Below are 72089 nucleotides of genomic sequence, written 5' to 3' on the forward strand. Positions count from 1 at the left end.
TGTCAACATCAGGAGATTCAATCTTTTTATGGATAGTCAGCGTATAATTCCCACCTAGTGAAAGGCTAGAGAAGACCATAGGGCTAAACTATATTACAGCTATAATCATATGTGATATAAAGATAGAAGAGCTGATGAAATTACTGTGTTTTCATTAATGTATATTTAGTAAAGTGCTGCATTTAATGATTTCTCTGATAATTAAAAATTACATTTTAAAATGTTATAATTTGCCCTTAATACTGTAGTGCTTGTTCCAGTTCATAAGAAGGCCTGCATGAGCATCCCAGCATTGCCTTCATGAAAAGGAAAAGTATATCCATCAATAAATGCTGCATTTATAAAGTTTCAGATTAGGTGTCAGGTGAACATTGTATTGACACAATATCAGAGCCAAGGTCCACAGACATGGGGTTCATAAATTAAAACATAATAAAAAGCCCACAATTTATTCATATTGGAGTACTTTGGTAGGGAAGTTACAATTATATCCAATAGATGCCTTTGACTTTCACACAGCACAGTAATGAATTCAACACTTACAAATGTAATTGTAACTAGAGATATACATTCTAAGTCCACTGAAGTCAGTGTACTTAGACCTCTGCCTAGGATTGCACTGTTATAGTGGGATTGATCATGCAGCTGTGGGAAGAACATTTTTCCAGTGAAAAAGATATGAAGGGAAATGCCTGGCAGCTTGCAGGATTTTTCAGTAAATCATGAGACTACCCCTGTGCTGTTGTCTTGCAGTTATTTTAGGGAGTTAGAGAGGATGTAATTGCTCCACTTTTGGCTATAGTACTAGGCCAATTCAGCTCAACAGTTAGTTACTCTGAAACTGAAAAAATGACAATAATTTCAGTATAGCCAATGAGATTACATCCCAGATGGTGAAATAACTGTTAATCAGATTTTAATAATTGCTGTGTTCTTTTTTAATGATTGTACCTTAAAATTCTGTTGATGACAGAATGCATTTATTTATTTAATAACTCACAACTGCACATTTACAGTGCAATTCTGAGCAGAGTTGTTTATCTTAATCCATTTACTTTGTTGGACTTAGAAGTTGTAATTGCTTTAGGACTGTACTATTTTTGTTCTATAAAATGGTTCACTAGAAAAGTCCAAAGACTGAGCAAATGGAACTTCACTGAATATCACATGGAAATCTTTCCTTTGTGACTGTAAACTTCACTATGTTGTCTCTGTCTGATGTGCAGAGATGATGGTTGGTGTAGCTGAAAAAATATCAATACTTCTCTACATGATTAAGATTAAAACTGATCTGTCCATTAAGCAATGCAATAACAGGTTCTCAGACTTTTCAGAAGGAATTAAAGGACTGAGGCATATAAAAGAGATGTTCTGTTACAAAAGATTCCTAATCAATGGTGAGAATATTTCTTATAAATAATTCATATTTGTTATAAACTACTCAAACCTTTTAAAAATTAACAGTATATGGCATTGTAAGTTGGAACAAGAGTGTGTCTCACCTTGGAAGGCCTCATAGGATATTGCAATACATTGTGTAGCGTTTGTGTGCACTTGACATCAAGACAAATCTCTGGATGAATTGTGAGCTATAAATCACTTCATGGTCTCGCAATGGATAAACCCTGAGCCTAGTTCCTTGTTGTGTATTCTCCTTTCACCACACATTAATTTTTAATTACAACCATTTCAAAATAAAGTCATAATGTGAGTCATAAATCACCAATTGTGGCCGATAAACCACTTTGGTTTATATTAGCTACATACAGATAATACTTCCACCATTAGCATTGACTATTGAGCTTTCTCCATACAGCATTTCCTCTCTCACTTCCATTTTAAATTGTAGCAGTGTGGAAAAGGAAAACTGGCTCTTAGAAGTTGTGGCTTGCTCTCTGTTATCTTAATTGAAAGCTTGAATTCAAATACTAAAAAAGTTTCACACTGCCATGACAATTGTAGTGTATTTTATTCCACTTCATCATATCTAAAGATAGTGACATAAAATTCCTTCAAGTGAAAGAAAAACACAGATCACACTTAGAATTTCATTTTTGGTTATTCCTCCATCTTGGGAACTTTTGTTCTCTGAAGGTAGACAGCAATCTGTAATAGAGATTATTAGCTCCTTACCAACCCTACATTTCCCTAGACTAGGAGGGAAGTCATGACAAACTAAACATGTATAAAACTAATACAAGTATTTAGTGCAGCTGTGAAAGCAATGATAGATTTAAACAATAAGGAACTGAGGATTCATTTTTTAAAAACAATATATCTGACTTTGATTTCAAGAGTGGTGCTCTGGTTCATTGAGGTTTTAGTTCTTGTTTTTGCCAATTAACACTAAGTTGCTTGCAATTTAGTGACGGATCCTCAATTTAATTTTTTAAAAAACATTTTAAATATTGACAATTTTAATTTACTGGCTTGGTATGTGTTTTACAAAGATTATCCATGAAGATGCTAAATATCGATGTATTGTCGAAGGCTTTCACGGCCGGAGAACGATGGTTGTTGTGGGTTTTCCGGGCTGTATTGCCGTGGTCTTGGCATTGTAATTCCTGACGTTTCGCCAGCAGCTGTGGCTGGCATATTCAGAGGTGTATCACCAAAAGACAGAGATCTCTCTGTCTTTCACTGTGACACTGAGAGATCTCTGTCTTTTGGTGATACACCTCTGAAGATGCCAGCCACAGCTGCTGGCGAAACGTCAGGAACTACAATGCCAAGACCACGGCAATACAGCCCGGAAAACCCACAACAACCATCATGCTAAATATCATCCGGTTGAAATCTATATAGGTAGTTAGTAAGAATGAGTTAGATTGAAGAAAGTATTAGGAGCATTGGCTCAGGTTTTTTGGGGAAAGCATTTTTAAGTGGGAAGAGAGAACGGCATGAAAGAGAAAAAAGCATACTCAATTCTCTGTAGAAACAAAATTCAAGCAGATTTTATGTAGAAAGTGGTTATTAAGAAAATGCAAACTGGATCTGTTGTCATAATAATCCTCCAATATATCCACTGTAGATGAGAAAACCCAAAGCCAAACTAAGTTGGTCATAAGATTACCAACCTCAGCCAGAGGTTTTTCCAGAATTACAATTGATCTCTATGAAGATAGTTTCAGGTGGGTAGCCATGCTGGCCTGTAGCAGAAGAGCAAGATTTGGGTCCAGTAGAACTTTAAAGACCAACTAGATATGAGCTTTTGAGAGTCAGCTCCCTTTGTCAGAATCTGGAAATTTAGTTGGTCTTTAAGGTACTACTGGAACTGATCTCCAGATTACAGAAAGCAGTTCCCCTTTAGAAAATGGCAACTTCAGAGGGTGGGCTGCATGACATTACATCCCTGCTGATCTTCTTCCCCTTCTCAACCATCACCCTTCCCAGCCTCTGCCCCAAATCTCCAGGAATTTTCCAGTCTAGAGGTGGCAACCCTAGTCAGTCATCTCTAGTTCAAATGTATAATATTCACTCTGAATGGCACAATATGGATCTCTTTCTCTTACTCATGATGTGTAGTGGGAGATACCCAAGCCAAAGAGTGCAAAAAAAATACTATTAACTTCAACAAGCTGCAGAGGTGTGGCTGATCTATGATGTCAGTAAGGTCAAGATAATTGGTCTCATCAACGGAAATTAGAAGTAAATAGCATTTTAAATGTGCAACATGAAAATTTAAAAAAATACAATTATTTATTAGGTTATGCACTGAAAGCATTAACCAACTTTTAAAAATGTAAACATTGGACTATTGATTTAAATGATAGTGAGTGCATATTGACTTTGCAATACGCCCATGCTTCTCATCATAACCTGAATCAACATAAATAGCCAAATTCCCCTTTATTCCTTTCAGCTTTCAACTGTTTTAAGTACTTAATATAAAGCAGGAAAGAATTTTACTAATTAAGCTCACATACTGCTGGAATAGTCAGGTAGTTGTATATATTCTTAAGACAACAATTTTGATCATCACTGGAGGATATTCTCAATTAAATTAACATGTTTTAGCGCAACAAGCAATAAATTGCTTAACATTGAGCCCCAGTGAATTAAATACCGGAAAAGCATTGGACAAAAGTCAAAGTTGTGCTGACACATTTATTTCTCAGTAAATGAAGACTGTTTAGTTTTAATGCATTTGTGGTTAGCGATAGTTTGAAAAGATCAATGTAAATTCATTTCCAGGTAGTAAATAATGCTTTAATGAGACTTCTGACAGTTTGCTTTCACACCTTAAAGCTCCTTACCTTAAAAAATGCCCAAAGGTGAGCCTACTTTTTCTGGCATTCAGTGATACACAAATAATAGTGTGCAGTGTTTTATAGGTTCTGTTTGATGTATAGTTGATTGATGGTCGTGCCTTTGAGTTTAACAACTGCAGTACTTAATCATGCATTCAGGGCACACTGTGTTTCTGTTCTTCACCTTTTAAAGTTTAAACCAGATTCACTTAAGACAAATTAAATATAGTCCTCTCACTGAAGTTCAGAAGACACCATGCAGAGAATGTACGGCAGTTCTGAATAAAACTGTGGTACTATTTTACCAACAAGTTTTTAAAAAAGAAAGACACTGCATATATTATTGTACAAATGAGTACTTCCTCCATTTACTATAAAACCTTTCCTAGTTTCTTTGTGGAGAGCTGGAGCACAATCTATGGGTAATAGTCTTCTGTGTAGATACATATGAGCTGCACAACAACTCATTTACAGTCCCTTCTGATCTCAATGGGGTTTGGGCTAGAGAACTTCCTGGAGGACTCTACCAGTATACTGGAAACTCCAGTTTAGGCCATCCTAATAATTGTAGAAGTTGCAGTTATGCCATTGCCACATGACACCTGCCTAGTCTCACTGGTTTCCTGGCCTGGCTTGCCGTATCCTGCAAGGCTGCTGGTATGCAGCCAGCCTTGGCTTTATACTCGAACTCAGCCAGACATAAAATTTCCCCTTCAGACACATAGCTCAATGAAGGGGAAGGAAAGAAACGTGGCCATGAGGCTCTCTTAGGTCATTTTCCTGCTGCTGTGGCATTTTGGAATGTATTCTAGCAAGTCCTAAATCTTTTTTAGCAAAAGGAATTAAATTATTTTTATTTATTTTTTCTCTTTCAAATCTTTTATGTAATAAAAATGCTAGATTGTGAAATAAAAGCAACATACCATGGTGATACCTTCTTTGAACAATGAACATTTTAGGATTGATCAATTAGAAATGTTATTGGTTTATATAAGGGCACAGTGGTTGTGAGTAGGGATGTGCGTTTCGGCATTCAGAATGCCGAAAGAATGCCGAAACAAAAGTGTTTCGGCATTCTTCAAGAATCCCGAAACGTTTCGGGGAATGCCGAAACGTTTCGGGATTGCCGAAAGAAAAACCCGAAACGTTTCGGGATTCTTTCGGCATTCTTTCGGCATTCGAGAATCGCCATTTTGATTTTGCTAGCCGTTTGCCTTAGCAAGCGGCTAGCAAAATCCTGCTGGAAGCAAAGGCTTCCTGCAGGCTCTTAGAAGAGGGGAGGGGGGGAGAAGGAGTGAATCACTCACTCCTTCTGTCACCCCCCACCCCTCTTGCAAAGGAGGATAGGGAATCCTGCTTTGCCTTGCAAATGCAAGGTGCAAGCATTGCATTGCACTTTGCATTTGCAAAGCAGCAGAGATTCCCGCCAAAATTAACAGGTAGGGGAGGGGGAGCAGGAGGAGGGTGGCTCTTGGAGTGTGGGTGGGGAAAGGCAGGGGACTGGGGACTTTAGGAGTCACCAATCCCACTGCTGCATTCTCATGCCAGCCAATAGATTTAAATCTTTGGCTGAGGCTGCAGCAGGGGATTTAAATTTGGAGCAAGACTGTCTGGAACACTTCTGTTGCTGCTGCTGCTGAGCTGTGACCGAGAGAGGAGAAGAAGAGAGACTGCACCTGGAGCCTGGAGGACATCTGCCTGGAGGATCAACTGTGCTGGACATCCTGAGAGGACACCTGGTAGGCCTTTTTAAAATTTTTGTAAATTTTTTTGATGCTGGGCAATGTGCTGCTGTGGCCTGCCTCTGCAAAAAGGTGTTGCAGTTTATTCTTGGCATGGCCTGGGGGACAGGTTGGGCAGACAATGTTTGATGGTGGGGTGGGGGTTTCAGCATTGGTTGTTGTGCTTGCCTTCTTAAAGCTTGATCCACTGTTTTAAGATTAAAACAAGAGTGTGCCAGCTTTGGGCCTACACAGGCCAGAAGCCTTTCTTCTGGCTGGCTCTCACAGTTGTGCTCCACAATCTGGAATGGTGTGGCTTGCTTTTCTGTGTCTGGTCCCCTGCTTGCAAGGATTCCCAACAGGCTCCGTCCTGATCAACTGTGCCAGCCTGTGGGCCACACACAGGTATGGCCTGGGGGACAGGTTGGGCAGACAATGTTTGATGGTGGGGGGGGTTTCAGCATTGGTTGTTGTGCTTGCCTTCTTTAAGCTTGATCCACTGTTTTAAGATTAAAACAAGAGTGTGCCAGCTTTGGGCCTACACAGGCCAGAAGCCTTTCTTCTGGCTGGCTCTCACAGTTGTGCTTCACAATCTGGAATGGTGTGGCTTGCCTTTCTGTGTCTGGTCCCCTGCTTGCAAGGATTCCCAACAGGCTCCGTCCTGATCAACTGTGCCAGCCTGTGGGCCACACACAGGTATGGCCTGGGGGACAGGTTGGGCAGACAATGTTTGATGGTGGGGGGGGGGTTTCAGCATTGGTTGTTGTGCTTGCCTTCTTTAAGCTTGATCCACTGTTTTAAGATTAAAACAAGAGTGTGCCAGCTTTGGGCCTACACAGGCCAGAAGCCTTTCTTCTGGCTGGCTCTCACAGTTGTGCTTCACAATCTGGAATGGTGTGGCTTGCCTTTCTGTGTCTGGTCCCCTGCTTGCAAGGATTCCCAACAGGCTCCGTCCTGATCAACTGTGCCAGCCTGTGGGCCACACACAGGTATGGCCTGGGGGACAGGTTGGGCAGACAATGTTTGATGGTGGGGGGGGGGGGGGTTTCAGCATTGGTTGTTGTGCTTGCCTTCTTTAAGCTTGATCCACTGTTTTAAGATTAAAACAAGAGTGTGCCAGCTTTGGGCCTACACAGGCCAGAAGCCTTTCTTCTGGCTGGCTCTCACAGTTGTGCTTCACAATCTGGAATGGTGTGGCTTGCCTTTCTGTGTCTGGTCCCCCGCTTGCAAGGATTCCCAACAGGCTCCGTCCTGATCAACTGTGCCAGCCTGTGGGCCACACACAGGTATGGCCTGGGGGACAGGTTGGGCAGACAATGTTTGATGGTGGGGGGGGGGGGTTTCAGCATTGGTTGTTGTGCTTGCCTTCTTTAAGCTTGATCCACTGTTTTAAGATTAAAACAAGAGTGTGCCAGCTTTGGGCCTACACAGGCCAGAAGCCTTTCTTCTGGCTGGCTCTCACAGTTGTGCTTCACAATCTGGAATGGTGTGGCTTGCCTTTCTGTGTCTGGTCCCCTGCTTGCAAGGATTCCCAACAGGCTCCGTCCTGATCAACTGTGCCAGCCTGTGGGCCACACACAGGTATGGCCTGGGGGACAGGTTGGGCAGACAATGTTTGATGGTGGGGGGGGGGGTTTCAGCATTGGTTGTTGTGCTTGCCTTCTTTAAGCTTGATCCACTGTTTTAAGATTAAAACCAGAGTGTGCCAGCTTCGGGCCTACACAGGCCAGAAGCCTTTCTTCTGGCTGGCTCTCACAGTTGTGCTTCACAATCTGGAATGGTGTGGCTTGCTTTTCTGTGTCTGGTCCCCTGCTTGCAAGGATTCCCAACAGGCTCCGTCCTGATCAACTGTGCCAGCCTGTGGGCCACACACAGGTATGGCCTGGGGGACAGGTTGGGCAGACAATGTTTGATGGTGGGGGGGGGGGGGTTCAGCATTGGTTGTTGTGCTTGCCTTCTTTAAGCTTGATCCACTGTTTTAAGATTAAAACAAGAGTGTGCCAGCTTCGGGCCTACACAGGCCAGAAGCCTTTCTTCTGGCTGGCTCTCACAGTTGTGCTTCACAATCTGGAATGGTGTGGCTTGCTTTTCTGTGTCTGGTCCCCTGCTTGCAAGGATTCCCAACAGGCTCCGTCCTGATCAACTGTGCCAGCCTGTGGGCCACACACAGGTATGGCCTGGGGGACAGGTTGGGCAGACAATCTTTGATGGGGGGGGGGTTCAGCATTGGTTGTTGTGCTTGCCTTCTTTAAGCTTGATCCACTGTTTTAAGATTAAAACCAGAGTGTGCCAGCTTCGGGCCTACACAGGCCAGAAGCCTTTCTTCTGGCTGGCTCTCACAGTTGTGCTTCACAATCTGGAATGGTGTGGCTTGCTTTTCTGTGTCTGGTCCCCTGCTAGCAAGGATTCCCAACAGGCTCCGTCCTGATCAACTGTGCCAGCCTGTGGGCCACACACAGGTATGCTGCTTTGGCCAAGGTAACCCTTTTTGGTTGCTGGCCTGGCACTCACAGTTGTGCTCCACAATCTGGAATGGTGTGGCTTGCGTTTCTGTGTCTGGTCCCCTGCTTGCAAGGATTCCCAACAGGCTCCGTCCTGATCAACTGTGCCAGCCTGTGGGCCACACACAGGTATGCTGCTTTGGCCAAGGTAACCCTTTTTGGTTGCTGGCCTGGCACTCACAGTTGTGCTCCACAATCTGGAATGGTGTGGCTTGCGTTTCTGTGTCTGGTCCCCTGCTTGCAAGGATTCCCAACAGGCTCCGTCCTGATCAACTGTGCCAGCCTGTGGGCCACACACAGGTATGCTGCTTTGGCCAAGGTAACCCTTTTTGGTTGCTGGCCTGGCACTCACAGTTGTGCTCCACAATCTGGAATGGTGTGGCTTGCGTTTCTGTGTCTGGTCCCCTGCTTGCAAGGATTCCCAACAGGCTCCGTCCTGATCAACTGTGCCAGCCTTCGGCCCACACACAGGCCTGCTGCTCCGGCTTTGGTAACCCTTCCCGTTTGCTGGCCTGGCACTCACTGTTTTGCTTCACATTCAGGTTGTTTATCGTTGGTGGACCTCTTCTGGACTGGACTGCACTTGGTTGACATCGGCCTGCAGATCTCTGCGTGGAGGATCAACATTGCTGGACATCTGCACTGGTGGACTGGTAGGGTTGTTGTTAAATTTGGTTTTTGAGCTTATGTCTGCTGCTGTGCCTACCTGCGAGCATATGCTTTGGCTCTGTCTTTATGGCTTGGGCCGGGGGGGGGGGGCATTTTCTGGTTGGGCAAGAGGATATTGTTTGCGGGTTAGGGGGGCCAGCATTGATCGCAGTGCCTGCTTTCTTTCATGTTTCATTTTTCAAGTTTGAGTGTGGGGTGGGCATGAACTGCTGTTTCACAGGACTAAAAAATGAGTGTGCCAGCTTCTGGCCTGCACAGGCCAGAAGCTCTGCTGGGTGGATGTGTTTTGTTTTGCTGCTGGTTGGCCCTAGCCTTTAAGGGGGGGGGGCTGACTTGGCTTGTGCAACGGGGCCTTGAATTTTGGGGTTGCGTGTGCGGCGTGTGGTGTTGACTCTGCTAACATTTCCAATTTTCTTGACAGCATCGTGGAGGAGAGGAGGACCAGCTGCAAGACCGCCTGAACATCGCTGGACTGCAGGACTGGTGTTACTGTGAGCGAGTCCGGGTTCACATTTGGGTGGCCTTGGGGGTGGGTTCTTGCTAGCTTGGGAGGGGGGAGGCTCATCTTCAAAACACCACATCCACACCCCACACCGACATACCACAGATACATCGGTCCCGCTAAATAGTGTCTCTTAGGTAGGTAGGCCAGTTGGTAGGTGATCAGTGGATAATTGCCCTCAACATAATTATTAGGGAAACCGAGCCTAGTTTTTTTTAAAAAACTAAATAGGGACTCAGCAGGGAAAGCATTAGTGAGTGAGTGTTAGGTTTGAATTCTATATATATATATATATATATATATATAAAAATTTGTAATAGCTGTCAATAGGCTTCCCATTAGTGCCCCCATAACTAGGGTTCCACTGCCCATCTCTGGCACCCGTGGTGGTGCCAGGCCGGCCCGGGCATACTAGTGTGTGAGTGTTTAAGGCTTTGTCACCTGTTATTGGGGTTTAGGGCCAGCTCAATTCCAGAGGAATTCAGCTGATTGGCAGGCTCAGGTTCCCTGACATAAATAGGGTTGCTTAAAAAGGCACTTGATTGTTCATCTCCAAGTCACAGAGCCACTAGAAACACAGATTTATAGCAGGTTAGTTAGGTCTTGAAAACAAAGTTGACCTTTGTTTTCTAAATCTTTTCTGATTAGTTAGGGTTGAATTTGGGAGGGGAAAGTATGTCAGAGAGGAAAGCAGAGAGGGGACCCGGGGGAAAGGCTAGGGAGAAATCTAGAGGGGAGGAGGGGAGGGGGAGGGGGACTGCTGCGGCAGCCCCTCCATCTGAGCGGAGGAGGCCCTCCCCTGCGCTGCTGCCGTTCACCAGCCTGGCTTCTGGTGACAGGAAGAGGGTTCGCAAGACTCTCTTTCCTGAGGCAGCTGCTGGAGGGCCACCCCCAACCCGGGTGCGTGAGGCAGGGGCTGGCACTGGGCAGGGGCCTGCTGCTGAGGCTCCTCCTCCTCCAGTGGTTGCGAGCCAGCTGCTGGAGGAGGGGCAGCATGTGGTGTCTCCTGGGATGGGCGCGGAGCACATGACTTTCCCTGCGCTCCCGCTCACCCCAGGAACCCGGAGGATGTTGGAGGAACTGCCCGTGAGACCCCCCCTGGGGCGGTCCACCCCAGTTTCCTCTGAGGCCAGCAGCAGGCCTCTCGCGGCTGTGCAGGAGGAGAGGACGCGGGAGGAAGAGGCAGAGACTGTGGTGGAAGAGCCCACATCTCTGCCCCTTCAGCCTCGTCCATCCCCACCTGCCCGGCCGAGAGTGGGACACGGTGTGTCCGGCCAGAGCACCTCACAGGAGGTGCCGCAGGGTGGTCCCGAACGCGCTTCTCCTGGGAAGCGTGGGATGCCCTTTTCCTCCGAAATCTGGAAGCACTTCCAGACAACGGAGGATCCCCGAGCAGCCCTGTGCCTGCATTGTAGGCAGCGCGTCAGCCGTGGCAAAGATGTGTGGCATCTCTCCACGTCTGGGATGAGGTACCATATGAAGAGGCACCACCAGGCGGTGCTTCTTCGGGAGGAGGGTTCGAGTGGCGCCGCACGGCCGCCAGCTAGCCAGAAGGAGGCAGGCTCCTCTGGTGCTCTCCCCCCAAGGGTACCTGCAGGAAAGGGACGCCAAGCCTCTCTCCCGGAGATGCTTGGTATGCAGGGCGCTAGTGTGCCCAGAGAGGGGATCCGGAGGGCGAGCAGGCGCATCACGCGCCACATCGTCAACATGATAGCAGTGGATGGGCAACCGTATTCCGTAGTTGAAGACTTCGGCTTCTCAGGGCTGCTCCAAGATTGCTTTCCCTGGTACGCCGTCCCTGCTCGCACGTCGTTGAGCAGATCGGTGGTGCCCTCGTTTTACAGGGCTGCCAGGGATCATGTGAAGGCACAGCTGTCCCGGGTTGCCGGGAGAACTGTGCACTTCACATCGGACATCTGGACCTGCCCAAGTGTGCAGCAAGCGTACCTCTCGCTTACTGCTCACTGGTGGGAACCCGAGTCGGTTCTGGGTGGGGGGCCGGGGGGAGGTGCCTAGCACAGCTAGACAGGGAAGGATGCGAGACCGCCAGGCCGGCTACTGCAAGGCCTTGCTTCACGCCGAGGTGCTCGACGTGTCCCACACGGCGGAGAACATCGCTGCCACCTTAAGGAGACAGTTGGACGAGTGGATAGGCCAGGGACCCGCCACCGTGGGATGCATGGTGACGGACGGTGGCAAGAACATGAGGGCAGCGGCGCATCTAGTGAGCCGAGAGAGCGTCTACTGTGCCGCTCACAAGCTTCACCTAGTGGTGAGAGATGCGCTGGGGTTGGGCTCCTCGAAGGAACCCGTGGATACCCGGACCCGTGAACTCCAGTTACTTGTCCAGAAATGTCGGAGGCTCACGGGTCACTTCTCGCGCAGCGTGAAGGCCACGCACGAACTGCGCCAGACACAGGTCAGGACAGGTGTGCCAGAGCACGCTCTGATCACTGACGTCAGCACTCGCTGGAACTCCACCTGCGCCATGCTTGAGCGCTTGGTGGAGCAGCAGGCCGCACTCCACGCGTGGCTCTCCGAGCACCGCGGTGCGAGTCAGGTGGGTGAGTTCAACCGGGAGGATTGGCTCACCATCACCCAGACAGTGGAGGTCCTGAAGCCCTTCAAGGACTTCACTGTGGCGGTCTCGTCAGACACGGCGACCCTCGGTCTGGTCATTCCCCTGGTGCACACGCTCCAGAGGAATCTGGCCACCCTTGCAGACCGGGTCGCGCCCCGTGCTGACCTTGTTCCAGCGGTGCGCGCATTAGTGAGAAGGCTGCAGCAGGGCATAGCTGCCAGGCTAACTCCTCTCACTAAGGAAGAGTCATACATGTTGGCGACCATGTGTGACCCGCGCATAAAGGGCACTTTCGCCGAGCGGGACGGGAACCTCACCCAAGCCAGAGACGGGCTCTGCTCTTGGGTGAGGCGCAGGCAGGCCAAGAGGGGACGCCTGTCGACAGGGGGGACGCAAGAGGGGCCCTGCCGTGCGGGTCCCTCTGACGCCCCCTCTGCGCAGGCCCCCCCCGAGGCCACCACCGGAGTGCCGATGGAGATGGAGATGCTCCGGTGGGCCCTCGTCCCCTCTGGGGTCGTGAGGACCGTGAGAGAGGATCCGGCGGAGGCGATGGTCAGGGACTACCTCGCAGAGCCCTGCGAGTCACTCTCCACCGATCCGCTCAGCTACTGGGCCAGGAAGGAGTCGGTCTGGCCGGACCTCTCCCTCGAGGCGCAGCGGCTGCTCTCATGCCCTCCGACGAGCGTGGAGAGCGAGCGCGTCTTTTCACATGCGGGCGACATTGTCGGCCCACATCGCACTCGCCTTCTCCCATGGAGAGTCGAGCAGTTGACCTTCCTGAAGGTCAACTCTCGCCTCTTCGATTTCTCAGGACTGGACTTCCAGAGTGACTGAGGTGAGCCCAACTTGTGGCCTGCATCCTCTATGAGTCCAATCCTTTGGAATCGCGCTCTCCCCTGTATAAAACCCTGTATATACAGTTAAAACCGGCCAGTAGAGGGAGGGTGGTTAGGAACCAGTGGCAAAGGGAAAACACCCAGCAATTTGAAAGCCCCCCCCCCCAGGGAATTCAAAACATCTCCCATCACTGAGACATACCCTGTGGGACCAAATTTATTATGAGAAATAATGCCCCAGAAACATGGATTGCTACTGGAGGGAGAAACAGGTTAGATAGGGATTGCTTAGGTGTTTTTATCAGATGAACTCCTTGTAAAAAAAAATTGTAGAAGAATTGTTGTACTGTTTTTTGCAAGTTGATGTTCCGTTCATGTAAAAAAAAGGAAAAAAAACCAAAAAAAAATGTTGTGATTATGTTTTTTAAAAGTTGATTGAATGTTCATAAAAAAAAAAAACCCAAAAAAATGTTGTGATTATGTTTTTTAAAAGTTGATGTTCCGTTCATGTAAAAAAAAGGAAAAAAAAACCAAAAAAAAATGTTGTGATTATGTTTTTTAAAAGTTGATTGAATGTTCATGTTTAAAAAAAAAAAATTTGATGTTAATGTTGGGTTTGCATGGTTGGGGGATGCGGGTAGAGTGGTGGATGGGCACTGGCCAATGATGATCTCTCACAGATGTTCCCAGGTAAATTCTGAGGCTGGTGTGGGGGTGGGGGGAGACCTCTGCAGAACTGCTCCAGAAATACCATTGTCCAGTGCCTTGGAAGTGCCCAGTTCAGCTTTGTGTGTCTGAACTGAAAGCACAGCCACAGGAAATGACATAGGTTCTGCTGGACCCTGTTGCAGTGGTTCCCCCCCCATTTAGTCATGTTATGGAGGGAGAGTTGTATTAGGCTGGTAGTTATGATCATCTTCTGTTTCCATGCCCTGTTGTGCCCGCTCACTATGTAACCTGCTGTAATGTTCAAAACTTTACTGTTTGTCCATTTCAAAAGAAAAATTGTGTTTAAGATTCTCTGATGTGTAGTTAATTGTGTTGTGTTGTGCTATGAGGGACAATAAGTGTAATATGTTGTGATTTGTTGACCACTTGTAATTTGAAAATGAGAAAATAAAGGTTTTTTAAACTTAATGATTGTGTGTCTGTGTTCCCTTCTTTGATGGGAGGTTGGTTCCCAGCATAGGGAACAATGGGGCAGGCTGGCCAGCCTGTTCCTGGGGTACTGGGTGTGGGGCAGCTGAGGGTGGTTTTGGTTCTGAGACGGGCTGAGTGGAGGATTTGGGTCTGTGTGTGGCAGCTGGGGTGGGGGAACTGGGTTTGTGTGGGGCTGTAAGGAGTGGGCTATGGGGGATGAGAGCACTGGTTGTCCCTTGTGCCCAAGTAGGCCCCTGCTACTGTCCTGGTGTGGGCTTCCATGCCTCCATCAGTTGCTGGCCCTCCTTTGCCATCTTTTTCTGAAATTTTCCTAGGGCTGCCAAACTCCTGGTTGGGCTTGAGTTCAGGTTAGAGAGAGTAGTTCCCTACAGAGAAACTGGCTGCTTCCAAGGGCAATCTCTTTAGAGGGCAAATGCGGACCATGGATTCTGGGGGAGATCCCTACTCAGATTTTCCTTTCCACAAGTCCCACCCCCAAATTGCCAGTAACTTCCAAGGCCAGAGTTTGCCACCCCAGAGAGATCCCGTTCCCACCCTCTTAGCCTTGGCATGAAAGTTGTAGCCCCCATGGAACGCTTCCAGGTTCCTGATTCCAAGCCCAATGACACCAATGTAAGACAATCCAGACCTCCATCAAAAATGGATTTTAAGTAGCAGTGGGATTGGGCTGCATTTCAGTCATTCACATATCTGGTTGTGTTCCCAAACATTTAGCTTATGTTTTTTTAAATCAGCGTATGGCACTTAAGGACACTTTTAAATGGTTCTAAAAACATTTTTTTATTATGAAGTATTTAATGTGGCATTGATCAAGGGCAGGCCTTTTGGCCAAATGAGCAGTATCAGTACAGTAAAATTTAGACTAAGCTCATAGGAGGAAAAAGCATTCACACTGTGAAGTGGGAAGAAAGTTTCAATTTACATGTACCATGGACTCCGAAAAAGACATGTAAGTGGGATCCAGACCAAATCAGGCCTGCTTTCTCCCTTGAAGATATCAATTGATGATAGTGCTTATGTCACATCATGAGAAGACAAGGTTCACTAGAAAAGACAATAATGCTAAGAAAAATTGAAGGCAGTAGGGAAAAGAAGAATACCCTAGATGTGGTAGATTGACTTCGGTTTGCAATACATGGACAAGGTTTTTGGGATACTGTGGAGCTCAATATAATTCTAAAGTACACCACAAGTGATTTGAATGCATAAAACATACAGACACATACACATAAAATGTATATACCCCCTCCCCACCAAATTAAAGGTTTATCTTATGCCCCGGTTTTCTCCCCCATGGGAACCTAGAGTGGTTTACACATTGCTGTTCTCCCTTGATTTGTTTCACCCTCATCACAACCAGGCTAACAATAGACAGCTGCTCCATGCCTCACATTGGAGTGACTCCACCGATGGCCTTCTTAGTTGTTGGAGGGGGTGGAGGGGGGGAGGAAGGAAACAACGCACTCCTGCCCACTCTATCTGGGGCCTAGGTGACCAAATTGCTTGGCCTTGGCAAGGAGCCAGTGGTGGGGCGGCACTGGTTCTGGGGCCCCGTCCAGAACATTTGTCCAGGGCCCCAAAATCACGTAGACTGCCTCTGGAAAACACAACACAATTGTTTACTTAGGCTGAGCCAAGAACATCAAGCCTACAAGGCACAGAATCAGAGTCTGCCAGATTCTAGACCAACTCTCTAGCCATTGCACTACAGTGGATATCTAAAAACTGTTCATACCCCCACCAGCAACTTGAACATTTTTCTCCAAAAGGCACAACTTGGCTGGGTCTCAAAAAGGACTATGATGCATGGGCCTGTCAATGCATACTGGTACTAAGGCTCTGGCCGGGGGGAGGGGGGCATTGTGCCAATGCCACCCTGGCTTTGGAAGGGGACAGTAAAATAGAAGAAATAATCTAGCTTCAGTGCCTCCCCCCCTTCTCTGTCTCTCTCTCTCTCTATAATGTGAGTGAAAACATTACTATACCATCACTGAAGCCTACAGGATACTTAGGGTCTGTTCACACACGCATGATCATTTAATGGCAATGCTCTGGCATGATGATGTTTGTTCTAGGAGGTGATGTGATCATCACACAAGGCTGGGGAGCACGCACAATTCACAGCAGGCAGATTTGGGCCACAAGGGATCCTGCTTTGGCCTGTAGGGCCCAAATCAGCCCACTGCAAAGCACAGGCATACTCTCAGGGCAGCCAGATGACATCAGTGACATCACGGCAGCAGCCCCTGGAGCGTACCTTGAAGGCTCATTCACTGACTTTCCCCCTTCGGGGTGATAGGTGAGAGTGGGGGATCCCCCACCAAGGGGAAACGGATCCCTAATTGTGTCTGAGGTTGTGGAAATCAAATGGGTCATTACCTCCATATTGCTTCTGTCTTTGAGGGACTTACATGCACATTATATTTAACTCCAGATTTCTTGATTGTCAAGGAATGCATGTGGTGGGGGGTAGGGGGGAAGGGTGGGAGAAGGGCACCTGAGGGTGAGGGTGGCATTTGGCATGCAAAATGCCACCCCTGGCAAGACAAGCCTCTCCCAGCTGTCGGTGGTAGAGATGAGAGCAGAGCACCCACCTGGGGAGGCCATGAAATGGCCCCCCCAAGTGGGAGCAGGCTGAGCCTTGGTGGGGGGATGGGAGGAAGGGTGGGAGAAGGGCCCCAGAGGGTTGGGGGGGGATTTTGTTGCTGTGGTTCCCCCCCATTAAGTCATGTTATGGAGGGAGAGTTGTATTAGGCTGGTAGTTATTATGATCATCTTCTGTTTCCATGCCCTGTTGTGCCCGCTCACTATGTGACCTGTTGTAATGTTCAAAACTTTACTGTTTGTCCATTTCAAAAAAAAAATTGTGTTTAAGATTCTCTGATGTGTAGTTAATTGTGTTGTGTTGTGCTATGAGGGACAATAAGTGTAATATGTTGTGATTTGTTGACCACTTGTAATTTGAAAATGAGAAAATAAAGGTTTTTTAAACTTAATGATTGTGTGTCTGTGTTCCCTTCTTTGATGGGAGGTTGGTTCCCAGCATAGGGAACAATGGGGCAGGCTGGCCAGCCTTCTCTGCGGGTGGTGGGGGGGTCAGGGGGGTGGTTGTCTGTGTGCCAGGGCAGGTGCTCTTTCCCAGGGACGATTTGGCACTGCCACCATTGTGGCACCCCTTGTCTGTGCAGAACTGCCCTGGGAAAGAGAGTTTAGGGGTTCCCAAAAGGGGAGGGCAGGCCAGCCTGTTCCTGGGGTTATGGTGGGTGTGGGGCAGGTGGGGGTGGATTTGGGTCTGTGAGGGGCTACTGGGGGGATTTGGGTCTGTGTGTGGCAGCTGGGGTGGGGGAACTGGGTTTGTGTGGGGCTGTGAGGGGTGGACTTTAGGGGCTGAGAGCACCTACTTGGGGAGGCCATGAAATGGCCCCCCCAAGTGGGAGCAGGCTGAGCCTTGGTGGGGGGTGGGAGGAGGGGTGGGAGAAGGGCCCCAGAGGGTTGGGGGGCATTTTGCATGCAAAATGCCACCCCTGGCAACACAAGCCTCCCCCAGCTGTCAGTGGTAGAGATTAGAGCACCTACTTGGGGAGGCCATGAAATGGCCCCCCCAAGTGGGAGCAGGCTGAGCCTTGGTGGGGGGTGGGAGGAGGGGTGGTAGAAGGGCCCCTGAGGGCTGGGGGGCATTTTGCATGCAAAATGCCACCCCTGGCAAAGGAAGCCTGCCTCTTCATTTTTTCCCCATAGGAAATAATGAAGAGAGATCAGCAGCAGCATGCTAACAATATGCTGCTCCTTTGCTTTCTTATGGGGAGGATGGGGGGACCTGCTTTGGGGGGCCATAACATGGCCCCCCAAAGTCCAATCTGTCTGAAACTTGGGTAGTTGTTAGAGAAGGGTTAGAGGAAGGTCCCCACCAATTTTGGGCTTATTTGGTGGGAAAATGCCTCCTCCAGGCGTCCTGAAAGACGGAGGCATTTTCCCAGCAAAAAACCCCGAAAGAATCCCGAAAGAATGCCGAAATAATGCCGAATCCCGAATCCCGAAAGAGATTCTTGTTTCGGCTTTCGGCTAATGACGGTAGAGAATCTTGTTTCGGGTAATCCCGAAACAAGAAAGCCGAAAGTTTTTTCCTTGCACACCCCTAGTTGTGAGTAGACATGGGCACGAACAGCATTACGAACGCAAAAAACCCATGAACAGACCATTTGTCTGTTTGCGAACAAGTCGTTCGTGAGGCGCCATTGTAAACAAACAAGTGGTTGTCGCAAGCCTGGTTTGTTGTGTTCATCCACTGTTCGTGAATCCAGACAGTCAGGCACCTTCAATCAATTCCCTTGGCAACGGAGGCAGGGACTGCCTGAACTCTGTCTGCACTCCTTCTGTCGCCCTGGAAACCCCAATCTAAGCCCAACTTAGCTTGATGGGCAGATCTTCCTTCCAAGTGTGGAGCTGCAAATTGGTTACAATTGGTTACATGGGAGCAGACACCAGGGCGGGGTGTGTGGTCTGCAACCATGGGCACTCCAATCTCATCTGATTACTCCAATCTTCACTCTGATTACTATCAGTGCCTGATCTGGTCAGGTTTCTGGGAGTGCCGGGCTAGGGCTCTACCTTCTCCTTCTGGTTCCAGAGCTGCTGCCTGCCTCTGGAGCCAAGCTCAGAGGGCACCTCCGCTGAGGGCTCACTCAGATTACTATCAGTGCCTGATCTGGTCAGGTTTCTGGGAATGCTGGGCTAGGGCTCTTCCCCCTCCTGGTTCCAGGCTGTTACCAAGCCCTGGAGCCAAGCTCAGTGGGCACCTTGGCTGAGGGCTTACTCTGATTATTATCAGTGCCTGATCTGGTCACATTTCTGGGAGTGCTGGGCTAGGGCTCTAGCCCCTCCCTCTGGTTCCAGGGCTGCTGCCAGGCCCTGGGGCTGAGCTCTGTGGACACCTTGGCTGAGGGTTCACTTTAATTATTAGTGCCTGATCTGGTCAGGTATCCTGGCATGCTGGGCTAGGGCTCTAGCCCCCCCCCCCTTTCCAGGGCTGCTGCCAGGCCCTGGGGCCAAACTCAATGGGTACATTGGCTGAGGGCTCACAGTGTTCTCTCCTTTTCTTTCCTCCTTAATTCTTGTTTGCTGGCACAATGAGTCTTCAGGTGGGGGCCAAGGGTGGTCATGGGGGGAAGTGCAAAGATTGTCCTGGTTGCCACGTGGGAAGTAGTACTGGGCTGGGCTCTGGGGCAGCAAATAAAGATCTTTTTTTTCCTTCTAAAGATTTCAGACTTTGTCCAAAAGGTTTTCACCCAGGTGCCTGGCTGTTTAATCCATGCATAGACCAAATAACCTGACTGGTTAGAGGGTAAGCAGGCAGGGGGAGAAGGGGTGTGTTGCAGCAAGTGCTCACACACATCACCACTGTCAGTACCTCACACTGCTGACAATAAATGTTGGCATTTGAGTTGGAGTGATGGCAGGTTGTACCTTGTATGATAAGAGTAAAGGGAGCAAGTGAGTGCAAACTCCCTCACACACATGCAGATTCCCCCACTTCTTCTTGGATATTCAAGGGCAAGGACAGTGGGGAGGGGTGATGGTGGATCATTACAGGTACAATGTGCAGAGGAGAGGCGATATCTGCAGCATTCATCTTTGATGCAGGGGATCTCCCTCCCTTGCCTCTCTGTGTGGGGTGAATTTATAACCTCTTTCTCTGTGGGTCCTATGGGAGTAATTCAGGAGAGATATTGCAAGACAACATAAGTTAAATTTCTTTAAGTCAAAAGACTATAATATTCAGAACACTACAACTAGATTTGTATAACTAAATACATAGGTGTAACAGAGAACAGTTTTCAGAGGATAATGTCTTTAAATTCCATTAACTGGTTGTTGCTTGATACCACTTTGTGTTGAGCAAAACTCAACTTTTCTGGCCCACCAAGTGCCAGAGTCTTCCAATGCAGTCCTCTTGTTAAAGGACAAACTGGATATCACAGACCAGGCTTCCATCTTCACCTTTAAAAATACAACCCTTCAATAATAACATGATTCAAATAATAACAATACAAGTCATACTAAATTTACTCCCCCCTTTCCAATACACATTTCACTTATGTACATTTCAATTACCTTATACAAGGTGATAAGAGACTAGAATGGTACCCACTACGCAGCTCCCCAGGAAGCACTCTCTCTGTGCTGCTAGCCTCCATTGATAGACTCTACTTCTACTGGGCTAAGCCATTTAGTTCCTGGAAGTTACACATTGTCCTTGCATCCCCAGCTGGTGGAATGGAGATAGCAGTTCATTATACATATCCTGTACCAGACTACCTATAAGGCTTCTAAGTTCAGCAGTGTTGAAAATATCAGGGCTGTTGAACATGGTATGTTTGCATTACTAACATGTTTGCTTTATTGTTGCTCCTCCTAGATATATATGCAGCCTTCGACACAGTAGACGATGCCACCCTGTTCAGGCATTTAGAGGCAAAAGTGAGTATCAGGAGATGTGCCTTGGACTGGTTTAAACCATTCCTCATGTGACAGACTCAAAGAGTTGCTATAGGAGACCTGCTATCCTCAGTGTGTGAATTATCTTGTGGGGTTCCACAAGGAACAAACTTACCCCCATGTTATTCAATCTCTATGTAAAGCCTTTAGGAGAACTCATCCATAGCTATTGAATTGGATGCCATCAATATGCTGATGATGCCCCAGCTCTGTATCTTGTTATCCAAATCCTTTGGTGATTCAATAGGGATACTGAGTTGCTGCTTAACAACTGTTGTCAATTGGCTGAAAGCAAATAAATTGAAACTGAACCCAGACAACACTGAAGTGATGCCGGTTGGAAAAGCAGAGATCTTGAAGGACATTGTGCTTCCAATCTTTGATGGGGTTCATTGGCACATGTGCTTTCTCTGTGCTAGCCCCCACCTTATGGAATGGCCTGCCTGAGGTGGTCAGGAAAGCCCCCACTCTTCTGACTTTCCACAAACTATGCAAAACTGAATTATTCAGGAAAGTTTTCTACCCAGATTATAGCGCTGTGTCACAAGAAGAAGCCCTTGATAGGGGTGGGAACTAAATGCTATGCTCTCGGGTACTGTCTGCTGGTGTAGATATGCACCTACTAGGGCATTTCCATACTTCTAAACATGCCAAGGAAATTAGTTGTGCTTTATTTCACATAGATTTCATCTCTGTGCTTGGCTTTATGTTTGTTTATGCTACAATTCCCTATTATATCAGTTTCCTGGAATGTCCTAACTGTTGTTCATTAATATCTTAGCTGGTAAATTATATTGTATTTTCACTTACACTGTGTAATCCACTTTGGATATCAGTGAGAAAGGCAGACTACTGCTACTGCTACTGCTACTGCTACACATCTCTATGCTCTGAGACGCTGTTCCGTGTGTCCCACTGTCAGAACTGATATCACAGACTCTGTTCTGTAATAGTGCTAAGCATTCTTCCCACAGAGAAGTCTACTTGCTCATTTCCTCTTCTCTTTTAAACAATAAGTGAAAACACTCTTGTTTAGGTCAGCTTCCAGAAAAGGAAGGGAATCAAAGCTTTAAAAAGTTATTTGATGTTTTCCAATCTATATTCTTAATTGTTATATTATTTATCATCTTTGTCTTTTAATATTTTGTGCTGATATTAGTATTCACATTGGATACTTTTTAATGGAAAGGAGTGATAGAAATAATTCCCTGTGCCTCCTCCCTAGCTGTTCATTGCAAGAAATGTAGGAAGATGATGTCTGGACTCTGAAGCTGACAGAGAGTCACAGCTATTTTGCTGTTTGCCTTAGTTACAGTTTCCGAAGGCAGGCTACATTCTACAGGGCAACATCATGTCTCCTGCAGCAGCATTTATAATAAAAACTTCAGCTAACAATTAGCAAATCACATAAACACAACTGCCATTTAAAATTCAATAGTAATAACAACAACATTTGATTTATATACCACCCTTCAGGATAACTTAACACCCAGTCAGTGCAGTTTACAAAATGTGTTATTATTATCCTCACAACAACTACCCTGCAAGGTGGGTGGTGCTGAAAGAGCTCTGGGAGAGCTGTGACTGATCCAAAGTCACCCAGCTGGCTTCAAGTTGAGGAGTGGGGAATCAAACCCGGCTCTCTGAGTCCTGCCACGCTTACACCAAACTGGCTCAAACTCACATACTCTTTAAAGCCACCAAATAGGAGTCTTTCTTACATGCCCAGGGAGGTGCTCTGCAGTGTTAAGGCTACAATGATTGCAAATGGGCTGTGATTGTTCCTTCTCTTGCATGATAAAAAAATATTGCTGTGATGACCTGAGTTGCTGTATAAGTCCATAAAGTATTATGATAAATGGACTAAGAAGGATTTTGGCCCCATGCTTGATTGGAAATGTCCAATGTCTACTTTAATCTCTACTAGACATGGGCACGGACAGAAAAAAATGAACATGGTGTTTGTTGTTCGTTGCCATCCATGAACAACAAAAAATGAACATTGATGAACATGACCTGTTCACGAACATGTTCGTTGTTCATTGTTCGTGTGGGCCAGCAAGCTCTCCTTCAGCCATCAAGATCCCTACCACACAACTCCCAGAAACCCTACCTGAGCAGGCAGCAGGAAATGTACCAATAATAAATAATAGCTTGGCCCCAGAGCCTGGCAGCAGCCCTGGAACTTGAAGAGGTAGATCCCTATCCTACCACACATAAAGAAAATTCAAGCTCCAATGCACTCTCTCTGTCTCTCTCTCTCAAAATGCCAACAGCAACTGTCTCTCCCTCACTGTCTGCAAAACCAAAGCTGGGAGCCCCTTTGCTTCCTTGTAACAAATTTGGAGCTCCATACTTGAAAGGAAGACCTGCCTATCAAGCTAAATTGGTCTTAGTTTGGGGTTTCCAGGGCAACAGCAGGAGTTCAGACAGAGTTCATGCAGTCTCTGCCTCCGGTTGCCAAGGGAATTGATTGCAGGTGCCAGATTGTCTGGCTTGACGAACAGCAAGGAACAGCAACGAAGGAGGCTTGCAATGACCACCTGTTTGTTTATAATGGGGCCTCATGAACAGCTTGTTCTTGAACAGCTGATTGGGCTGTTCATGTTTTTTTTTAGTTCGTGTTGCTGTCCATGCCCATCTTTCTCCTAGGAGGAAAAGACACAAGATAAGCTTCTGTCTTTTTTTTGAACCAGAGATTAAAGCAAGTCAAGGGGCATTTTCAATTGGGGGAATGGTGTAAAGAAATGTTAACCCCTATTCCCCAATAGCCTGATCCATATTGTTGCTCTCTGACTGCTTTTTAAAGCTAAACCACACACCTTTGGATTCAGTTGTAAATACAGAGCTACACATCTTCGGCCCTTAGAAGGACTACAAGAATGATTGTGTTGTATTTAACTTCTTTTTAAAAAATAAATAACTGGCCTTTTTCCATTGGGAAAGGGGTTTTATAAAGGTATTTTTTCTGTTTTCATTCCAGGACAAATGAGGTAGCATCATTTTACCATTGTCAGAAGCTACAACTAGCTGAGTAGCAACCACATTCAACAACCACAAGATGCATTCAGGGAATTGGTGTTGTCAAGTTCTGATATTAGTTCTCAAAGGGATAACTAAAATAATTAATACAAGATAATGAAGATGCTAATGAAATTAGGAATACAATTTACTATTAATACATGGCAAGCATACATAATGAATTTCACTAGCTATCAAGTGCAAACAATTTCTGATTGGGTTCAGAACTTCAGGTTAGTACAACTGCTAAAAAACAGGACTCTGACGAGCCTGGGCCAGCATCTTGACCTAAACCATCACAGTGTTCCATTATTGGGCAAATGCCACACTGTTATTCTGGCCTAGAGCCAAAATAGCATGAATCAAAATCAGAGAGTGAAACAGACATTTCCTTGCTCCTCTTTCCCATTGCAGAACCCCCCCCCCCAATTCTGCCCCAAGAATCAAACAATCCCCCACAAACAGTGCTAGGTGTGATGTGGGGGTGTGCAATGGTAGGGGGAATTGGCTAAAATTACCACTTTCTTCTGTTGGCAGAAAACACCATTGACTTCAAAGGATAAAACCTCTGATTCAGCCTATAAACAAATGACCTACGCAAATATAGAGCTACAAGATAAAAGGTAAAGGAATAAGAATTTCCTTTCCTACGCAGTATATGAACATGACTATTACTGTTTTGCTCAGTCAGAACAAGGTCCAGCTAGTCTAGCTTTCTAGCTGCCCTGATAGCTCTAAATGTTCACAAGGAGAACATCAAAATGATGGTCGTACCTTTAGCTTTCATTATCAAAGTATATTCCTCTGGCCATGGAGGTCTCACTCAGTTAGAATGGCTAATGTTTGTTTGTTTATAGCCCACCTTTCTCAAGGCAGATTACAGAATATAAAACAGACACCCTAAAACATATTATGAAAAACGCAGTAGGACTAGGATTACAAAAATTAGAAAACAGCATGAACAACAAACTGTGTATGGCGTTATACTATAAACAATGCAGAAAGTAGAATTACAAATGTAGATGATGATGCAGTAAAATCAAGATGATACCAACAATAACCATTGCATTGGGCTATGATCGTATTTTATTGTAAAGGAGCCCTCCTGAAACTGTTCCACTCTACTACAGTTCTGATCTCTTATAAAAATGCTCTCCTGCACATTTCCATTATGCACATTCTGCTGAATGATAGAAGTGTGTGTGTGTGGGGGGGGCGCTTTTCCAACCTCAACACGCCATTCCCCAAGGTGGGAGCCAACACAGAAAATGTGTATGAATGTCAGTTGCCACTCTTACCCATTTTCAAGATGGCAGTTTCAGAAGGTTTTGCTTAGATAACTGAAGCTGTCATGGAGGAGCTCATTAGTTGCTAATAGCTGTGAATTTGTCTATTTTTTTTAAGATACCATCTAATCTAGTTACCATTTTGTTCTTTTACTACCTAGTTGAATGACATCTTGCATGCTTTTGTGTGCTAATTTTTGCAACTGTTGACTTCTCTTGGATGGAGACTCTAACCTACTCCAGAATGTGGCCCAGCCACTGAAGAACATAGCCTGTAGATTTGTGGGCTCTACAGTCTGCACTGCCCTGGCTTGCTACAGGTCAAGGTAATGCATTTAAATGAAACTCCATATAGATGGGGGAATGATTAACAATTAATCAGTGAACGTAGTGATGTCATCCCTTCTTATATTGGGAAATGAACCAGAGCTTGTTTGCTAAAGATCCCACATTTATTATCTGTGATCCAGAAAGAAAGCTTTACAGATTTCCTTTGTTTTTCCAACACCTTCTCTTGCTTGGGTTTTTCAGAGTTCTTTTTTCCTGATCTTCACGGAATGGTGCAAAGTCTACTCCAAGAGGGATGCATATGTTAGAATGTAGCTGGTCAGATCCTTCTGTACATAAATTCCCGCAGTTATTCATTTTATGTATTTTAATTATATATGCAGACTTTTAGAAATACCTCTTATTGTATATTGAGATTAACAGCTCTTTATTATAATAAACATCTTTATTAGGGACTGAAAGCAGACAGACTGAAGACAGGCTCAACAGTAACCAATTTATACTTGTAGAAACCACACCCACTTTTACAACAACCAATACAATGTAAGCAGCTAGAATCCTTCATTTGCATGAACTATACACATGTATCTACTTTTAGAGATTTGGTCTCCTCAGTCGACACTGGCTCCCATAGAGGACAATCCTCCAGATAGAGATCAAGTTCCTCTTTAGGACTGCACCAATTGTCCTGAAAAATCTCTAAAAAATATTTGTGCCAGCAGTCGGCCGTAATTAAGTTGTTTGCTAAACTCTTTCTTCCCATAGAGTTGGCTATCAGGGACCAGAATTTCCTTGAGTCATTGCTAATTGTGGCCTGAAGAAGGGGTTCCCAGCTTTTGAGCAAGAAATTTTTCTGCTTGTCCTTATAGAGTTGGTGTGGAGCCTTTTTGGATTCAAAATACTCCAAAGGGAGATCCTCTAGATTTAATTCCCTATAACGTTGGTAAATGTCACATACACACCTTTTCATCAACTGGCATTCGCTGTCAAACCACCCCCACGTAGTGGCATCCCTGCTGCCCCCTTGCTGTTTTGCATACGACGTCATGATCCCGGCAAGATCATTGACCAGGTTGTCATATAGCGGAATCCACTCTGATGGAGTGGCCTCTAATGCACCCATAAACTGGTCTAAGGTGTTAGGGATGAGTAGATTAGCAGTGTGACCACTTGACCCTGGGGAGCTTATATAATGCACTACCACCATTCTCACTCCTGCGAACACTCCCAGGAGCAATATCAGAACTGTCTAACATCAGGGTCAACAGAAAGTGGTCACTTTCAGTATGATCTGATATTGCAAAGGCTTTCATCGTATCCCTCAGGGCCGGTGAGATTAACATGTAGTCCACCACACTGCAACCCCTAGATGAGGCGAGCATAATTCGCCTGGAGAGTCATAAGGCAACAATCCATTCAAGATGACAAGATTAAACCTTAAACAAAATTGGGCCACATAAACACCAGCCTCATTAACTGTTTGATCTTTAGAAAGTCTCAGTTCAAAGAAACAGGCGAGTATATCAGTCTCAAGGTCCAGCCCCAACTTTCCAGCCACCTCTGCATTATTCTGACCCACCCTAGCATTGAAATCACCGGCAATCAATAAATCTGCCCCTGGATAGCTCTGCTCCACTTCCTCTAAATACTTAAAGAGGGTCTCCCAATGAGAGGGCAAGACATCCCTATCTGCACATGGAGGCAGATAAATATTAATTACTATTAAGACTTTCCCTGCACTCTTCAGCATACCAGCCTGAGCTAGGTGGCCACAATCCCCAAGGGGGCAGAACTCCCAATTTAGGTTATTAGACCAAAGTATGGCCAGACCTGCTTGAGGATGACCAAATCTCCTCATTTTAAACGCACATAAGGAGTGAGCCCTAAATCCCTCCAAGGAAATTTCACCACAGGCCCAGGTTTCTTGGAGTAGAATCACATCAAACCTTGTAAGGAAGTTTTTAAGGGAGGGATCTGTAGACTTATTCTTCCCGCCAGCAATATTCCAGGAGACGATGTTAAAATTAGGGGATGCTGGCTGGATACTCAGTCATTCAGTTTCCACTATTTGATTAAGTGTCTCATTCTCATCATGGAACACACTACCATTTCTCCAGACTTTGCACTCTATTTCCCTATGAGGACGTCTGGACTCTCTGATCACTGACTCCGCCTCCACAGGACATTGTTGAGTTCTTGCCGGCACACTCTCCTGAACTGCCTGTGGAGGTGTTGAAATATCAGAGGGGGGAAGAGTGCTGTTAATATCAGTTTCCATCACTGTCTCGTTAGTGACAGGGGCCATGGTCTTCTGGCTGCTTACTCTAAGCTTAACCAGCTTGTCCCTCAATCCCCCCAATCTATCAATCAATCCACGCTGTTGATGGTCCAGTAACTCAGTGAACATTTTCTGGACCTCCTCATCAACAAGATCTTCTTCTTGTGTCGACTCTGGGAGGATGATGTTTGAGTTAATCTTAGTGACGAGAAATGCTTCTTTGACTATTTCCTTGGGATGTCCCTTACTTGGAGATGTCTTTTGAAATCGGCGCTGTGAGTCTAAAGTGCTTTCCCTCGGCAAGAGAGGCTCCACGATACCATTGCTGAAAACACAAGTTGGGAAAATGCCCTTTGCCCTAAGAGACCTTTTGTTCTTCAATAGAAGAGCCGGAAAATGCTGGGTATGGAAGGACAGAAGAACTCTGACTGTCCAGTTCACTCTACGTAGCAATTCCAGATCCATTAACTCACCTACCTCCGGCCTATCACCCATCAAGACTTTCAGATGATTCATGGCCATTGCTCTGGTACTCCAGTCTGGTGTCATGCCCCTATAGGGGTAGATGTACAAGCAGATCTTAGAGGCTCACAGAGTTAGCTGTAAAGATTTTTTTTTGGTAACTATCAGGCTTTTGTCTACCTTGACTACAAGCCAGGTCTGATTTCTGTGTGGAGCCATACTTTGGGAACATCTTCTTAAGTTCAGCCTGCTTAGTACACTCAGGGACATTCCTGTCGATCGTAGTGCCCTTACTGTTAGTTTGGGATAGAGTTTTGACTTGTTCACTGAGGGCTTCCATCTTATTATGCAGCAGCTGTAGCATTTTGCGAACATGATTCACTCTTCTCGCAGTCAACTGCAGCAGATCAAAAAAATCCTTGTCTGCTTCCAGCAGATCCTCCTTCCCTGCACCACACTGCATCGTAAGGCTCCCCTCCTTTCTCACACTCTGCCTCCTCCCTGGACATTAAACCACCAGAAGGGGCAGAGCCCAGCTCTTCTGCTGACACATCCTGGCTCCCCAGTACCTCAAAGAGGTGGAAATCTGAGGTAGGTAATAGTCATCGATTTTTAACTGTTTTGAGAGGGGCGGCAAGAGTTCTTCATCCTGTCTAGTGCGCTTACAGGATTTCATCTTGAGAGAAATAAATACCACAAACTAATTAGCAATGTGCTGGCAATAACCCAGCAGTATGCTGCAATAGTTTAGAAACTCCACATTCAAGAAGAAGTTCTCTCACAGCTGTAAGCCAGATAATTTACTAAAACACACCAGTCCACGCTGATATCTTCGGCGTCTTTCCTGGGAGCCGCCCTCCAAGAATTTCTTACAGCTGTAACTGTGGCTGTTGTTGAATAGCTTTCGGTAATCTTTCTGCAGCCCAAATCCACTCAAGTGACGACTGAAATAACACATGTAACATCCAGCCCAATTGCAGTAACTGCAGAAAGTCCTCCGAATTGTCTCTTGTCTTATCTTATCTCAAGAGTTGCAGGGTCTTCGCTAAGCAAACAAGCTATAAATTTAATGCAGCCAGAATATCCAAGCACCTCCTCGAAGTGTGAGGAAAATAAAAACAATTGGAAAAAAAAGAGAAAAAAGGCTTAAAAGGTTTAAAACTACTTAGCTTCTGTAGAGCAGTAAAATCAGTCGGCTGCAATCTAAATCTAAATTTCTTAGGAATTTCTTAGTCCAATCTAAATTTCTTAGGAAAACCTTGGGGCTTCCAGCTTGCGTACCTTATGCGGCAATTTGCCTCGAGACAAATCAGAGATGTTTAGTTACAAAGGCATGGATCTCAACCTTCAAATTCTGGCTTCGCTTACATTTTCGAAGCGGGTCTAATAGTCTCATAATGTATATGTTACATGAGTCTAACACGTGTGACTGGTTGAACTATATTGAAAGGAAAATCACATTGATGGGGCTCAACATAGAAGATCTGTACCTTTTATCTGAGAAGAATGCTTTTGTTAGGATTAAACAGAGGCTAATTGACATGGAGATGCAAGACCTTAGAAGCCTCGCTTCGGGACATTGCTCTCCTGTTCAATGGGGTATTCCATTTAGTGATGCGCCAGCAGAGTATTTTTCCTGTTTAATCGATCCCTGTATTCGAAGGGCATTTATGTTGGCCCGTTTTAATGAGCTCCCTTCTGCTGTCCTATTTGGGAGATTCAAAAAAATCCCATTTGGAGAAAGGTTATGCCCCTGTGGGATGTTGGAAATCGAGGATACAGCCCATGTACTTTTATCATGCAGATTTTATGATGATTTACGTGCATTTTATTTGGATTACCTACTGCAATCGCTGGAGGGCAAATCAGTTGAGAGTAAGATAGTGAGTCTTTTAGCCTCAACCAAGGTTGAAGTCACTGAAATGGTGGCAAACTTCCTTTACCGTGTATACAAGAGGAGAAGTGTGTTTAGAATGTTTAACAATTAACAGGCTCCACTTGTTTTTGACACTGTTACGGTTATGCCAGTAAAGGTTCTGTCTTGGAAATAGAACTGGTATCTACTTTTGAGCACAGTAATTGGACTACAAAGCAAAAGTTCTGATTGGCTGTGCCGGCACCCAAACACCAATAGCCTTGTAGGCCTCAGGAGCCTTCATTCTACTCACACAATACATAACAACCCTCCCCCCCAAGTTCAAGCTACTCCATCGCAGATGATGTCATTAAGAAAAGCCAGGGGATGTCAAGACCGTTGAGACCTATGCAACCCTTCTGCTATAGACAGTCCTTGGACAGGTGGCTTGGCACTGACAATGGCTTCTGCCCCGCTACAAGAAGAGGAGGAGTTCTCTGGACTCAACTGAGTTGCTGAACAGCTGTACTAGTGCCGCTGTACTATCTCCACTCTGTTCAGTTGCCACTGCCAATTCAGCCCTTGTTTCAGCGGTACAGGGTGAATAGTCGCTGTCTAATTCCTGCGCCCACTCCAGCAAGTGCTGCTGTAACTGATCGGTGTGTCTCTGGAGTATTCTGCCGGTGGCATTGGCCACCTCGTAGGAGATCTGCCCTGTCGCCCTGAGCACTGATGCTAGAACCCAGGTTGGCCCTTCCCCATAGTTTTTGGCATAAACTAAGTCACCCTGCTGAAACCTCTGGGGCGATCCCGAAACCTCTATCTCCCTTCGGGCATCCGGATCTAAGTCTGGGTGGAGCCGATCAAGCAGGCTTGTTAGCAATCATCCCATCAAGAGCTCTGCTGGGCTCCATCCTGTGGAATGCAGGGTGATGTGTTGGCACAATAAGTAGTCGGCCAACCACTGGCTCAAATTCCCCTTGCCTAATCTGTGGACTGAGTCTTTAGTGGCCCTCACCATTCTTTCTGCCTGTTCATTCATTGATGGGTGGAATGGCGCTGACGTGATGTGCCAGATGGCGTTGTTCTCAAGGAATCTGTGGAATTCCTGGGAGATGAATTGTGCACTGTTGTCCAAGACTATAGCATCTGGCAGGCCATGGGTTGCAAACAGACACATTAATGAATGGATGACCACAGCGGACATCATGGTCAATACAGGGATTACTTCCAGCCACTTCAAAAAGGAATTCACTATGATTAGAACAACTTGCTCCTGGAAGGGCCCGGCAAAATCAATGTGGATCCATGACCACGGTGTGTGCGTTGTTTCCCATGGGTGCACAGGGGCCTATGGCATGTTGGGCTGAGACTCCTGGCAGGGCAGACAGGTCCATACCCATCTCTCCACAGCTTGGTCCATCCCTGGCCACCACATATAGCTGCAGGCCAGAGCCTTCATTTTGACAATTCCCGGGTGTCCCACATGAAGTGCCTCCTGCACATGCTGACACAGTCTGGGCGGAACATCTGTTCCCCCACAGCAAGCATCCCTTGTGGACTGATAACTCATACTGGTGGGAACTGAAAGGCTGGAACTTGGTGTCCAGCCAGCCGATAGGCTAGCCCTTCCATATCCAGTTGAGAACCTGAGACAGCATGGAGTCCTTGGCAGAGTGGGCTGCAATGTCCGCTGCATGGAGAGGTGGTTGGGGCAGGTCTTCCAGCTGCATGACCTCATGAGGAGGAGCAGGGTCTGCGGTTGGGCCCTGAAGTGACAGGCGACTAAGGCCATCAGCATGTCCCAAGGTTTTGCCCGGATGATAGAAAAGTTCATAATCATAAGCAGACAGGAAAAACTGACCAGTGCAGCATTCTCGAAGACATGACCTGCAGGGTCTGTCGGTCGGGTGCGAAAAGGCCAAGTAGTGGCTTGTAGTCTGTAGCTATCTCAAAGTGCTATCCGTAGACATAGTCGTGGAACTTCTTACACCAGCAACCAGAACAAGATCCTCTTTATTGATCTGAGCATAATTCCGTTCCACCCATGCTAAGGTCCTGGAAAAGTACGCGATAGGGGCCTCCCGCCCATCAGGCGTTCAATGGCTCAGGACTGTGCCGATTCCATAAGGTGAGGCATTACAGGCGAGCACAAGCAGCTTGAGTTCATCATAATGGGTGAGAATGCTGTCTGGTGAAAGGAGGTCCTTAACTACAGAGAATGCCTAGTTGTGCTTCCAACCCCAGACCCAGGGCGCTTTCTTCTCAAGTAGTCTATGCAGTGGCTCAGCTAGTGATGCCTTCTGCGGCAGGAAAGAGTGGTAGAAATTTAGGAGCCCGAGAAATGCTTGGAGTTCTTTCTTGGAATGAGGTGTTGGTTCACTGCAAATGGCCAGCACTTTGCTGTCGGTGTCAATCATGAATCCCAGGAATTCTACATGAGCCATGCCAAACTGACACTTTTCCTTCTTAACCTTGAGTCCGGCATCCTGGAGGTGATGGATTACCTGTCGCAGATGCCTGGTGAGTTCTGTAGAGGACATTCCTGTGATCAGGACGTTATCAAAGTACAGAATGACACCAGGGATGCCCTTGAGCAGTCCCTCCATAAGTCCTTGAAAAATTCTGGGTGCCACACTGACTCCGAATTGGAGCCGCTTCACTTTGAATGCGCCTCGATGAGTCATGATGGTCTGTGCTTCCACAGTGGTGTCATCTACTGGAAGCTATTGGTATGTTTGTGCCAGGTCGATCTTCACAAAGATCTTTCCCCCTGCTAGCGATGCCAGGAGGTGACTCACTACCAGCACTGGATAAGTATGCTGTTGGAGTGCCTTATTTAGGGTGCACTTATAGTCTGCATAGATATGTACTGCCCCATTGGCCTTGATGGGTGTGATAATGGGAGTCTCCCAATGGGCCTGTGACACTGGTTCAAGGACTCCTTGTGTGGCAGCCGGTCCAGCTCCTTGTCAATACGTGGAATGAGAGCGAAGGGAACACGTTGAGCTTTCGAATGGATCTGCAGCACTGTAGGGTCCAGGTCTAAGGATACCAGTGGTCCGGTGTATTGTCTCAAGGAGCCATCAAATACAGATTGAAATTCAGAATAGACAGCCTCAATGTTTGATTGGCTGATTTGATGGATGCCAGTGATGAGGATTCTGAATGTGTGAAACCAATCGAGCCCCAGAAAACTTGTGCGGTGCCCCTCAATGATGACCAGGTGGAGGAGGCCACAAAAATCTTTAAAACTAACTTAGAATTTGCCAATGCTTGCCACCGGAACCCGACGACCCTGGAAGTCAGTTAAGTGTATGTCGCATGGCCTGAGCTGTCGAATGAGAGCCCCAATCTGGTGCCGACCTCCATCTTACATGGCGTTTCTTCAATGTGCACCATTACTTTGATCTTCTCTCTGGTAGATATTCGGGTGTTCAGTACGGCTGAAGCACTTTGTTATGGAGTGGCACTCTTCAAGCCAGAAAGAACTCCTTTGTTCCAGCCATTGTTGTCGCAGCATCTGCAGTGGGGAACCTCTGCTCTTGGGTGCCCTTCATGCCCTTGCAATGTGCCCCCTCTTTTGGCAAGCCCGGCATTCAGCATTACGGAATTTGCAGGACTTCCAGTTGTGGCTTCCTCCACAGCTGGCGCAGGGCTACCCGTTGGTGCATTGCTGTTCAGATCACTTGGATGGTACTGCTTGAGTTCTGTGAACCTCGTAATCATCCCCTGAATCACTCTCGATTCTTTCATGGTGGACTTGTTCTGCCTTTTTTGCTAGGGGAGAACTCCACGACTGGCACACCTCTCTTGTGGACTGGTCAGCTGCTTCCGCTACTAGTGCCTCCTCAAGGGCTTCCTTGAACATGAGTTTCTTTTTTACGAATAGCCACCGTTGTAGCCTCTTGACCCACAGACCACATACTAGTCAATCTCGGAGCGCAGTCTCCAGGTCAGTGAAGTGGCATTGTCATGTTGCTTGCCGGAGAGCTGTAATGAAAATGGTGACCAACTCACCCTGGGCTTGGTCCTGCTTCTAGAAAGCATGTCGGCTGGTGATCTCTGACGGCTGTGGCAAGAAGTGGTCTTGGATCCAGTCTTTGATGACGTTGAATGCCGTAGCTTGGAGCTCAGCTGGTTCCACGAGCGCCTGGGCTATGTCAAATGTGGACCGCCCACAGACACTGAATAAAGTCACCCTCTGGAGGTCCACATCCATGACCTTGTTCACCTCAAGATAGAACTCAAATCTTGTGATGTATGACTTCCAGTCCTTAGAGGTTGAGTCAAAAGATTCAAAATGGCCCTTGGAGGCCATGATTCACTGTTGGCGAATTGTGACAGGGTGGCTGTGTATCAGATCTTGTCATGATTTAGCTCTTGACATTGTGGGGCTGCCTACCCACCTGGAGTGATTTAGCTCTCGGCATAGCAGGGCTGTCTACCCACCTTTGCATCCCATCCTCATTGCCAGTATATAATATAATAAACATCTTTATTGGAGATTGGAAGCAGACAGACTGAAGACAGGCTCAACAGTAACCAATTTATAGTTGTAGAAAACATACCTACTTTTACAACAACCAATACAATATAAGCAGCTAGAATCCTTCATTTGCATGAACTATATACTCAAGCAATACATAACACCTCTCAAAACAAAAGTAGAAGAACTTACATGGGGCTTACCTACTTAATGTGAATGCAGCACATCAATTGGATTTCTTGAATTTAGCGCTGAATTGTCTGCCTACAGGTAACCCCCACAATTAGAATAAGTGGCAGGAACAACTGTAAGCAACATGGCAGAGAACAACACATATGTAATGGGGAACCATCAGTCCCTTGCCATAGTTTATCTTTAATTCACAGCGTGGGGGGCGTGGCTCTGCTTCGGATGAAGACAGAGGCAGAAACCTGAGCTCTGCTCTCCCCTCAAGCCAATTAGTATAAGAAAGCAACTCATTTAAGCAAGAACACTCAAATAATGGGCAAGAACAATGCAGAAAAGAAAAATGCAAATGGCAAGTCAGCTAAAAAGCTCCAGGATTACTTTCCTGTGCCGTTGCAGCCTGAGACTCAAAACAATGCTGGAGAAGAAGCACTCAAAATGGCGCCTGAGGCAAATGCAACAGGTAAAACTTTGTCTGAAACTAATCTGCCCTTGTTGCTGAAAAAAATGGAGCAAAGAATCTTGTATAAAATTACAAATTTAACTGACCAGATCTCAGATATAAAATTGGACATTACTAGAGCCATTCATAAGGCCGATTGTGCAATGGATCTGAGTACTTTATTGCAAAACGAAATCCAAGCCTTGCAAAAGGACAATGACTTAATGAAAAGCAAAATTCAATCCCTAGAACTTTCAAATTGCAAGCTTCATCTTAAATTTAGAGGGATTGAAGAAAATGAAGCAATAAATGAAGATCCTGCAGATTTCTTGAACAAATGGCTAACAAAAATTCTAAACCTCAGAGATCATACTGCCCCTCTAATTACCACAGCACATCGGCTTGGTTTGCCAAATAATCCACGAAGGAAAAGCCCCAGGGACATTTTAGCAACTTTTTCAGACGAGAGTTCAGAAAGAAAGATCTTAGAAACGGCCAGACAACAGAACTCACTTACTTATCATGGGTCTTATATTGCTGTCTTTGTTGATCTGCCAAAAGAAATCCTCAACAAAAGAAGAGAACTTAAACTAATCACAGGAACTCTTAGAGAAGCAGGAATTGAATACAGATAGTCAAGCTTTACAAACAGGGAACACTTATTTGGCAGAAGACCAAGAATCAGGTTTGACCCTGCTGAAGAGTATGGATCTGGAGATACCCATAGACCCAGAGACTATATCTCTTAAAAGGAAAAGATCTCAGCCTCCTACCCCCCAAAAGGGTAGTAAAATTCCAATCAGACATACTTAATAGTCATTTTCCTCATTGTAGCCTGCTTATAATTCTAACTAGGGGTGTGCAGTTCGGGTTAATTAAACGCGAAAAAAACCCGAATCACCCTGATTCGGGGTGATTCGGGGAAACCTGAATTGATTCGGGGAAACCCGAATCAATTCGGGAAACCTGACCTGGCTTTCCCCGAATCGATTCGGGGCGATTTGGGGCGATTTGGGGCAGCATTTTGCTTGCTTTTCAATGGGAAAAAGCCTCCCCAGGATTCTCTGAAGCCTGGGGGAGGCATTTTCCCACTGAATCAAGCCAAAATTGGTGGGCGCCTTCCTCTAACTCCCCTTTAACAACCCCCCCAAGTTTCAGACCGATGGGACTTTGGGGGGCCATGTTATGGACCCCCAAACCAGGTTCCCCTATCCTCGCCTAAAAAAGGGCATAGCTTTGGGGAAAACAAGGAGAGGCTTTCTGGCTAGGGGTGGCATTTTGCATGCAAAATGCCCCCCAACCCTCAGGGGCCCTTCTCCCACCTTTCCTCCCACCCCCCACCAAGGCTCAGCCTACTCCCACTTGGGGGGGCCATTTCATGGCCTCCCCAAGTAGGTGACCTTTTCTCTACAACCTACAGGTAGGGGAGGCTTGTCTTGCCAGGGGTGGCATTTTGCATGCAAAATGCCCCCCTACCCTCTGGGGCCCTTCTCCCACCTCTAGTCCCACCCCCACCAAGGCTCAGCCACCTCCCACTTGGGGGGGCATTTCATGGCCTCCCCAAGTAGGTGCTCTCAGCCCCAAAGTCCACCCCCTACAGCCCCACACAAACCCAATTCCCCCCCAGCTGCCACACACAGACCCAAATTCCCACATTAGCCCCTCACAGACCCAAATCCACCCCCAGCAGCCCTACACCCATAACCCCAGGAACAGGCTGGCCAGCCCTCCCTCTTTGTTCCCTATGCTGGGAACTTCTAAACTCTCTTTCCCAGGGCAATTCCGCACAGCCCAGGGGTGCCACAATGGTGATCACACTTTATTTCTTTAACTGCTTTAGGTTACACAGTAGGAGGGCACAACAGGGCATGATAGCAGTGTACTACACAAAATAATACAACCCACTTCACTGTTTTTTACAGCAATTGTGTTTGGGTGATTCTCTGATGTGAAATGAGTTGTGTAATTTTTGTGTGGTACACTGCTTTCATGCCTTGTTGTGCTTTACTACTGTGTAACCTAAAGCAGTTAAAGAAATAAAGTGCTTTTGACAGCAATTTTTTGAGTGATTCTTTAATGTGAAGTGAGTTGTGTTATTTTTGTTATTTTGTTGTGTTATTTTTGTGTAAGATACTGCTGCCATGACCTTTGGTGTGCCCCCCTGCTGTGTAACCTAAAGCTGTTCAAGAAATAAAGTGTTTTTGACAGGAATTGTGTTTTTGTGATTCTCTGATGTTAAGTGAGTTGTGTTAATTTTTCTGTGTGGGGGACTGCTGGTGTAATGTGTCATAATGCTTTGCCTACTTGTACTTTGAAAGGGAAAAAATAATTTTTTAAAAACTTTATTTTGTGTTGTTCATGTTTTATTCTTTGTTGTGCAGTTGGTTCCCATCATAGGGAACAATGGGGCTGGCTGGCCAGCCATCTCTGTAGGTGGTGGGGGAATTTGAAGGAGGGTGTCTGTGGTTCAGGTGCTCTTTCCCAGGGACAAGTTGGCACTCAGAAGTGTGCACACCATTGTGGCACCCCTGGGCTGTGCAGAATTGCCCAGGGAAAGAGAGTTTAGAAGTTCCCAGCATAGGGAACAAAGGGAGAGGGCTGGCCAGCCTGTTCCTGGGGTTATGGGTGTGGAGCTACTGGGGGTGGATTTGAGTCTGTGAGGGGCTAATGTGGGAATTTGGGTCTGTGTGTGGCAGCTGGGGGGTATTGGGTATGTGTGGGGCTGTAGGGGGTGGACTTTGGGGGCTGAGAGCACCTACTTGGGGAGGCCATGAAATGCCCCCCCAAGTGGGAGCTGGCTGAGCCTTGGTGGGGGGTGGGAGGAAAGGTGGGACAAGGGCCCCAGAGGGTTGGGGGGCATTTTGCATGCAAAATGCCACCCCTGGCAAGACAAGCCTCCCCTAGCTGTAGGTTGTAGAGAAAAGGTCACCTACTTGGGGAGGCCATGAAATGCCCCCCCCAAGTGGGAGTAGGCTGAGCCTTGGTGGGGGTGGGAGGAAAGGTGGGAGAAGGGCCCCTGAGGGTTGGGGGGCATTTTGCATGCAAAATGCCACCCCTGGCAAGACAAGCCTCCCCCAACTGTAGGTTGTAGAGAAAAGGCTTGCCGATTCGGGTGCAGCTGTTCCCGAATCGGCTTCTCGATTCGGGTATCCCCGAATCAGGAAAGCCGAACCACTGTGCCTTTGCACACCCTTAATTCTAACTTTTCTGCATAGAAGCAGCTGTATATATTCTAACAAATACTATGTTTTAGTTTACTAATTAAGGTTTGGGGGTGGGAAAAGTTAAAGCATTATATTATTTCAGGTTCAGCTCCAGGAAATATTACGGCTCTTCTACCTTGGTAAGTGATACCAAGTACCTGAGTGGGGTATATACCCACTAGGTATAGAGAGCTGTTTAAATAACATGATCAAGTGATTTAAGTTTAACTGTAATTCTTCTCTTTTTTTGTTTAGTGCTTAACACTTGATTAGCAAATCTAGCAATTTGTATCTATCTTTGTAGGGGTAGGGGGAGGTTAGGGATGGAAGGTTTGTTAAGGATGGAGGGGGGTGGGCAATTTCAGTAGGAGGGAGGGTAGACAACTGTTTACGTAAATGTTAAGGCATGTTGGTAAAATTTTCCAAATTATTATTTTTCATAGCTCTAACTATAATCACTTTTAGATGTAGAATCCTTGTGATAATGTAACACTAAAAATCTTTGTACAATATCTTATTTTGCTGTTGAATATCTTCCCTTTTGTTGTTATTGAAAAAGTTAAAAATAATTTTTTTAAAAAAAAATTCACAGCGTGTCTTGTTGAATAGGTAATCCATAATGGACACAAGGAAGAAATATACAGCTGTTACTTGCCTTTGAACTTAGAAAACCTTTTTTCAATTTTCTGCTTTTCCAACAAACTTTCTCTTTGACTTGCAGAAGGCACATTGCCATGCTTTAGCTTTTCATCAATAAAAATGGAATAATAGATTGAGGGGTTGCAAGGGAGAAGAACAGGGGAAGGGAAATGTTTGGGTGCCTTAATAATGGAGACCATATAAGTGCCTAATACAGCTAGATTGGTCTTTGGAAGTAGATTGCATGGCTCTGTTAGTCTTCGCTGTTAAAAATACCCTAAGAACAGCATGGTGAATATATATTCCCCTTGTTATAACAAGTATGCTCTAGATGCTTAAATTAATGTCAAGTACTCAAGAAGAAAAGGAGATGAAACAAACAAAAAAACTCTTTCTGTTCTGAACACAAATGAAGCTAAGAAAGCAGAGAGACATGGAAAGTCCATGAAATTTTAATATGTTGGCCATTAAAGTACACCATTTATTTCTAATACCAATATAACAAGGACGCCTAAGTACAGTAGCATGTGATGATTTGCTCATCTTAATGGTTCTGTCATAAATCTCTTTGATTATGATTAGTGGAACTCTGCGTTCACGGATAATTCTATGCCAAATTATTGTAACGGCAGAGTGGAAATTTTGGATAGTGAGGTGTGATCTTTGAAGAATCCTCTTCACCTTCCTACAAAAGATGTAGAACAGAGCTGCTGCACCACTACACTAGCAACATTACTGCAATTTAATGGAGTATGAAATGGCTTAATAAAAATAGACACAAAACAATTATGTGAAAAGGTCATGGAAAACATCAATTTTGGGAATATAATATAAGGAACATGACTTAAACCTTCCAGTAAAAGTAACTCTTGGAAAATATTTGAACCACGCACACAAAATGATTTGCATTTGCAGTTTATTTGCAAGAGGCACAATGCCAGGATCTGCTTGATTTAAGACCTCAGGGAATAACTTTTCCTAATTGGAGAACTGCTCTGATACACAACAGGCATAATCATTTCAAGGAACTTACCTACAACTAGAAAATATAACTGTCAGGTAACAGCAACCGTTCCTTTAATTTTGCAGTGATTGCTGTTGTAGTTACTTGATTTGGAGAAGCATGCAGACATAAGTGTTTAAAAATCCATTTCTTAGAAATGGGAGAAAATATGAGGAGCTAACGTGAATCACAAGCATGACGCCACCTTAATCCACACATTGTTGGATATTGCACTATAACAATAATTCTCAACTGAACTTTTCCTGTATGGACAAAGCAATTTAGTCATGAGCTATTGCTATAGTACAATGATAACACAATATCCATTAAAGTGCGGATGCAGTCAAGTCAGCATTGTCTAACTATAAGCAGCACTCCTGGCTCTCATTTTTAGATGTTTCACATCACCCACTATGTGGCCTTTAATTAGACTGGGGATTGAACCTGGGGCCTCCTGTATGTAAAGCAGAGACTCTTCCAATAAGCCACCACTGTACCCCTAGATAAAGTGAACCCTTATCAGCAGAGGGACAGATTAAAACCTAAGAAGACAATATAAATTACTTTTCATGTGGAAAACGAACACAATTGTGAGCTATACTGGACAGTCAAAAACTCATGTGATTTTGCTACATAGTTCAGCTATGCCAGTTGCATTTGATTTTAGGCACAGAAGGTTATTTGTTGAGACAAAATGGCTGTTTGCACTGAATTGTCTCTACAGCCATTTTTGAATATGCAGGGATTGCAAAGACCATTCTACAGATTTGCACACGGTAGCCTTTTTTCCTAGAGTGCAGATTTAGATGAATCAAAATAGTACAATAGAGCTTCTTTGTCCTTCTGCAGGGCTGTGGTAATCTAAATAGAAGTTGCCAGCCATGAATGAGATGTAATAGGCTAATGTGGCATAGCTGCTAGTGTGTCATGCTGCCCAGCACCACTCTCTCTTCTGCTCTTCCTGGTGAAATTAGAAACATGAGTTATGAGTCCCGCCATATAACATCAGCTGACATACCTTGGATAAAGTTCGCTGAGTGGTAATTTGTTGTGCTGTCCAAAGGTAGATTCCAGCTAGTGGAATAACAGAGGCAGTTCTTGCAGAGTAGGTGGATCACCTAGCTGCTGAGGCACTGGTGAATAGACATGGGCACGAAATGGAAAAAGCCCAAAATGAGAGTTTTGTGTTTCGTCACAATCCACTTCACGAAATTGACATTTGCCAAAACAATTCATTTGTTTCATGATTTGTCAGAACCCGGGGCATTTCAATGGCCCCCTTCATACCCAGAGATGCCAAACTCACAGGGAGACTTCAGCAGGCTCTCCTCCACCCACCCTCCCAGATTGCAATACATTGATCGGGAAGAGTGGGAAGGGAAGTGCTGCCAGAGTGCATGACTGAAACGAGGACCGGGAGTTGCTGGATCAGAGGAGGACAAAGGACCAGCCATGGTGGAGCTGGGCTGAGAAGACAGAGTGAGGGTGGGGTGAGGTGGAGGAAAAAAGGCACCCTCACTCAAAGACCTTCCCACAGCAAGGCCAAGAGCTGGAAATAAGAGGCTTCTTTCAGTCTCTTTAAAGCAGCAGCAGCCAAAAGCACAATCCCAAATCCTTCCACACGCACTCCCACTCCAATCCCAGCAAAATGCTGACATAGATCAGAACAGGAGGTCTGTGGTTGGCTGACAGACCTGCCTAACAGGGTTTGGACGGGAGAAATTAGTGTGCCCATGGCTACAGAAGGCTTACCTCCTTGGTTGCCTAGGGAATTGACCCCCATCTCCTGGCTGTGTAGGGCAGAATGGAAGCTCTCCAGATGGCTAGGAGAGCTGCCAATCAAGGGTAAGTGGGCTATGATTGGGGTTTCCAATGGCAACAAAAGGTCTGGGCCCATTGTTGCCTCGGGAATCAATGGATTGGCGCCAGCCTGTTTGCAATTACTAATCATTCACAAAGCTAACGAAACAGGCCAAAAAGTTGTGAATTTTGTGACAATTTTGTGATAACTGTGGCCCCACAAAATGCTGTTTTGCGACAGCCGAAGCGGTCCATTTTGTGATGAAATTTGCTTCATATTTCAATTCGTGCCCATGTCTACTTGTGAGTAACCTTGGTTCATGAGCACTTTGGACAGCCTGCTTTAGCTTGTACAACAAAGACTACTGACAAACAACAAGGATTAGTGCCCAGCATTATGAGGCAAGTGGAGGCTTGTGTCAGCCCTTCAGTTCACAAAACCCCAGAGCAAGCATGCAGGATCTGTTAGAATGGTGAATCACTATGACTCAAAGACCTCTGTAATCATGCAACTGCTCATGTTTGAATTAGGTACCATTAGGCATTTGATAAGACCACATTTGACAATGTTCCCAAGTCCACTGGACTCTATCTTGTTAACTTTTCTGGAAGGTCAAAACTTTTCCTGGGAAGGCCCAGCATCTGTTACGCCAAACAAGACTGCTCTTGAAAGCCATCCAAGTCAATGGGATGAATGAAGTCAGGTATCAGTAAAATACTTGTTGTTATGGATAAGAATCAGAAGGTTTAGAAGTTCCTGTCAAACTTCCAAGCTCTCCTGAGCTCTTAATTGCAAAGACACTGAATGGGGAAAGTGGTGTACCCAGCCATCTTAAACACATCTTCAGAGTTGAGTCCAGTGAGATTGTTGATCTGGTAAGCATAACAACAACAAAAACAACAGATTACTATCCCACTCAGAATGGTGAACAAAGTCACTGTTATTATTACCCCCATAATAAAGCTGGGGAGCTGGGGCTGAGAACCCAGGGCCATCTGCTGAGCTCATGGTAGTAGGTGAATTCGAACAAGCAGAGTGCTGATTTGCAACTAGACATGGGCATGAACCACGTTACGAATGCAAAAAACTTCCGAACCACCCGATTGTCCGTTCACAATCCGGCAGTTCATGAGCGTCCATTGGCCAACGAACCAGTGTTCATAAGAGGGCCTGGTTCGGTGCGTTCTTCCGCAGTTTGTGAAGCCAGACAGTCAGGCACCATCAATCAATTCCCTTGGAAATGGAGCCGGGGGAATGCCTGAACTCTGTCTGCACTCCTTTTTTTTAAAAAAAATTTTTTTTTATTGGATTAGAAATATATCACTATAATATTCATTACAATCAATTTCCTTTACATATTCCAGTTCTAACCCCCTCCCTTCCCCCCCCTTTTGTTGACTTCCAACAGTTTTCCAACCCCTTATCCACTTTTTCCCCTCTACTCATTTCAAACTTATTTTATTCTATTAAACATATACTTTTACTCTCTTCTAAGCTTATCACAGTGCTATCTCTATTCCCTTAACTTATCAACTAAATATTACATTCCTGGCTTATATTCTTTAATAATAACAATCATTTGTCTAATTTTTGTACTCTATCATCTATCTTATTCATTCTAGTCTCGTCAATATGGGACAAACAATTTGTCCCTTATTCTACATAACTTTAAGTACTTCTATAAACATTGTATACATTCAATATAAGTCAATCAGTTTAACTTGTACTCTATATGTTACTCTTTACTTCCTTCTATCTTATAGTCATTCTATTTTAATTATATAATTTCTCCATTATACAATTATCTGCCGGAAATAATCAATCAATTTGACCCATGCTCTACATATTTCTAAGTACTTCTATAAACTCAATATACATTTGGCATAAGTCAATCAATTTAACTCATATTCTGTATGTTACTATATATTTCTTTCCGCCTTTCTTATACTTCTTCTGTTTTAGTTATATAATTTCTCCATTATACAATTATCTGCCAGAAATAAAATTAATTAGTTTCTATCCTTATAGTTCTTATAATAACACCTCTATTACTTAATACTATATATAGTAGTCAAATAAAATAGTTGCTTAGAATTTCTCAGTTAACTTTCCTCCCCCCGGTAAAGTCACTTCCCTCTTCTTTTATTGTATTTCAGTAATTTTCAAACTGCCACAGTTCTCCTCCCACTTCCCATTTTTTCACCAAATATTGCTTCAACTTTTCCCAATCCATGTTGAACTGTCCTGGATCAAGGTCTCTCAGTTTCCTTGTCATTTTGTCCATTTCCGCCATGTACAGCAATTTGTAAATCCAGTCCTCAATAGTTGGCACTTCTTGTACTTTCCACTTTTGCGCATACAGAAGTCTAGCCGCTGCTGTCATGTAAAATAACAATGTCCTGTGTTGTGCTGGAATATCATCCATTCCCAAGTTTAGTAGCAGGAGTTCTGGGTTCTTATTAACTTGAAATTGTAAAATCTCACTTATCACTCTTATTATTTCCCCCCAGTACTGCCTAGCTACCTCACAAGTCCACCACATGTGATACAAAGATCCTTCATGCTTTTTACATTTCCAGCATTTATTAGACATGTTCAGATTCCCTGGTGCAATTTTCTTTGGTGTCAAATACCAACAATAAATCATTTTGTACACGTTCTCTTTAATATTAGTGCATGTCGTGATCTTCAACGTATTTTTCCACAAGTACTCCCACGCCTCCATTGTTATTTCTTTATTAAAATTTATAGCCCACTTCACCATTTGCACTTTAACTGTCTCATCTTCTGTGTACCATTTTAACAACACTTTATAAGTCTTGTCTGCACTCCTTCTGTCACCCTGGAAACCCGAATGGAAGCCCAGCTTACCTTGATCGGCAGGTCTTTCTTCCAACCATGGAGCTGCAAAGTGGTTACAACATGGGAGAAGACACCTGGGGAAGGGAGGGGGAGGGGGTGTTCTGTAGCCATGGGCACTCCAATCTCATCCCTGCAAACCCTGATAGGCAACTCTGACGGCCAACCACAGACCTCCTGTGTTGGTCTATGGAACCTGTGCTTATAAATAGCAGTGGGCTCCCAGGTTAGGTATCCCTTTCAGCTAGCAGTGGAGTGTGACAGAGCTGTTGCTTGCTACTTGCTAGTCTTTGGAGAGAGAGACAGAGAGAGTATAATCGAGCTTGGATTTTGGGGATAGGGATCTATCTCCTCTGGTTCCAGGGCTGCTGCCAGGCCCTGGGGCAAAGCTCAGTGGGCACCTTAGCTGAGGGCTCACATTATTATCTGTGCCTGATCTGGTGGTCAGGCTTGTGCGTGTGCTGGGCTAGGGCTCTAGCCTCAGCCTCCAATTCCAGGGCTGCTGCCAGGGCCTGGGGCCAAGCTCAGTGGGGACCTTGGCTGAGACCTCATATTATTACCAGTGCCTGATCTGTTCAGGTCTGTGGGAGTGGTGGGCTAGGGCTCTAGTCCCTCCCTCCCTCTGGTGCCAGGGCTGCTGCCAGGCCCTGGGGCCAAGCTCAGTGGACACCATGGCTGAGGGCTCACAGTATTATTAGTGCCTGATCTGGTCAGGTCTGTGGGAGTGGTGGACTAGGGCTCTAGTCCCTCCCTCCCCCCCTCTGGTTCCAGGGCTTCTACCAGGCCCTGGGGCCAAGCTCAGTTGGCACCTGTCAGAACTGTGGCTAGATAATGTCCTTACTCCAGACTACCTTCTGCAATTAGACAACAGTCCATTGTTTCCAAAAGGCTTTTACTGAAGAATTAGTTCATTATAGTCCACTAGCCTGAATACAATATTCAGGATGGTACATATGCATTGTTACCAATGACAAGCAAAGCATGAGGTACAAAGTAATAGATCACAGCAGGCCCATCCTCCCCCCACAGTTCTCAAAACAACCCCTTTGAAGTTAGGAGAGCGAGAGTTTCCCAAGGTCGGTTCTTGGTGGAACATCGGTAGCCAAAACAATCCTTTTCTGTGAGATAGCTGCCTGGGAACCTTGGCACCTGTGAAGAGAGCACTTAAACACTGAAAGGATTAAAAATGGAGTCGGTTAAGCAAAGGCATACAAGACAGCATTCTGGACCTGACATTCTGCCCCCCCTAAGATGCTCCCCCCCCCCAGGTTTCTGTGGGTAGTGAGAGTGGAAGGCTTTAACTAATCTAGGAGCATGAACATGTACAGAATTCACCCACTCATCAAACCCAGAATCAAAGTCCTTCCATCTAATGAGGTAAAACAACTGATTTCTTTTTATTTTAGAGTCCCATATTTGTTGAACTTCATAGTGGGTTTGATCATCTATTAAGGTTGGGATTGGAGGGGCACGGGTGTGCCACTGGTCTGCAGAGGGAGCTTTTTTCAGCAAGCTGACATGGAAGGTATCATGGACGTGGCGTAAGTTCTTTGGTAAATCTAAGGCAACAGTCACTTTGTTGATTACTTTGCGAACAGGAAAAGGTCCTCGAAACTTTAATGCTAGCTTGCGGCTGGTTTGGGTTACTTTCAGATTCTTTGTAGAAAGATAGACAAGATCACCCGGTTGTAAATCCCATTCCGCCGCACGGTGGCGGTCGGCGTATTTTTTGTAATCCTGCTTGGCTTTGACAAGGTGTTTTCTTATTTGAGTCCATTGTTGAGCTGCTTCCCCCCACCATTCGGAAACGTCCTTGGAAACGGCAGTAGGAGGGGGAAGCGCTTCAAACGGGAATGGTTTGAAGTGGAAGCCATAGACGACTTTAAAGGGAGTTTCTCCTGTGGAAGCGTGTACACTGTTGTTGTACGAGAACTCTGCCAAGGGGAGTAAATCAAACCAATTATCCTGCTGGAAATTAATATAACAACGTAGAAATTGTTCCAATATCTGATTAGTCTTTTCTGACTGTCCGTCGGTTTCTGGATGATGGCTTGAACTTAACCCTTGTTCAGTGCCCAGTAGTTGCAAAAGCTCCCGCCAGAAGTTGGCAACGGATTGTCCGCCGCGATCCGAAATCACCTTTGATGGAAAAGAATGTATTTTTACAATGTTTTTTATAAAAATGTCGGCTAGTTTTTTAGCAGAAGGAATAGTGGTGCAACGTATAAAATGGGCTTGCTTGGAGAACAAATCAACCACGACTAAAATGCAATTGTGCCCCTTTGAGGGGGGTAAGTCAGTGATAAAGTCCATAGAAATTATTTCCCATGGTTGATTTGGCGTTTCTAAAGGCTGTAAGAGTCCTGGAGGTTTGCCCTTTCGGGATTTGGCGCTGAGACAAATAGGACAAGATGCTACATATTGGGAAATGTCTTTGCGCATGCCTGGCCACCAAAATTGTCGTTGCACTAAGTGAAGCATTTTTAAGTATCCGTAGTGCCCTGCTGTGGGAGCATCGTGACAGCGTTGTAAAACTTCTTTTCTTAAACTTTTGGGTACATAGAAGCGATCTCCCCAAAGCCATTCCCCTTGATCGGATTGTTGCAGCTTGTCTTTGGGCACGTCCTCCCCCTCCTTTTCCACTTCAGCTTTCAGTTTTTGTCTCCATCCCTGATCGGGTTGAGGGGGTTGGGTTGTGCGGCTGCGTGTAGTTACCATGCCTCCTAATTGCGTAGGCGAAAAGACTGTGTCAATTGTCTCCTCCCTTTTGCTTTTGTGCTGAGGCATGCGTGATAGAGCGTCGGCCAAAAAGTTAGTTTTGCCCGGTAGGAAGTTTAAGGTGAAATTGAACTTGGAGAAGTATTCCGCCCACCGTAGTTGTTTGGCGTTTAGTCTACGGGGGCTGCGTAGGGCCTCTAAATTTTTATGGTCCGTCCACACCTCGAACGGGTGACGGGCTCCTTCTAACCAATGTCTCCATGTGGTGAGAGCAGCTTTTACGGCAAAGGCCTCCTTTTCCCAAACATTCCAATTTCTTTCAGCTTCTGAAAACTTTCTAGAAAGGAAGGCGCAGGGTTTGAGCTTCCCGTCCTCCCCCCGCTGTAGCAGTACGCCCCCAATTGCAGTATCGCTGGCGTTGACTTGCACTATGAAGGGGCGGTTTTCATCGGGGTGTTGTAGAACGGGTTCCGAAATAAACTGCGTTTTGAGGTGATCGAATGCCCTTTGGCATTCAGGTGTCCAAGACAACCTTGCCCTTGGTTTCTTGGCTTGCTCCCCTTTGTCTTTGGTTTTTAACAGTTCGGTTAGGGGGAGTGTAATTTGAGCAAAATTTGCAATAAATTCTCTATAAAAGTTGGCAAAGCCCAAAAAGGATTGCAGTTCTTTGCGGGTCGCCGGGGTTTGCCAATTCAGGACTGCTTGAATTTTGCCGGGATCCATTTTCAAGCCCTCTTGGGAAATGCAGTAGCCTAAGTAAGTGAGTTCTGTTTTGTGGAACTCGCATTTAGAGAGCTTAATGGGCAGTTTGTTATTCATGAGAGTGGTTAAGACCCTTTTTACAAGGTCCACGTGTTCCTCTTCAGTCTCCGAATAGATTAAAACATCATCTAGGTACACCACAACACCTTTAATAAGAATTCATGCAGTACTTCATTGATCATGGACATGAAAACCGAGGGGGCCCCAGCCAGGCCAAATGGCATAACCAGATATTCATACTGGCCGAGGGGCGTGTTAAAAGCGGTTTTCCATTCATCCCCCTCTCTGATACGAACATGGAAGTAAGCGTCTTTTAAATCTAATTTCGTAAAGACCTTACCTTGAGCCACGACGTTGAGTAGATCTCTGATGAGCGGGATGGGGTAGGCGTTGCTGGAAGAGACAGCGTTAAGTCCCCGAAAATCTGTGCACAGTCTTAAGCCCCCGTCCTTCTTTTTGACAAAAAGAACTGGCGCGGCATGGGGGCTGTTAGCAGGATGAATGAATCCTCTTTGAAGATTGAGGTCAATGAACTTGCGGAGCTCTTCCCTTTCGTTAGGACTCATAGGATATAGACGGCCTTTGGGCAGTGCGGCGCCCGGTAGAATTTCCACGGCACAGTCCGTCCTCCTGTGAGGAGGTAAAGTATTAGCTTCTTCTTCTGTAAAGGCTTGGGTGTACGCTCTGTATTGCTTAGGTATTTGGTTGATTTCTTCCTGGGTGAGGAGAGCAGGCTCAGTGATAGTAGGGTTTTTACCCCAGTTTTGGTTCCAACGATGATTTTTGCAAGACTCTTGGGTGAACGTAATGCTTCCCTCCGCCCAGTTGATGTAGGGGTTGCGATCGCACAGCCATCGGCTCCCCAAGATCAAGGGGTATTTGGCAGTGGCACTTATAACGAATGATCTTACTTCCCAATGCTGTCCCATGCCTGTTATGAGCGGAGTGGTCTCAGTGGTGACTGGATTCATATTAGTGCCATCCATTTGCTCAAAAATGACAGGTATTTCTAATTCTTTTACTGGAAGTACTAGCCCATTTACTAGAGCTGGCGCAATAATGTCTCTGGAGCAGCCCGAGTCTATTAGGGCTTGAACGTGGATGTGCATCTTCTTGTCAGGGTTCACCAAAGTTACTGGTATGAAAAGTATGGACCCGTGGGGTCGGTTCGAGACCGGACCTGACTGAGGTTTGATCTGCTGTTTGGGTCCTTTTACGACAGATCCATTTCGTTTCCCGAGGAGGGACTCTCTGGATTCTCCCCCCCCGTTAGGGCTGTTGGATCATATTCCATAACTTCTTCCAGTTCTAATCCTCTTTCGGGAGGGTTTTTTCGAGAAGCTCCTCTACTGCTCCTGTTCTGGGAGCTGGCGTAGGGCGCAGTGGCGCCGGGTAGGCTGCGGGGGCTGGGCGCCTTAGTTGGAGCAGAGGTCTTTGCACAGGCCGGTATGGGCATTGCGCCGCAAAATGACCACTTTGGCCACACTGCAGACACAGCCCTTGTTGCCATCTAGCGTCTCTTGCTCCACGAGTAGCATATCCAACCCCCGGCTTCCTCGAGCGGGAGTGGAGGAGCGTCTTTGGCCCGTGGGTTGTTGGTGTTGTTCCACCAACCGAACTTCCAGCAGGCGATTTTCTACTTCGCAGGTTAATTGGATCCACCCTAACAGCGTAGGAGGGTTATCTTGCATGAGAGCTCTGTCCAACAATTTGGGGTTTAAGCCCTGTTTGAATAAAATGATTTTGGTGGATTCTTCTCACCTTGGGCATTTGGCAGCGAGTTGTCGGAATTTTGTGGCATAGTCTCTAGCCGACATGCTGCCTTGCCTAATAGCCTGCAACTCAGTTCGGGCTCTGGTTTCTTCTAGGGGGTCCTCATATTGGGCTCGAATTGCATCCACTAACCCTTGGAGTGTATCCAACTCAGGGGCCCCAATATCATAAAGTCCTACATACCAGTCAGCTGCCTTGCCTTGGAGACGTGATCCCAGGTGCTCGATTTGACTGGCTTCACTCCTGAATAGATGCCCCCATCGATTGAAAAATTGTACTACTTGAACAAGGAAGAATCCCAATTTGGAAGGGTCTCCATCAAACGTAGCGTACAGCTTGACCCAACCCATGGGAAGATCTTGCCTGGGGGCTGGTGCTGGCATTGGGTAGACATCGAGCGGGGCGAGTTGTAAAGGAGGCTGTCGTGGTGTTGGCGGTTGCTGCGGCGGAGGTTGCTGAGGGTAAGGTTGAGGTTGGTGCGGTGGGGACACTCCCAGAATCGGCTGGGGAGGTCCTCTAGGTGCAGGCTGTAACGGCGCTGGCTGTAAAGGTGCCGGCTGCCCCTGCGGGGGGCCTCGAGGCGCTGGTAGGAGAGGAGGGGGAGCCGGCCGCAACGGAGATGGATGAGGAGAGATGGGTTGGAGAGGAGCCACACCCCCTTGCGGCCCCGGCGTGCCCGTCCCGGGGATGACTCGTGGTGTAGTTCCTCTCGGGAGGCTTGGGGGCTGGTTTGCTTGGGTCGTGGGTGGAGGCACTACCAGGGAAGTGGGCTCCAGCGGTTGTCCTGGTTCCCCTCCTCCTCCTCCAGCCCCACTGCCAGCGGGAGTGATTGGGCGATTGGGACAGGGGTCTTCTGGACTCAGTTCTCCAGCTCCCCCACTGGCTCCGGCTTCATCTGGTATGACCGGTTGTTCGGGACGGGGTTCTCCTGGACACGGGTCTTCTGGGCAGGGTCCTTCCCCTGGGACAGAATCCTTGTCTCCCGTTTCTGGTGGCTATTGCGGCCACAGTTGGATAGGGCCCTCCGGACGAGGCAGAAGACTTTGCAGGTTAGACAAACTTTGGCTGATGTCTGGTAGACCAGCTGGCGGTTCACGACCTCCGTCCCCCGCCACGAGCACTGAAAGCAGGTGAACGGCGTTTGCTAAACTTTCTTCCATGTTTGCTAGTCTGTCCTCCAACACTTGTACTCTATCCGTGGGTTCCACCTCTTGTTCTGTATACCCCATAGCTCCAGTAGTCTGCGAGGTCTGCATAGTTTCGGCCTGCGGTATCGTGGTTTGCATCTGTCGCCACGGCAAGGGTATCTCCACTCCTTGTTCCTCTTGCGATCTCGCGGCTAAAACTCCTTTTGTCAGACCGGTGATTGCTGATATGCCTGAGTCAATTGCAATCGTTCGGCTTTGAAGCTGCACCCATTGGTGCTCACTTACATCTTGTTGCCCCGACCACGGGGTGACTTCCGCATAATCCCAACTCAGGGCACCACGGCGGGACGTCTCCCATTCCATTTGTTCGGTCGTCCTGTTCCAGAACAGCCACGGTCGGCCACTGGCATGCTCGGGTATAGATTCCAAACTGCGCCAGCTATCCAGCTGCGTTTGCGTGAACATCGTGCTGGCCCTCCGGTCCCTCGTCTCCCTTGGTCTTGCACCCCACTGCGTCAGAGTGGGCAAGGAGAACAGTGGTTTGGCTGTAGCCCTAGGCCGAGTATCAGCACTGCTGGGAGCGAGGGTATAAATCGTTGTAACCGAGGAGCTGTTTCCTCGTGGCACAGGATCCTGAGGTTCCAAACCTTGAGAGCCGGGAGAGGCATATGGGTCAAACAAAGGATCCCTGACTGGGACAGCTTTGGAGTCCGTCTGATCTGGCTTAGGCATTGGAAAAGTTGATTGGTAACAAAATGTCAGAACTGTGGCTAGATAATGTCCTTACTCCAGACTACCTTCTGCAATTAGACAACAGTCCATTGTTTCCAAAAGGCTTTTACTGAAGAATTAGTTCATTATAGTCCACTAGCCTGAATACAATATTCAGGATGGTACATATGCATTGTTACCAATGACAAGCAAAGCATGAGGTACAAAGTAATAGATCACAGCAGGCCCATCCTCCCCCCACAGTTCTCAAAACAACCCCTTTGAAGTTAGGAGAGCGAGAGTTTCCCAAGGTCGGTTCTTGGTGGAACATCGGTAGCCAAAACAATCCTTTTCTGTGAGATAGCTGCCTGGGAACCTTGGCACCTGTGAAGAGAGCACTTAAACACTGAAAGGATTAAAAATGGAGTCGGTTAAGCAAAGGCATACAAGACAGCATTCTGGACCTGACAGCACCTAGGCGGAGGGCTCACAGTATTATTAGTGCCTGATCTGGTCAGGTTCGTGGGAGTGGTGGGCTAGGGCTCTAGTCCCTCCCTCCCTATGGTGTCAGGGCTGCTGCCAGGCCCTGGGGCCAAGCTTGGTGGACACCTTGGCTGAGGGCTCACATACCACCTCCCCATGCCCGCCAGGCCAGGTGGCCGCTGTCAGCACCCACCTTCCGTCCTGCACCAGGAATAAGAGTGCGCTCCTCTGAGGCCTGGCAGGCGGGCACATGGGGGGTGCCACTGGTGAGCAGTCAGACCTCCCTGCCCCCTAGAGGGGAGGCAGCCCACCTTCAAGTACACCCCTTGTACACTGGGCCAATGTCAACTTGTGGCTCTAATTTATTGAGTGGGAATTTCCTGGGGGCCTCAGATTGGAGAGGGTATAACTCTAAGATCCCTATTGCAATCTAGACCAAACTTGGGGGCTGGCTGGAGGAGAGCCTGCTAAACGCTCCCTGGGAATATGGGCTCTCTAAGTCCAATGGGGGCCGTTCTGATGCCCATGAACCACGAACCTCGAACTGGTTCGTCAGTGGGAAATGTTCGTTGCAGTTTGCAACATCAAGTTCGTCGGCAGCGCCGAACCACGAACCACAGGTTCATTAAATTTTTTTGGTTCGTTCCCATGTCTATTTGCAACACAACCAGTTAACCTCTCTGCTACAGCAGCTAACTATGCTACTTAATACTATGCTGCAGCAGAATATCTGTTCACTCTGGGAGGCTCTGTTATGTTGTTGGTTATAGAAATGGCACATTCGTTTTCTAAATATGAGAATCAGAATAAGTTTTTTGGTAGAAGTGCTTGGGAGAAGTCAGACAGAACAACCCCCTATGTTCTGCTAAGACTTGACACTCTCTGTTTAATTGTTCAGTTTGTTAATTTATTAGCTGCATAAGTGGCTTAACTTTATTCAGAAATATACACATTGTGTATATGCATGCAGTAGCCTAAGGTTTAACCTCCTGCTGTTCAGGAATTGTTTGGGAAAGGCCAAATATAATTAAAGATAGTTCATACTTGAAGGCTTTGTATGGTCTGGGCCTAGCCTCCCTTTTTTCATGAGAACTAGAATCAGTTTACAATTGCTTCGCAAGGGCCCTAAGACTACTGGATCTGGAGATATGAAAATAATTTAGAAAAGAAAATATATGGATATCAGTAACACCAGAAACTTCAAAAGCCTTTATGAAATATTTATGAGTGATATAACAAATGCTTGTGTAAGCCTTGGAGGCTTATATCAGAGGTTAAAAGCAATTATTGAACAGCAGGTTCTAAAGAAGGTGTGAAAGACTCATGTGATCCTTTGGTAAGAAAGCACTGAAGAGCTGAAGAAGAGGTTGTTTACCAACGTTCATTGTCTTCACACTGTGCATCTTTGGCTTTAGTACCTCACTTTTTCATATGTGTTATAGGATTTCCCCTCTCCTACTTCCCAACATATAACAGCAAACAAACAATAAAGGTAAACTAAATACAAGCAGTATTTTTCAAATATTTTGCCATTTCATAAATTGGTGCAAAAACAGTGCTTATGGAGCACCCCAAAACTTTTCCTCAAACCCCATAGTTCTCAGAATGCCCTTTATGTCAGAGGAGAGCCAAAATTAGTGGAACAGATCTGTGGGATCCAGTCCCATTCCGCCATCACCACCTTCCACTTTACTGCATGATGCCTTCAAACCGAGGAATATGTAAGTGACATCATGATTTACATAATCAGTTACTTAGTGCAAGTGAAACTAGAGATGGATCTAGTCTAAATGTTCTGTCACTGGAACAGAATTTTCTTGCCTCGCCCCCTTCCACTTCATTCCAATGATTTTCTGTAGTATAGCAGACCCTGAGAAGCAACATGAGGAGACCCTGCAGGTGGAAACTGCCACTTTCATGGCAACCTCTTATTTAGAGTAAGGTGAAAGCTTTCTGGATTGGCCACAAGGAGCTAATCAGGAAGGATGGAGAGGACAAATAAGACAATAAAAAGGAGAAAAATTCAATTTTTAGTGATCCATTAAATGTTGTCTTGAGGGCATCTTTCAATGCTGACAAAAGTTTGTGCAAAAATTGCCCCCTTCAGCTCAATTCTAAAAAAAACAACAACACTTTTATCACCCAGTGCCTGATATACAACATGGCAGTTGACAATATCTTATGATGTTCGGTGCAAGTATGCTCAGTCTGCTCTCCTGTCCTTAGCTGGGTCCTAATGCCTTACAAGAAGAAAAGAAAACTGTATGAGAAAATATTATTTTCTAAGTCCTACAGTCCCGTGACACAGAGTGGTAAGTGACAGTACTGCAGCCCAAGCTCTGCTCATGACCTGAGTTCGATCCTGGCAGAAGCCAGGTTCAGGTAGCCGGCTCAAGGTTGACTCAGCCTTCCATCCTTCCAAGGTCTGTAAAATGAGTACCTAGTTTCCTGGGGGTAAAGTATAGATGACTGGGGAAGGCAATGGCAAACCACCCCCTAACAAAAGTCTGCCAAGAAAATGTCGTGATGCGATGTCCCCCCATGAGTCAGTAATGACTCGGTGCCTGCACAGGGGACTACCTTTACCTTTTTACCTACAGGCTAGTACTGAAATTTCAGGTTAAAATTCACCCAACAATACACATCTTTATGTTATTCAAGTCCATTCTAAAATCATTTAATTTCTTGATTATGCTGAGATTCTGTTATACCTATAAAATAATTTAATGATATTGTTTCATGTGTATAACAAAAACAATAATAATCGATTTATGTACTGTCCTTCAGGACAACATCCACTCAGAGCAGTTTACAAAGTATGTGATTATTATCCCCACAATAATCACCCTGTGAGGTGGGTGGAGCTCAGAGAGCTTTGAAAGAGATGTGACTGACTCAAGGTCACCCAGCTGGCTTCAAGCGGAGGTGTGGGGAATCAAACCTGGTTCTCCAGATTAGAGTCCCACTGCTCTTAACCACTACATCAAATTGGCTATTTTTTAAATAGATTTTTATTGGTTTTTTTTAAAAAAAAGAAGAAAGAATGTCAGGGCTTGCCGCCGCTGCCGCTGGGCGTGGCATTGGGCGGTCTGCTCCTGACGTCATAGGGGGGCCAGGGATGCTGCAGGACCCTGCTCTGTGAAAGGAGGGCGGTATACCTCACCCAGACTCCCTCTCAGTCCACTCGCTGGCCTGCTCAACCTGGCCTGCTTGCCCCCTGTGTCCTTCTTCATCCCCTCCTTCCAGAACTCTCCTCCAAACCTCCACTCTTGCATTGCACCGCTCTCACTCCACATTATCACTCCTTACTCACATCCACCACCACAGGGCTCTTCCCAGCCAGCTTTTATAGGGCTTCCTTCTACTGCCCCACCCCTCTTCCAGCCCAGTCTTGGGCTGCACCAAGCAGTTGCAGCTGGGGTAGCTGATCTGGCCCCACTGACCAGCACCAGCTGTGCCTTGTTCCCTGGCTGCCCAGCCTCCCTGCCTTGGCTGATTGCTGAAGGCCTGTCCAGCTGCAGTCCCCTGGCTAGCAGCTCGGCCTCCCTGGCTGAGCTGATGACTGAAGGTGGGTCCAGCTGCGGCTCCTTGGCTGGTTGCCCAGGGCTTCCTGCAGAGTGCTTCCAATAGCCCCACCTGGAGTGGCTTAGCTTCTGGCAACTCCTGGGCCAGGCTACTATTTTCTAGCTGGGGCGTGGCTTTGGGCTGTTGGGGCTGCTGCTGCTTCTCCTCCTTAGGTAAGGTCTTTGGGTGGGTGACTGCTGGGCCCCCAATCCCTCTGCCCTTGCCCCCTTCTGCCTTGCTTAGTCCCCTTTCCTTCCCCAGGGGAGTGAGACTCGCTGGCTTCTCTCTGTCTCCCCCTGACTCCTGAGGCCCTGGGCCTTTGCCTCTTGCCCCTGGCGCCGGCAGGTTCTGGCTCCATTTGCCCGTGGGAGGGGATGACCTGCTGTCCCCAGGCTGCCCCCTCTGCTTGCCAGTCAGACCGGTTGATCTACTGCCTGCTGGCTGACCGGTTGACCTGCTGGCTGCTGGCTGCCCCCTCTGTTTGCCCGTCAGCCCGGTTGACCTGCTGTTCCCTCTTGTCAAGTCTGGGGGCTGGGGCTCAGACCCCGGACACAGAAAACTTTTTAGTATCAGGTTCGTGTATAAGATAATCATTATACATCCAAAATTTCAGGAAATTTGCAATACAGACACCAATCCATAGAAAAAGAAACTGAGTAACCAACTACCCCCCTTCCCCCCCCCCATTTATACAATACACAATCCATTTAGAGCTCTCCAAGCACCTTTTAAATTCCTTGCTCTTTTACCCAACTACTTAATTCCTTTTCTCATTTCTTACAATTATTTATGTTCTAAGTGAGCAGATTCTAAGACACACTTCAATCCTTTAATTCTTAAGCCTAGGGTACTAAGCCCTTAGCCCATCCAGAGACAGAGCTAAAAAAAACAAACAGCCACATCTTTATATTCTATTATTAGTCCCATTATTTGTGTATATCATTGACTAAATAATTTCTTAAAGGAGAAAAGTGTACAAAAGATTTTTGTAACAGCCTACCCTCTGTCTTTCATGCATCAAAACCCCAGCCATCTAAGGTTTTGTACTTGTATTTTCATTACAAAGGACAAAAGAAAGTGTATAGGTAGACTTAGCTTAACTAATAGTTCGAGTTTTGAAATTTAACAAATTTACAAAGTTCCCTCTACCTCCCTAGTGTTTCCCCTATTAATCCTAGAATCCTAATCTTGTCTCAACATCTTTCTTATACTTTTATTTAAAGGACAGAAATCCGAAAAAAAGATAAAGGGTGAGAAGAAAAATAGAAGACTACAAAGACCCATTTGCCACACCCCCTCTAGTCCAGTAACTAAACATAAACATTATCTAATGTGTTAGAAAAGCATAGAGGATTGTATTAGGCTTATATTAAACCACATGAAACAGAAGGAGGGATATTAAGCCTAGTTTCTTCCCAGATTCTCTAAGTTTTTTGTTGAAGCAATTTAAATAGCATTTAGAAAATGGACATATAAAAATAACAATATATCCCATATACCATCCTTATTTGCAAAAGCCCCTAACAACCCTATTAACCCACCCTTTTAATCTCACTTCAGTTTAAAGCTCTATGCCACATAAACAAAAAAGAAGAGAGAGGGGAAGAAAAGATAAAGGAACAAGGATCGCGCTTTAAGTTTCATTTTCTTTCTTCTTCTTTCTCCCTCTGGAATAGTATTGAAACTCTTTCTTTCCAATGATCAGCCATTGTTGGCTCTTTTTGCCTTCTAGCCATTCATGTGAGGTGCCATTAAATACATTATAATGTCTCTGTTTATATCTCTTCATCTTTGTGATATGTTTCTTGATTGGAGTATGCTGTATGCTTTGTACTTCATGCAGAAGCAGTACGCTAAAACTCTTCCTCACAGCTTCCTTTTCACCACGCTCCTCCCTCTTCTTCTCTGCTTTCTGTACTTTCACAGAAGAAAACTGATTTTTCTCCTCCACTTTGTTGGGAATATTTTTCACAGTTCCACTCTGATTTTCTTTTAGGTAATTCTGTCCCATCAAAATTCTCTTCTAGCTTGGCATCTAACACAGTGCTCATACCTGTTTTTATTCCAAGTGTTTCGTCTGCTTTTCTTAATACACAATTCATCAGTTTAGAAATTTGTTGCAGCTTTAAAAGTATCTCTTCAGAAAACGCCATTTTGTCCACCGACTTACAAATGTTCAATCACAGATCTTTTAAAACTGGTAAAAAGCTCCTTTTCTCTTACTATTTGTAGTTATAAAGTTTTTTTGCTCCCCAGCTCTCCATCCCAGGAAACCTCTCCTTATGCTTCACTTCTTGAGTGTCAGTTTCCTAGTCCATGAGGCAGCCACCTCTCCGGGGGGATAATAAAACCCCCCTCATCAAGCTGTTTAGCGGTCGTAAAGCAATAAACAATACTCTTACTTGGAGAGATGTCAGGTAAAATCACTCTTTTTCGGTCTTTCAGTTGTCTTTGCATCTATCTTGTTAGGAATCCTTGCTTTGTTTTCGCTTGTTTCTAAGTCTCGGGGTTTGTAGCTTATGTGCCATTAAGGCTTCATCCTCTGTCCTTGCCTTTGAGCCAGTGCGGGGGCTCCAACAGGGGGTTGCCAATCCCCATGAGCTCCTCCACCTTGCTCTGGCCTACCCCCTCTCTCTGTGGGGGAGTCTTGGGGGCCTGAACCCTTGGGTCCCAGGGGATCGGGAAGATCACGGTACTGAGCTCATAAACTCAGCTGCTGTGACATCGCCACGCCATTCCAGAAGCTACACCAAACTGGCTATTGAAATAGTGGGGGTATGATGATCACCTTACTGGATCAGTTTCCTTTGGAAATTATATTCCTGGACAGTTAGTGTTTTTGTAATATATTGTTAAAGGCTTTCACGACCAGAGAACGATGGTTGTTGTGGATTTTCCGGGCTGTATCGCCCCTCGAACGGGGATACAGCCCAGAAAATCCACAACCAACATATTTTTGTAATATTCACTTATATATAAATATGCAGATTGAGCAGACAGCAAGAAAGCATGTTCACAAGCAGGTAATATTATAGTAGTCCTAAAACAATAGTAGGTTTGGAACTTGAAGGCTATTGCCTTCAGTTCCAAAAAATTCAAACAACTTTCTCTTCCTTCTGATCAAATTCAGCAGCCTTGTTATTACAACTCTCAAGTAGTAAATAGTTTCAGGCCTATCTTGACAAATAAGAGGGTTTTTTTTTTTACTTTGAATTGCTGATGTTCATGTTAATAAAAATTATCAACTTGAATGCACTGCTTCTGAAGATTGTTCAGAAACTCCAGAATGTTCAAAATGCTGCTGCTTCAATGTTGTTTAAACTGTTGGAAACACTTCTTAAAAGATAATCTCAGGCTGCCAGTTTACTGCCTGATCTGGGTTCATGCCTCCCAAGGGAACATCTTCTCCTACATGAACCTGCCTGTAGGTAAAGATAATCTTCAGTGTATGTACTCTTTGTGCTCCCATGGGAAGAAAAATGTTGGGTGAGATGGCCTATTCTAGAGATTGCCAATTCCATTGTGGAATGGCTGTTCCACAGTGGCCTGGTCCATTGCAGTGCCCCCATTTCTGGCACCTGGTGTTCCCTGCCACAGAGGCTAACCAGGTACCAAGTTTGCAGACAAAAATGTGTATTTTCCAGGCCTTTATATAACTATCTCTAAAGATTTTAGTGGGAGTCTCCTTTTATTTATTTTATTTTTATTTATTTTATCGTATTTATATTCCGCCCTCCCCGCAAGCAGGCTCAGGGCAGATAACAACATTAAGACATTTAAAACATTTCATTAAACATTAAACATAAAACATTAAAAACATTGTATAAAGATATTAAAAATAACAGCACTCTTTTCTTGGTGGCGGCACTATCGTTGATTACAGAAAGTGCAACAGTGCAATTGAACATGGCAGCAGCTTCAGAACAGTGGTGGGCTCATAAACTCAGCTGCTGTGACATTGCCACGCCAGGATCTCATTTTTTTTGATATTTTTTTAAAAAAATACTGCTATCACTGTCTGGGTGATGGGGTATGGGGTTTGCCTTGCTTTCTTTCTGTGCATCCACTCACATCAGATCGCTCATCACAGACTAGCAACCATTTAATTCTCTTTCTTTGCAAGTATTACCCAGGGATGGACTGGTGAGGCTTATCAGCTGGCTTTCCAACCCTGGATATCAAGCCCAGAGTACCATTCCTTTCAGCAGGACAGGTAAATTTTCCCATGAAAGTGCAGGCTTCTTTCAAGCCGGCTCCTCCTCTGCCTCCTAAAGTCATCTTTATAGCTTGTGCAGTTTTCAGTATAGTTCCTGTTCTGCTGACACTTTACATGTGCTACTTCTAGCCTGGCTGTGTTTACATATGGCCAGGCTGGAAGAGGTGTAATGCTGATGCTAATTGCTGTGGGACTACACCTGTCTCACAACTGGCTGTAGTATGTTTTAGTTTTCTTGCTTTATGCATGCTTTTATACTAGCAATTTCCACACAAGTTATCTGCCATTGATTCGATGCTGTTGGGAAGCAAGGTTCCCCCCCCCTGCTTTCCCATAGTATTGTGATGAATTGGTACACCCCTGGAGTTTTTGACATTCTTTCTCAAACCTGCTTTACTGAGAAGTATTCGGAAAGATAATAGTAAAACTAGGATAACTGCCATATGGTTGGGAAATTTTGGATTTGCCTGCTCATATGACATCCCTTTTTTCTGACACTGTCCCCACAGTAGTCATTTCCTCCTTCACCACTCTATCTTTGTTAAAAAAAAAATCAGCGGTTGAATATTGTTATATTGATATAACATCATAACACTATATAATGGGTTCCCTGCATTCCCAGCTTTTCTTTTCTTTCTTTGTTTCTGTAAAAAAAATAAGTCTTTAGAAGATATATAAGGGGGAAAGCATATTTCTGCAATAGAAGGAACTAGAGACTTTTTTAAAAATGAAAGCTGGTAAAAGAGAGAACTTGTTATACATATCGTTATAACATTTTTTCAATACTAGCAACAGAGCCCTTTTTTTAAAAAATGGGCCCTAGAAAATCCAGGAATGCTGGGCTTCCCACCTTCATGGCTCCCTCTGGAGGGGCAGATGGGATCGCCTGGCCATCCCGCCACTGCAGCTTCCTCCAGAGGCGCAGGTCAGCTCACCTGGCCATCCCGCTGCATTCTTTGTCCTGGTGCTCTTGTGCAGGTGTACCAGGATAAAAAGTGCATTGTCGCCAATACTGCAAACCTTTTATATAGAAAGATAACAATGTTCAATTGCTTGTTGAAAAAACTGGGAAAAGGTCACAGTAGCCCAGGGGCAAGGGGGATGGCTGGTGCTGAGGGACTGGAGCAGGGAAACTGGGGGAACCTGCCATGTGGAAGCCTTTTTGATGCTGCAATGTATAAGTAGTCACCACAGCAGCAGAGAAACAACCCAAGCCTGTCCACAAACCATGTGGAAAACACTATGATCTGTTCAGAATATTTTCTTTTATGGTAACTCTTTTTATGATCTGTTTTATATTTTTCTTCCTATGCTTTTACTGCCCATGCTGTGCTGTTTTGTTTGCTTGTTTGTTTGTTTGTTTGAACTGTAGGTATTTTTTAAAATCAAAATGTTAGGAGCTAACTTATGCATAATTTTACATAGAAAGGGAAGGTTGTAAATATTTAAATTAATTAAAGAAAAAGGAAGCATGCTTGCAATTATGTCTCACAGTTATACTGGAACTATGGAAGTATGTGTTTGATTAAATATATTTTCCCATCCTCTCTCAAAAGGAAAAGACCTTTGAAAATTCTCACTAGAACAGAAGTAAATCTGTTTGAATAAAAATGCAATGAAAAAGCCAAACCTTCTTCCAGCTATACCCTAAGCCATGAAAATCAGCCATGCATATAAAATGCTTGGGTTCAGTCTTTGATTTATTGCCAGGAGGAGGGGTTCCATAACAGAGAGGGGAATATACAATAAGCAAACATGGCTCCCTGGGCATCCTTTCTGTCTGGATCTGGCACAAATATTGTATTGCTAAGAAACTGTTCTGGTTTGATCCTAAATGAGGTACAAACATAAATATACTGAGAATTGTAATAAAGGTTAATAGAAAGGAGATGTCAAAAGGAAGTGGTCACTTTTGAATCTCCAGCTTCACTATTTGGCAACATCTCAAAGTAATTTGTTTTAGTACAAGTCTCTTGGACAGTGTGCCCTAAAGTAACCGAGCCAGACAAAGCCAATCTATTCACACACAGTAACTTCTTAAGCAGTGTGAACTTAGCTCCCTCTGTTTAGCGTTACTGATCCGTTAGTCTAAACATGGTACAAGGCAGTTTGATGGGAATCATTTCCAGTAAGAGAGGATGTTTCCTCAGCAGTTTTCGAGTTGGCTCTGACTCAGGCATTCTCAGGAGACCCTCTTTAACTGATCATTAGGGAGACAGCAAAAAGGCATTGAGGAATTTCAATATAAAGACAAGTATCCTATAAAAGACCTCCAGAGAATCCTCCTGGCCATGGACTCACGGCATGCGTAAGAGATTTTATTAATGCTGCTGAAATAGTAGTACTGTAGCCAATCTATTATTTGTACATAATTTTAAAGATGCTGTATTGTACTTGTTCCAGCAATATGATGAACTGCTCTGCTTGTAAAATGCTGTGTTCAAACAAACCATAATGAAATGTTTAAAGCCGATTAACACTCTTTATTGGAACACATTAATCGATGCAGAAAGAGTTGTACTTGCTAAATACTTGACAGTCAGAAATATTCTAATTTTTCTAGACAATTTGTTCTCCTGGGTTCATATGCAAATTTATGGTTTAAATAGTCTGGAGGCTTCAAACCAGCTTCATAAAAACCACAACATTCAAACTCCTGATGGCATTGTGCCATTAACACTATTCAAGTTGTTCTTCATTTGCATTTGGTACATTTACATTTTTGTAGAAATCTAATTAATAACATTGAACGGCAGCTCAGTTTCTCATATGAACTGAGCAGTGATATTTCTGTGTCATATTCCAAATAAGTCTCTATGTTATACACTTTCACCACAGAGCACTGAACAAAAAACTAATACTCCTATCAAAAGGATCAGGTAGTCTAAGAGTGTGATCTTTAGCAGAATGTATCTCAATGTGCTTTTGTGGACTTGATTCAGTGCCTAGGTTCTGTATTTTACAAAGATCCTTCTTCAAGGTAGAGGTGGTCAAACATGGGTAGACATACAGTGCACTCCTAAGCAGAGTTACTCCAGTCTAAACCCATCAAAATCAATGGACTTAGACTGGAGTGAATTTTCTTAAACAAGTAGACTTTCCTGCTGAGAGTGGGGGATGCAGCCCTTCTCTGTTAGGTGGTGAGAGAAAAATAAGAGGAAATTGTGTGTGTGTGCGTGTGTGTGTGGGGGGGTGATGGCCAGTATCCTGACATACTATGTCACTTCTGGTGCAAACAGAAGTGACATCAGTGCATCGCTGGCAATGTCATTACGTCATTAGCAAGTTCCATCTCCAGCAGTGAGTCTCCTGCCATCCTCATGCTAGCAAACCTATCAACAAGCTAACACTATAGGACTTCCGGGTAATGAAGCAGTGAGGAATGACAGTTGAGTTATGAGCTCTCTGTCGTGATCTCCCTGGTACCTTGGGACCTGAGAATTCGGGCCCCCAAGACCCCCCCATGGAGAGGGGAGGCAGGCTGGAACAAGGCGAGGGAGCTCAAGGGGACTGGCAACCCCCTGGAAGACACCACGCTGGCTTGAGGCAAGGTCCGGGGAAGAAGCCAATATGGCTACGAAGCTGCGGAAGCCAAAGTCCAATTAGCGAATAAACAAGCAGATTCTTGGCAAGACATATCAAAGACATCTGACCGCACAAAGCAACCTGAATCTTCCCACCAAGTAAGGAGACTGTTTTATGACTTTATCAGAGCTAACCAGCTTCATTAGGAGGTGATTTATTAACCTCTGGCAAAGCGGCCACCCCTACGAGTTCTGGGAGGAGGGAAACAGATGAAGGAGTGATTGTAAAGAAAACTCTTCCAGCAGAGGCTAGAAAGCAATACATTCTCAAAACCATAAATACTTTAAGTGAAGCTTTTCACCACTTTGAAGAGTGTTTCACCAAAATATCTACAAGCAACTCTGAAATGGCTTCTTTGGAGGAAATATTTTCCAGCTTATAAGTAATTGTCAATTGGATGGCTAAGTTGTTAAGTAAAGCAGATCAGATCCTTGGAGTGGAGGTGAATAAAGGCATTGTGAAAAATAATGATACAGAAAAAAATTCTAAAGGGACAGAGCTAGTTGAAAGGAAATTAGAGCAGAATGAAAAAAAAGATACTTTGCAAGATGGAGGAACATTCCAATACCCTTTTCTAAAAATGCAAGTCATAGAGAAGAAAGGGGAGGGCCAACCAACCAGAGCTATGATGAGAAAACTTAGCGTGCTGCTTCTGGACGATGGAAAAACTGTGCAACACATCTTTGGGAAGAGAAGTGAACAGAGAAACAGCAATATTTTTACTGACCGCCTCCAGAACTGGCTAGAAAATAAGAAAAGCTCTTGTTGGCTATCTAGTGTGAAAGAGAAAATGATCCACCATTCTACTGGGTGAAAGAAGAAGAAATCGGAATGAAACTGAAATTACAGTCCAACTGTATGGGCTTAATCTTTTATGCCTATCTTCTTTTCTAACATACTGTTAGTGGGCTCTGAAGGGATAACAGGGAGGGGGATGGATAGATTCTTAGAGCCTTCTGGTTTTATTATTGTCTTTTGAAATAGAGAAAGAAGGAGGAACATAGATTATGATTTAAATCTCCTCCCTATGCTTAATGATATGTAATGCATACTTATTTTAAGCCTAGATGTTTTATAACATGTTAGATACTCTATATTTACTTTTAAAAGACTTGAGATAATGTGATATCTGGATCTTTGGAGTGCTTCAACTATTCCTAGATTTTAGCTATCTTCTCTAGAATATAAATTACTGTTTAAGCCAAAGTTTTTTATATATTTATTTGGTTTTCTTTTTCTAGCCTCACTCCAGTATATAAGGTTAGATGGCTTGTATAAACTGATGAAAGAATGAGGGTAGATTGGTATAAAACGTATTGTTATATTGATATATAGTAAGGTGCATTAATCTTTCCGTTTATATCTTTTGTCTCCTCCTCTTTATTTTGTTTTTCTATCTTATCCTATACTCCTGGACTGATTAAGAGATTAACTATTCTGGCGAAAATCTAAAGGATTGGAAATGTGATTTATACTTAATATATGTAAAAGAAAGAATTATGAGAAATGAAATAAGAAATAGAATAAGTGGATAAAAAGCACTGAAATAAAATAACTGATTGGAGAGCTTGAAAGGGAAGATTGAAGGAACAAGAGGTATTAAATGTCTATGTAGTGGCTTTCTATATTCATGCATTGATGATATGATGTTTTGTACACGAATTTGTTACTGGAACTTTTTTGGGGATCCTTTATGTAACTTTAAAATTAAATAAAGAATAATTAAAAAAACAAGCTAACACTATATAAAACACATTATTGCCCATGTGCTGGCTGCCCCAATGGATGAGCCTTTTAAGCCTTTAGCGACCAGTTAAGGGTATAGCCTCCACAGTAGTCAATGGTCTTAGAAATATATATAGGGTAAAGTTACATGCTCTGAACTTTTTAATAAGGGACAGGTCACAAGATATAAATGTAATACTTTAATAAAATTCTAATTATTAACTTTTAATGGAGGTCAACTGTGGTATATCTTTGTTATAATCACTGTACTCACAGGAGCTGCTGTATGTAACACTGCTTTATTCTCAACAAACAAGGAACTGACACAGACAAGGAAAGTAAGTAAGAGAACAGTCTAGGGGGTGGAGTTTTCCTCCATCCCATAATCAGGTTCCAGTTAACTCTTTTTTATCCATTTAACTACAACCTTAAGGGCTACACTATAAATTGAAGATTTTTTTATCATCTCCAGAACTCTGTTTTTTACTGTAGTTGGTATGTGGGCAGTCTGCCTAGTTCTCTACCATCTTAATATCTGCTTTTGATTGAAAGAAATCAAAAGGCCTTAAGTAATGCACTTCATGCTGCAGTAAGCAAGCTGCCCAGCAGGCAAAATGTTGCTGGCTCCTGCCTGGGAGACTGGAATGCACATGCCATATGAATGGAATGCCAAGTGATTAGGTGCCATTGACTCCAACCCACCCAAGCCTTGGAATATGCAGCTCTTTGACAAGAAAGGTGCTTGAGACAACTCCCCTCAGACATTCCAATTTCCTTTTTTCCCATTGATCACAACCCCAGCTAAAACCCTTTAGGGACACTGATCAGCTCTGATAAGTTTAAGTTCTTCCTGGGAACATTTAATCAAAACTCTAAATTCACCAGCCAGCTCTGGAGACACTTAATTAAATTTACAGTTTAATTGCATTCCAGTCTCCCAGGCAGGAGCCAGCAACATTTTGCCTGCTGGGCAGCTTGCTTACTGCAGCATGAAGTGCATTACTTAAGGCCTTTTGATTTCTTTCAATCAAAAGCAGATATTAAGATGGTAGAGAACTAGGCAGACTGCCCACATACCAACTACAGTAAAAAACAGAGTTCTGGAGATGATAAAAAAATCTTCAATTTATAGTGTAGCCCTTAAGGTTGTAGTTAAATGGATAAAAAAGAGTTAACTGGAACCTGATTATGGGATGGAGGAAAACTCCACCCCCTAGACTGTTCTCTTACTTACTTTCCTTGTCTGTGTCAGTTCCTTGTTTGTTGAGAATAAAGCAGTGTTACATACAGCAGCTCCTGTGAGTACAGTGATTATAACAAAGATATACCACAGTTGACCTCCATTAAAAGTTAATAATTAGAATTTTATTAAAGTATTACATTTATATCTTGTGACCTGTCCCTTATTAAAAAGTTCAGAGCATGTAACTTTACCCTATATATATTTCTAAGACCATTGACTACTGTGGAGGCTATACCCTTAACTGGTCGCTAAAGGCTTAAAAGGCTCATCCATTGGGGCAGCCAGCACATGGGCAATAATGTGTTTTATATAGTGTTAGCTTGTTTTTTTAATTATTCTTTATTTAATTTTAAAGTTACATAAAGGATCCCCAAAAAAGTTCCAGTAACAAATTCGTGTACAAAACATCATATCATCAATGCATGAATATAGAAAGCCACTACATAGACATTTAATACCTCTTGTTCCTTCAATCTTCCCTTTCAAGCTCTCCAATCAGTTATTTTATTTCAGTGCTTTTTATCCACTTATTCTATTTCTTATTTCATTTCTCATAATTCTTTCTTTTACATATATTAAGTATAAATCACATTTCCAATCCTTTAGATTTTCGCCAGAATAGTTAATCTCTTAATCAGTCCAGGAGTATAGGATAAGATAGAAAAACAAAATAAAGAGGAGGAGACAAAAGATATAAACGGAAAGATTAATGCACCTTACTATATATCAATATAACAATACATTTTATACCAATCTACCCTCATTCTTTCATCAGTTTATACAAGCCATCTAACCTTATATACTGGAGTGAGGCTAGAAAAAGAAAACCAAATAAATATATAAAAAACTTTGGCTTAAACAGTAATTTATATTCTAGAGAAGATAGCTAAAATCTAGGAATAGTTGAAGCACTCCAAAGATCCAGATATCACATTATCTCAAGTCTTTTAAAAGTAAATATAGAGTATCTAACATGTTATAAAACATCTAGGCTTAAAATAAGTATGCATTACATGTGTGTACTGACCCTGCCATTGTGCAAATAATGTGTTTATTGACTCTGCCATTGTGCATATGTTAAATTTGTTCACCCTCGTTTCTTCAGCCTGAAGTTTGGAATAATCACCAGGCACTGAGAATTGGCAAGCTAAGTCCTTTGTCCCACCCCGGCAGGCCAATCAAAGTTACTCAAGTCTTTTGTCCATCCCAGGAGACAACCACTTAAGACTTTTTTTCACAGGCTAAAGTCACTCACCAGCCTCAGAGCCGATTTTGTCCTATAAGTACTCTTGCTTTGCCCCAACTAAATTGTACACACTTATTTGGATCTAAGCGCTGTGCTCTCAGAATCCCTCTGAGCCTACTGGTCAAGAATGCTGGACATTTGAAGCCTTCTTCCTCTGTGGACCTTTCTACTACTCTGATCAGTAATTATCACCCTAAAATCTCATTTTCCCCACTGCTTTTCTGGGAATCTTGTGTGCTTGTGAGTTGCTTTACCAGTTGCTGTGTGTGTGAGTTCTTCCTTTAAATAAAAATACTCTTGTTTTGGAAAACACTCATCCCTCATTAGTTTCCTCGGGGAGGGCACCTGGTAAAAACTGGTAGAGGGTCTTGCTAGTTACCACCTCTCACAGCTATCTCCTTGTGTGTTAGTCCCCCTACTCACAAGGAGACTCATCCAGGTAACGAGTACACAACTCCAAGGTAGAAAGGTGTACCTAAGAGAACTGCTAGGTCAGAAAGATACATTTTGGCTACCTATCCCCTCCACATACATTTTCTAGTTGGTTTGCATTGTAATTCCTTCAGTTCTTATGGAATGTTCACTGAGAAAGTTCAGAAAGCCCAAATTCAGGGGTGCATCTTGATATTTTCCCCTCTTTTCCAAACAAACTTATCCTTGGAAAGAGATGGGAGGAGGCTGAGAAGCTCTGATTGGCAAGTGACAAAGCCTTTGTTGGACAAGACAGTCATGAATATTCCAATGCATTGTGGTTAAATGAAGAAGAAATGGAGGCCTTGGAAATTATAATATCTATGCATCCTAGTCACAACAGATACTCTTAAGCATGCTCATCAATATCCATGTCTTAATGATAAGGCCTACAATTATCTATGCTGTTACCAGGCAGTCTTCCTAGTTACTTGTTGCCTGCTGTAAAATTGCTTGGGAGAGCTGGCTAATGGTGAGCCCATTAAGACCTGGACCCAAACTTAACTGGAATTGTAATATTAATCAATTAATTAATCAATTAACAATGTAATCAATAATTCCACAAATGTTAGCTCGAAGTAGTTTACATAAAAATGGTCCATCTGAGATGTATGGGATGTAGACTAATGAAAAAAGCTCAATAATAATAGCAATTAAAGACTACCTAAAATCCTTTATCATGCTGAGAATTGTCCCCCACAGTCAAAATAATTCAATTTCAATTTAAAACCTTCCTAAACAGGATGGACTTACACCATCTGTGGAAGGTGAGAAAAGAGGGAAAGGAGGGAAAGCCTCCACTGGCAGCCATTCCCAAACCTCTGGAGATATTACTAGAAAAGTTTTGGTGTGGGCTGCCATTGTCCTCATCCTCTAATATGTGATAGGATGGGGGTGGGCGGGGTTGGAGCCCTTGAATTTGTCATTAATCTGAACTTTGGATGTGTTATTAGTAGACATGGGCACGAACCAAAAAAAATGAACCACATGATTCGAACCACGAACTTCTGACTTTTTCCTGGTTCGTGGTTCGTGAGGCTGTCATTTCACAGACCCCACTCTGGAACCAGCACTGACAGCCTCTTTTCCTGCTGCCCAGGCGGTCAGCCTCCATGGCTGTCACTGGGCAGGAGGAAAAGAGGCTGTCTGTTTCACAGACCCCATACGGGTTTCATCCCATTGGCGGGAAGACTGTTTTCAGCCTTTTCTGCCACCCTGCGGGCCCACACAGCAGCAGAAGAGGCCCCAAACAGCTTTCCTGCCCCTCGCAGGAGGAGGGGGAGGATGCCGCGGGCCCACAGGGCAAGGTAAGTATAAGGCTGGGACTGGGGCTGGGGGGCTGGGGGGTGGGGTTTGGGCAGTTTAAAGGGCCCTGCTGCTTGCAAGAGGCAGGTCCCTTTAAACTATCGGCTGGCAGGTGGCGAGGGGGGGACCCCCTGGTTCGTAAACTTGCCCCCGTTCGTGCCAGTTCGTGGTTCCTGGTTCATGAAAACCCATGAACCATGAACCTCATGGTTAGGGTTTTTTTTGTGGTTTGTGCCCATCTCTACTCTTAACCACTACACCAAACTGGCTGTTATCCATATCAACATTTTCCATATTATATTACCCTGAAGCAGTACAAAACAAGTACCCTGAAGCAGTACAAAACCAAGGAGAATGTAACTCAGTGTATTCCAGAAGTCACATTATGACTATAAGATTTAAAGTAAATATGAGGCTTTGCTAAATAAGTGAGGCATAATTAAGGCCACCTTTGTTCCATAGGTGCCCTCTGTTAGTGTAAATAAGGTTCAGCTTGGTTTGTGGCAAACCTCAATTATTTGACTGCAGTCTTGGAGGCATTGTCAAACATGCAATTTGAGATTCTTCAGTTTGCTTCTTTGTATGCCCCCCCACCCGTAGTGCTGTGACACACCACATATAAAGTATATAAAACCATGAGCATTTCCAAAGTATGCAATCTAAAAGAATTAGAGAGACCACCTGAACCTTAGGTGGCTTTAATATAATAATCTACATGAACAGAATCAGACATGAATGAAAGCCTTAAAATGGTCCAATATTTGCTGCTGCTGTTACTGATTCCTTAGTATCAGTATCAAAGGGAACATGGACATCTTGGCTAATAAATACCTGTACAGGGGCAGGTTTTTCTGAACTCTGCCTCCCAATTTCTGCCATTCCTTTCTTTCCTTGAAGGATATGCACCCTTTTGAAAGTTCATACTGGTTGAATCCACATTACCTCTTTTTTCCCGGTTGTTCTCCACATGAAATCCGCATTTCAGAGTGCCGGTCACATTACCCAATCCTCTACACGCATCTCTCTCGGATTTCCATCGAATTACTAGTAGCGGTTTTCTTGCGGGAGTTTCACGATGGACGTGAACGCTTGCGAGCGCAATTTTCGCGCTCCTTTTTTAAACAGCCGTCAATCAAGTCTCCCCTTCCTTTCCTTGCGTTCCCATTGGCCGATTCCACCAGAGATGGCTCATGAGCGATTTCTCCTATATTTCCCTTTTATTTGCTTTCGTTGCTTGGTTCAGCAACATTCAATTTCTCAAAAGCCAAACTTTTTTCTCATTAACATCTTTTTAGTGGCCCAACCACCCGAATATCCTCTTCCCCCCCCTCCTCTTTTAATTTTTTTTTTCAAATTGATCTGTCATAGCGAAATTTCGTAGTGTGTTCCAGCGCAACAAAGATCACATTTAACTGCCGTCCTAACGCCTCCTGCCTCGGCCCATGTATACAGTGCTCTAGAATGATACCACAAACAAGTTTTTAAAATCAGCTGTGTTTCTTGTTCCTTGAGAAATGTCTCTTTTAATTTTTTTGCCTTTTTTAAAACTTAAGTCATCGTGACGCAGTGACGATTGATCAAAATAAAAAGCTTTGAAAGTCCAACCCGGAATTATTTTGTTGGAATGTAATTAAATCGTTTGGTCAGGGTGCGTCTCGTGGCTGGCGCCTGTCACGACCGAAGGTTGAGCACCACGGGGACACTTGGCTAGGGTGCCTTTTCTGGGCGCAATACTTTTTTTATTCCCACATAACAAAATATCGCTATTCCAAAGATTCATTAAAAAAAAAAATTAGAAAAAAAAAGGATCAGAGAATCGAGGGAAGATTTACGTGCCGCAGAGACAGAATAGGAATCAATTGTGTTCCTGGCAAAAATATTAGTAGATAAAGAAAGTTTGTCAATCTTGGATTAACGGGGGAAATGCTGTCCAAAAACATGCAGAAAACATTTTGAAAATCGAACACCTTTCTGTTGCTCTTAAAGAAACGCTTCTTATTTCTGGTGACCCAATTTTTTAGTTCCACATTGACATCCATGAACTTAAAATACATTCCCTTGAAATCTTATCTGTATTTCCATTCCTGTTTTGCTGTAAAATTTGGTGTTATGCCTGGGGACACAATGGAGAAAGCATTCTGAAGATACAGTGAATACAGACAGAATGCTAAATTTAAAGTTGTGATGTGGCGTTCTGTGGGTTCTTTGTGGTTCTTCGTGTTTGGAACCCATCTCAAACCTGTGTGCCAACCAGGCTGGAGACTACGACGTTTGGCCCCCCGATTGGAGTGATGAATGGGAAACCTAGGATATCAGCAGAATCATTCTGGACATCATATTCAAAGTGTCGTTCGGCATCCTCCACTTTTAAACAGCTCCTTTTGTTCCACGCCAGTAAAAGAAAAAACACATCTGGATATCCAGCACAGATAGGGGCCCGCCTGTAAATTCTGTTACTTGGCGTCACGTGTGGTTCATTTCCATCACACCCAATCTAAAACACTGGGGACTGATTGATTCAGCACTCCATTCAGAAAATCATGCATTCAATGCCAGTTTCACCCATTGATTTCATCTCCCACATTAATGGACTGTGCTTTTGAGAGGGAAG

Source organism: Eublepharis macularius, chromosome 3 (genome assembly GCF_028583425.1).
Source record: "Eublepharis macularius isolate TG4126 chromosome 3, MPM_Emac_v1.0, whole genome shotgun sequence".
Taxonomy (NCBI): domain Eukaryota; kingdom Metazoa; phylum Chordata; class Lepidosauria; order Squamata; family Eublepharidae; genus Eublepharis; species Eublepharis macularius.